General features: G+C 53.1%; 2 protein-coding genes across 7 annotated transcripts; one reads left to right on the forward strand and one right to left on the reverse strand.

The window, feature by feature from the left end:
- Nucleotides 1-1,404: 1,404 nt before the first annotated feature.
- PCYT1A (phosphate cytidylyltransferase 1A, choline) lies at nucleotides 1,405-28,468 on the forward strand. Of its 3 annotated transcripts, XR_012160704.1 has the most exons (10): nucleotides 1,405-1,540; nucleotides 9,721-9,873; nucleotides 14,290-14,389; nucleotides 16,847-16,963; nucleotides 18,577-18,728; nucleotides 19,698-19,776; nucleotides 22,428-22,570; nucleotides 23,165-23,353; nucleotides 24,050-24,325; nucleotides 27,704-28,468. XR_012160704.1 is itself a non-coding variant. In XM_073359070.1 (9 exons), the coding sequence occupies exons 2-9, from the start codon at nucleotides 9,757-9,759 to the stop codon at nucleotides 24,254-24,256; spliced, it is 1,104 nt and encodes a 367-aa protein (XP_073215171.1). In that variant the 5' UTR covers nucleotides 1,405-1,540; nucleotides 9,721-9,756; the 3' UTR covers nucleotides 24,257-28,468. The 3 variants fall into 3 exon arrangements, 2 of the variants coding, with proteins under 2 accessions (XP_073215171.1, XP_073215173.1); XM_073359070.1 differs by having other exon boundaries at nucleotides 24,050-28,468; XM_073359072.1 differs by lacking the exon at nucleotides 24,050-24,325 and having other exon boundaries at nucleotides 1,407-1,540.
- Nucleotides 28,469-29,557: 1,089 nt separating this feature from the next.
- SLC51A (solute carrier family 51 member A) lies at nucleotides 29,558-54,859 on the reverse strand. Of its 4 annotated transcripts, none has more exons than XM_073359076.1 (12): nucleotides 54,595-54,859; nucleotides 44,391-44,616; nucleotides 41,973-42,058; nucleotides 40,401-40,655; nucleotides 39,368-39,462; nucleotides 38,862-39,016; nucleotides 38,299-38,372; nucleotides 35,854-36,012; nucleotides 34,962-35,073; nucleotides 34,519-34,665; nucleotides 33,295-33,400; nucleotides 29,558-30,015 (listed from the first exon to the last, which is right to left on the reverse strand). In XM_073359076.1, exons 4-12 carry the CDS (start codon nucleotides 40,433-40,435, stop codon nucleotides 29,879-29,881), a joined length of 1,020 nt encoding a protein of 339 aa, XP_073215177.1. In that variant the 5' UTR covers nucleotides 40,436-40,655; nucleotides 41,973-42,058; nucleotides 44,391-44,616; nucleotides 54,595-54,859; the 3' UTR covers nucleotides 29,558-29,878. The 4 variants fall into 4 exon arrangements, with proteins under 4 accessions (XP_073215177.1, XP_073215174.1, XP_073215176.1 ...); XM_073359073.1 differs by having other exon boundaries at nucleotides 40,401-40,676; XM_073359075.1 differs by lacking the exons at nucleotides 44,391-44,616; nucleotides 54,595-54,859 and adding an exon at nucleotides 44,330-44,345 and having other exon boundaries at nucleotides 40,401-40,676.
- Nucleotides 54,860-69,510: the final 14,651 nt, after the last annotated feature.

Here is a 69,510-nt window from a genome sequence, read left to right on the forward strand (position 1 = left end):
GCCCCCCTCTTATGAAGGGAAGGAGTTTCACAGGCTCCTATCCCAGTTCCTCAGGCAGGTGCTTTCCTTCCTGATCTCAAAGCCCTCACACCAGTTCACCAAGATTTTCCATCAAAAGATGATGCCCCTGCCAACTGCCTACATGATCAAGGCCTCAACAGACACTCTGCAGTTTGTTGTGAGTAACTGATACGTGCCACACCTTGCCTGTGTGTGATATGCTCAATTGCTAAGAATCAGACACTGATTAAAATGCTGGAGCTGTGTTTATTTGCAGTGGGTGCAGAGCTTGAAACACACTCTTGTCCATGCAGCCCCGTGCTGATATTAAATATGCAAATAGCACACCTCATGAGGGACCCAGGTTGGCAAACAAACCTAGTAGGTAGCTCAGCACTCACAGGAAACCCTACAATAACAAACATGGTCAACCTGTGGAACTCATTGCCAGGGGATATTGTGAAGGCCAAAAGTATAATTGGGTTCAAAAAAGAATTAGGTAAATTCATGGAGGATAGGTCTGCCAAGGGCTATTAGCCAAGATGGTCAGGAACGCAAACCCTAAGCCCTTAGATGTTCCTAAGCCCCTGACTGCCAGAAGTTGGGACAGGATGACAGGGGATGGGTCTCTAGATAATTTCCCTGTTCTGTCCATTTTCTCTGAAGCATCTGGCCCCGGGCACTGTCAGAGGCAGGATACTGGGCTAGGTGGACCACTGATCTGACCCACTACGGCCGTTCCTATGATGCTCACGATCCAGTGCTGAGGACTAACTCTGCCATAACAGACTCGGCCTGGGCATCTCGCGGTCCTGAGCCTGACCCTCCGCTCCGATCCGTGGCCTGCACAGGCTGAGAATTAACGAGTGAATCTAAAATGCGCAAGGGGACGTGGGGCTGGACTACTAACAACCCTAAGAGAACAAACCTTCTCTGCTGAGCCTGGAGGCCACCGGGAAACCCTTTTGTAAAACTGGGCCCCTCGGCCTCCCCGCAATGATAAAGGTGGAACCCATCGGCAACCCTACAACAACAAACCCCCCCTGCGCAGGGCCTGCGGCCCATCCGTGGTCCTCCTACAGCGAGCCCGGCCCCCCTGGCCCTGGGTGTGCAGCGACCCCACGACACCCAATGCGGGGCGCACGGGCAACGCTACCCCAGCAACGCGGCACGCCAGGGGTCCACGGGCGACCCTACAATAACAAGCGCAGGGCGCTGAGGCGGGGCCGCCAGGGACCCTACCACAACAAGAGACCCAGCCGCCCTGCAGCCCTACGCCAGCCGGCCCGGCGCCACCGGGCGACCCTACCACAACAAGCCCGGCCGGCCCGGGGGTTGCCCGGAACGCCGGTGCCGGCTGCGGTTTCCCGGGGGCCCCGCTGGAGCCGCGCGCGCGGCTGGTCCCTTCCCGTGCGGTCCGGCCCGACACGCAGCGCCCTGGGCGGCCGCCCCGCTGGCCAGCGAGGGAGCCGGGAGCGGCCGCGCCCAGCCCCGCCCCGCCTCGCCTCGGCCGGCGAGGGAGCGCGGAGCGGCCCGGCAGGTCGGAGCGGGGGGGCGCTGGTTCCGGGGGGGCATTGACTGGGGGGGCATTGACTGGGGGGGCTGGTTCCGGGGCCGGGGGGGGCGCTGCCTGGGGAGTACCCGGCTGTGGGGGCGGGGGGGGCACTGGCTTGAGTGGGTGTGGGGGGGCATTGACTGGGGGGCTGGTTCCGGGGGGGCGCTGCCTGGGGGCGCTGGTTCCGGGGGGGCGCTGCCTGGGGGCGCTGGTTCCGGGGGGGCGCTGCCTGGGGGCGCTGGTTCCGGGGCCGGGGGGGGTGCTGCCTGGGGGGTACCCGGCTGTGGGGGCGGGGGGGGCACTGGCTTGAGTGGGTGTGGGGGGGCATTCGGCGCTGGGGGCCTATTGGCTGGGGACCATGGGGGGCACTGGGTGGGGGGTACCCCGCTCTGGGGGTTAAGGGAGCATTGGGTGGGGGTGGGGGGGTACTAGGCTCTGGAAGGGCTGTGGCTGGGGGCACTGACTAGGGAGTACCTGGTTCGGGGGGGTTGAGGGGACACTGACTTGGGTAAATACAGGAGGCATGTAGCTCTGGGGGGAGGTATTGGCTGGGGAGCATGGGAGCACTGGCTTGGGGACACTCAGTTCTGGGGAACATGGGGTCACAGGCTGGGGGGTACCTGGCTCTGGGGTGGGTTGAGGGGGCACTGACTTGGGTAAGTACAGGAGGCATTTATTTCGGTGGGGGGTAACTGGCTGGGGAGCAAGGGGGTACTTGGTTCTGGGAGCATTGAAGGGACCCTGGTTTGGATGGGTATGGGGGCAACTTAGCTCTGGGTGGGCCACTGGCAGGGGATACCTGGCTCGGGGGAGCACTGGTTGGGAATGTATGGGGCGTAAGGGGTGGTATAATGAGATTTGGCTTCCTCCCTTAGATTTTCCAGGAGAGGAGCATAAACTCCCCACCCTGCTCATCTCAGTGCCCATTATTGTGTCCAGACAGGACTGCTAAGGGTGCCCCATTACAGTATTTGCTTTTGAATGTCCTTCCTTTTGTTCCGTTTCCTTATCTCTGGTAGTAATGGCAGAATCAGAGTCCACACCCTCCCCCATACCTCCCACCCATATGTGCTCCATTTCCCTGTGGCTTGTGACAGAGTCAGAGATTAGGGTTGGTTGAATTGAAGCAGAGTACACAGATGAGTTATTTTATCTAGCTGTGTGGTAGGAGGGTTATTTTTCCTGACTTCTTCTGGGCTAATGTGGGCACCATGTTTGGCTCAAATCCAGACCAAAAAAAGTCTACCCTATACACCTGAAGATGTGTGCAGTATATCACAGAGTTGTTGAGTTTGTGGATTTAAAACTACATTGGTCTGGTGTCTGGAATTTTATATACCAGAGTTCTCAAATTGGGGGTTGGGACCCCTCAGGGGTCACAAGGTTATTACCTGGGGTGGGGAGGTGTCTTGAGCTGTCAGCCTCCACCCTTAACCCTGCTTTGCTTCCAGCGTTTATAATGGTGTTAAATATCTTAAAAAGTGTTTTTAATATATAAGGGGGGGTCGCACTCAGAGGCTTGGTATGTGAAAGGGGTCATCAGTACAAAAGTTTGAGAACCACTGTTATATACTCAGTGGTGGACTAATGCCAAGAAATTACTATAGAATGACCAGTCAGTGACAGTTTGAAGGTATAATATTTTGCAAACCATTAGAGCTAACCTTACCTGATCACTCTGGTTACAGTGTGTACGGTAACACCCATTGTTTCATGTTCTCTGTGTATATAAATCTCCCCCCTGTCTTTTCCACTGAATGCATCTGATGAAGTGAGCTGTAGCTCACCAAAGCTCATGCTCAAATAAATGTGTTAGTCTCTAAGGTGCCACAAGTCCTCCTGTTCTTTTTGCGGATACAGACTAACACGGCTGCCGCTCTGAAACCTGTATATGGCAGCGGTTCTCAAACTGTGAGTCGGGATCCCAAAGTAGGTCGTGACCCCATTTTAACGGGGTCACCAGGGCCAGCATTAGACTTTCTGGGGCCCAGGGCTGAAACTGAAGCCCAAGCTCCACCTGCACCCAGGGTAGTGGGGCTTGGGTGCGGCCCTCTTTCCTCCCCAGCTCTGACTCTGACACCCCTGGAGTGATGTAGTAACTTCATTGTCAGAAGGGGGGGTCGCAGTGCAGTGAAGTTTGGGAACCCCGGTATAGGGAGTAGGAGGGGAGATTTTGATTTCTTACCTGTGTTTGCTGACTGGCACTTCGTATGAGGGACAGGGAGGTGTGCTTTGGTTTTGGTTTGGTAATGGCTTTTGTATTGTTTTTCTAAATTGATAACACAGCTCCTAGAGACCAGGGTAAAAGGTTTTTTATTACTATTATTTTAGTACATTTAAATCTAAATAAGTAGCTGGTTAGCTCTAGTGGTTTGCAAAATGTTACACCTTCAAACTGTCACTGACTGGTCATTCTATAACAATTTCTTGGCATTAGTCCACCACTGAGTATATAACAGTGGTTCTCAAACTTTTGTACTGGTGACCCCTTTCACATACCAAGCCTCTGAGTGCGACCCCCCCTTATATATTAAAAACACTTTTTAGTATATTTAACACCATTATAAATGCTGGAGGCAAAGCAGGGTTAAGGGTGGAGGCTGACAGCTCACGACCCCTTCCCACCCCCACCCCCCGTAATAACCTCGTGACCCCTGAGGGGTCCCAACCCCCAATTTGAGAAGTACTCCTCTCAAGTCATAAAGTACTCCTTTTCTTTTTGCTGTATACAACTTACCCTTATCACCTCTGTCCTTTCCTTTTTCCTGCTTCAACAGATGGGCCGTGTGGCATGTATGGCCCATCAACACCACATTTGGGTTATTTTGGACGAAGGAGGGGTGTGAATTTAAAAGATGAGTGGCCTTTAGGGAGAATGCCCTACCCACAGCTCTCTTAAATACCAAAAAAGCTCCCTCTGAGGTGCCTTTGCTGATTTCAAATGTGGTGCTCTTATTTGGGGGTGAGAGGGGGACTCTGATAGGACGGTCTCAGGCCATTTAAGGCTTCATACGTTAAAACCAACACACTGAACTCCACAGATCACAGAGTGCTGGTGTCATTTGTAACAAACAAGGTCTGCTTGACCCTTAAAAAGTTTAACTGGCATAACTATGGTAGTTAAGGGATGCAAATTTTTTTTTCCGAACATTGTTATTGCTGGTAAAAGCCTCAGTGTAGAAACTGTTACACTGTTATATGGCTGGTATAGCTTGTTCGGCTCTGCCGAGCTGGAACTGGTATAAGCTTTCATACCAGCATAAATGAATTTGCAGTATTGTAGCTTGCTGCTTTAACTACACCAGAATAGCTAAAGCAGCGAAACTTTTTAAGATAGACACGGCCAAAATCATCACATCCTATACTAGCTTTTGTCTTCCAAATGGAGTGAAGGTGTAGCCCCACCTAGAGCACATTGCAGTCCAATCTAGACATGACAAAGGCCTGATCTATGCTTAATTTTTGCCAGCATAGCTATGTCAGACAAGGGGTTGTGACTATGCCAACATAGCTGTGCTGGCCAAAGCCCTAATGGAGAGGCAAAAAGTATTCCGGTAACAATACTTTGAGAAACAGTCAAAAGAAAAAAAGTCCCATTCAATTACATCATGTAATGGCAGACAGCTAAAAAGTGACAAGTTTTTAAAGAGTTTATATACCAATGCTAGAAGTCTAAATAATAAGATGGGCAAACTAGAGTGCCTTGTATTAGATTAGGATATTGATATAATAGGCATCACAGAAACTTGGTGGAATGGGGATAATCGGTGGGATACAGTAATACCAGGGTACAAAATATATCGGAAGGACAGAACAGATCATACTGGATGGGGAGTGACACTATATGTGAAAAAAAGTGTGGAACAAATGAAGTAAAAATCTTAAATGAACCAAACTGTACCGTAGAATCTCTATGGCTAGTGATTCCATGCTTGAATAATAAGAATATAGCAGTAGGGATACATTACAGACTACCTGACCAGGATGGTAACAGTGACTGTGAAATGCTCAGGCAGATTAGAGAGGCCTCATGATGAAGCAGTGGAATTTATTCTCTGCCCCTCCCTGTTCATATGCAAACAACATTTTTCTCTTAATGAAACTCTTTTCTTCCAGTGGAATGCAGTTGGGCCAGCTCCTCATTCCATTGCTGTGTTTCGATGGTATATATTCAAAATTGTAGGGTCTGTTTCTCAGCAGTACTACAACACCTGGCTAACAAAACATTAACACCCTCATCAAGGAATATACATCTCTCCATTGAGATCAGCCCCCAAATTAGCAACAAGAATTGCCACTGGTGGTTACTAAAGATTCCACATGGAGGTTAATCCTCATGTCCTGGCCAAACTCGGCTAATTGTGTCCCGTAATCTCATTTGTCTACCTTATTTTTCACTCCCATCCTCAAATGTTTGTGTAGTGTTTCTGTGTTCTGTGAAACGCCTACCACTTTCCACCCCAGAGGTGGCTGTGTTTCTGTGGTGGGTGACTTGAGCTCTGTAGCATTTGTATCCGTAAGGGACTTGGGCATCCTTGAAGGGTATTTTCAGCATTTTAAAGAGGATCATTCCCTGCCCCCCCTTGTCTTGCACCATTCAAGATGCAGAATGCAGTGCCACTGTAACGAGACCAATCAATTAAGGTGGGCTATTACCAGCAGGAGGGAAAAAAACTTTTGTAGTGATAATCAGGATGGCCCATTTCCAAGTAACCGTAGGGGGGGAAAATTAGCATGGGGAAATGTTTTTTCCCCTCCTGACAGGTTTCAGAGTAGCAGCCGTGTTACAAGTGCCACAAGTACTCCTTTTCTTTTTCCCCTACTGTTACTCACACCTTCTTGTCAACTGTTTGAAATGGGCCATCCTGATTATCACTACAGAAGTTGTTGGTTTTTTTCTCCTGCTGATAATAGCCCACCTGAATTGATTGGTCTCCTTACAGTTGGTATGGCAACACCCATTTTTTTCATGTTCTCTGTGTATATAAATCTTCCTACTGTATTTTCCACGGCATGCATCTGATGAAGTGGGTTTTAGCCCACGAAAGCTTATGCCCAAATAAATGTGTTAGTCTCTAAGGTGCCATAAGTCCTCCTTGTTTTTTTGCTGATACGGACTAACACGGCTGCCCCTCTGAAACTGTGCCGAAGGCTCACTGTGAAGTGAAGTTAACAGAATGCTGCTCTCAGCCCTGCAGATTTGTGTCCTAAGGGTCAGAGAGATTACACAGCGTCCACTGGTTCTGATCCGTGAGAAGGGCTCCTAAGCGCTACGATGATAAAAAGAATAATTTGTTCACGTTTGGAAGGCTTTCTTTGCAGCCAGAAGAGCAAGAACTCTTTTTTCAATGGAAGCTTAAATTCTGCAGAAATTAGCTGCTGAAAGCTCTCACTCACTGGGGGGCAGCTTCTCACTCACCACAGGCAAGAGGAGTTCTGACGCCTGCAATGTTGCAAAATTTGCTTTGTCAAATAGCTGCATTCATGTTCGTGTCTACAGGAATTGTACTTCCTCTTTGAGTGTCCAATCCAGTTCTTCTGGAAGTGGCTCCCTCTGATTTCCAGTCAGAGTTGGATCTGGTGCTTGACATTGATGTAGCTAGTGCATACTTGAGTCATTGTCTGAGGCCAGGCCTACGCTTCCACGTATGTTGGTAAAACTTACATGTACGTGGCTTTAGGGTATGTCTACACTGCAGTTAAAAACCTGCGACTCTCCCAAGCCAGCTGACTCGGGTTAAGGAGCTGTTTAATTGCAGTGTAGACATTTGGGCTCAGGCAGCCTGAGCTCTAGGACCCTCCCACCTTGCAGGGTCCTAGAGCTGAGGCTCCAGCCCAGTCCAGAATATTTACACCACAATTAAACATGACCTGGCCTGAGCCCCACGAGCCCGAGTCAGCTGGCACGAGCTAGCTGCAGGTTTTTAATTGCAGTGTAGGCACACTCTAAAGCAGGTTTTTCCCTAAGCTGTGTGCATGTGTGGCCATTTCCCCTGCTGACCCACCCCATCACCCAGGGGTGCTGCTCTCCACCGAACTACCTTAGCCAAAGTGGGAGGAGGTGAAGGGCATGCACCAAAAGAGATGAGTCAGGTGGGCACAGGAAGAGTGTAAGTGGGGAGGAAACACAAAAGGGAGAGTGAGTGGTGAAGAGGCGCTGACAGATGTCGGGGATGGGATAGGGTTAGCCCTGAACGCAGGCAGTCACTCATTCCACAGACAAAAAGAAAAGGAGTACTTATGGCATTGGTTAGTCTCTATGGTGCCACAAGTACTCCTTTTCTTTTTGCGAATACAGACTAACACGGCTGTTACTCTGAAACATTCCATAGACAGAAATCAATAAAACAGCATTGCCCATTGGAGGAACTTACAGTTCTTTGACTTGCGGTAGCCTTTACATCTGGCAGCAACACACTTGCAGTATCTCAGCAAGGAGCGCGTTTGTGCTCATTCATTCACTGGTTGAAATACAGTGAATGGAAATCTGAGTCACTCTGAGATCGCTCCTAGGCAGGCTGCTACATTAAGAAGAGCACATTCTGTTCAGAAATTGGGTGGGTTAAGAATTCCTATGGTTAGATACAGCCTGATGTTTCAGAGTAGCAGCCGTGTTAGTCTGTATTCGTAAAAAGAAAAGGAGTACTTGTGGCACCTTAGAGACTAACCAATTTATTTGAGCATAAGCTTTCGTGGGCTACAGCTCACTTCATCACTTATGCTCAAACAAATTGGTTAGTCTCTAAGGTGCCACAAGTATTCCTTTTCTTTTTGTGAATTCCATCAGACTAACACGGCTGCTACTCTGAAACCTTTCTGATATTGAGCTGCCTAGAGCTGAACATAGTAGTCCAGGCCACTTTGGAGACCACTGTGTAAGGCCATGTTGAATCTAAATTGGGAATGTTATAAAGCACATTTCTAGTCTCCATTCCTAAGTAGTCTTTTATCTTTGCTTGACTCATTACTCCGGAACTTTCCCAAACACAGAATCCTCTGTGCTCCTAAAGTGCCCACCAATAGTTGTCCCTTTAAAGGCCCGTCTTTCAAAAAGCTCTGTAGGATCTGGCTGATGGAGCTTCATCCAACACCACTTTATGTTAAATCATCCAGTAGGTGTAACTGAGCAGTGATAGTCTGCAGAGATTGATAATATACAATCATATGCTTCAAGGAGGGTCAGGGTAGCGTTCAAGTGATGGTATAAGCCTGCTCTCTTCGTGCAGTAGGTTCACTGTCAATCCAGAGAATCCAGACGCTCCCTACAAAGTGTTCCAGGAGACCCACTGCATGTGTGGGGGGGCAGAGTCCTAAATCCACAGAGCATTTATTATTAGAGTTTCTAGACTTGGGTGTGAACCATATTTCCCAGGCATGCCAGTCTTCTCTGACGAGAGGCGATGCATATAGCTGATTTAGTAAAGGAAAAACTTCAACCCAGTCTTAAGTCACAAATTTGCAAATCCAGCATCTGCTTTTAAATCTTGTGGCAGTTGGAGTTGAGATTTTCCAGTGTTACCCATTCATGTAAATGCCTAGTTCCACTTCACCAGCAAGCAGTGTGGGGCTTCCTTGAATTCCTGGCATATTGGAAGTTAACAGCTGAGAGATCACTGCAAATAGCCTAGTCATGAATTAGTTCATTGGCAAGGTTTCTTCTCTCTCCCCGCCCCCGCAAAGGAAATCCAGCTTTACCCATCAGCTGTCTTGTTGTGTGGGGGTTCTTTTTGTGCATCCAGTTTATCATTGAAATGAGTGCTGGGAAATTGTACACAGTTACCCTTCAGACATGTGGACTGGGCATATTTTAATCTTTGGCCTGCCACTCAGATACTAAAATAGCATAACTAGCTTCATGCTAATGATATCATCACTCATATTGCAACTCCTGCCTGAGGGAGTTTCTCTCCAGCCAGCTGAGTATTACCCGCTCGTCATTCTTGTGACTAGGAGCTGCTCTGCAGAGAGAAATTATTCAGTGTTCCCACCGGGCACTGTTTGTCAAGAAGTTTTGTTACCTGATGCCACATACAACTGGCTAGGCCTCCTGATTCAGGTGCTTTTGGGCTGATCTTTTGTACATAGTGCCCATTGTTGGCTGGTTTCTTAGCCCTTCCTGAGTGAAATACCTCTTATATTTCTTGTTTTTTATTTCATTCTTATAGTCTGCTGGAAAGACCTTGCCAAGCACCTCTTCTGTGATGGAGCCACCAAGTTCGTCCAGGCTGAATCCCCGGAAGAGAAGAAAAGATGGGTCAGGACCCAATGGGGCAACAGAGCTGGATGGAATCCCTCCGAAAATGTCCCGTCACTCGTTTGTAAGTAAGCAAGGCTTCTGATCAGAAATGTTTCACTTTTGGAAAGCAGCTGAATGATACTCATGTTGCTACATTGATTAGGGCAAAGTAAAACATCCTCTGTGCCCAGGGAAAGAGGCGGAGCAGTGCAGCCCGGCTAGTGCTGTTTGCTTCTTGCAAAGCTGGTTCGAAATCCTCCTTTGCTCACACTAATGTACATACTTACAACACAGACATAAAAAAAATAGAGTCCAAAGCCAGCTGAGGTAAGCTTCTTTGTGGTAATTGTGGTGGTTCACTCTGGGCGTGGATGTGAACAGACTTGAAATAAATCAGCTTTTCACAGTTCTAATTTCTTTAGTGACGTAAGTGCGATTTTAAACAAAATTGATACTGGTTCCTTAGACCCACTTGTGGCCATGTTCCTACAGCTACTCGTGGTTAAGCACATTAATAATGCCACTGAAATCAATGGAACTACTTGTGGCTTTAAAGTCACATGCATGCATGAGTGTTTGGGGGCTAAATTATTAAAACCAAAATAATGTTAATTAACATCTTGCCTTGAGGCGGATTGATTTCAATCAGCAGGCAGGAAACCTTGATATAAATAATCAATTTTTATCTTGTTTTGCATTTGAACTTTAGTTATTTTCCTAAAGTGAGGTTGATCCTTATTGGTTAGGTACTAAATTTATTACTATTTTTTGCTAACCCGAGGATACGCTATATCTGTACACATTTATTTAAGCAATTATATAGCTTAACATGCTTATTTGGTTTCTTAATTTTTACATTTTCATGATGTTAGAAAATGGTGACTGCATTCTTATTTGCCAGGTTGATGATTTGTGTGTGTGGTGATTTGTGTCAGGCTGCGTTTGGATGGAAATTGGAATTGCGTTAAAAATGCATAAAACCAGTATTTTCAATTTTTTAATTAGTTAAATAAAACTATCTGAAATGTGCTGAGTCCACACATGGTTTACATTTAAAACGGATTTACTAAACCAGGGAAGTGTTGGCTGAGCTGATTGTTTCTGGTCACCATGTCCTTCAAGATTTTAGAACTAGTAGTTCTCATCTGCCCAAACCTCCATTTTTATTCACAGATTGGAAAAGGAAAACAAGCTTTCCTGCTCTTTCAGCTCCCAATTTCTCAGCTTTCCATGAACCTAGTTATTGAACTGAACTAGTTGAATAAAGTGAAATGAAGAAAATCTCTCTGAACCTGCAAAAGAGGCTTCTGTCAGTCAAAAGCTTGTTTAGCATTTCAGCAAACTCTGGTTCCAGGTGCTTAGCTAGTGACTGCCACAAGTTCACTGGTTTGTCTTTCTTTAAAACTTCCACAGCGAATACGTACTGCTTGAATATTATATTTTTATCTAAATTAAATGATGTTAATAGAATATGGCAAGTTTAGGCTTTCATATAGGTTATCATTTCAAATTTAATTTTTAAATAGGTTTATTTTTTTTAAATATTTATGCTGAATAAAATCTGATTTTTATAAAATCTATTTTTATGCACCCTGGTTTGCCTTCTGCAGTGATGGTAGACTGGTTAGTCTCATTGTGTGTTTAATGGATTTCACTTTCTGATTCTGAGGTATTTAGCAGGAAGCTGTATTTGTGTTTCCAGCACTGCAGGAGAGTTTTCAAATAATCCATGAGAACATTTCTTGTCTGTACTGGGCTCAGTACAGCCTTGTTTTACAAAAGTGAAATGCTGAGCCCTCCGTTAATCTGATGGTGCCTCTCGAAGAGTCTCTCTCGGGCTGATTTCTTGTATTTTTAAATCATTAACACTGCTAAAACTATAACTCAGTTGCTTTTTCTCTCCCCCCACCCCCCCTCCAAAAAAGGCCCACTGTTTTCACTCACTGTTAGTACCAGACCCTGATCTGTGTTCTCCTTCCACCTCCCAAGTAGACATGAAGGGTGGGTTTATTGGGATCACCATTGCCAAAATCTATGCTTTCTTTCCAGAGCTTGCCTTGACTTCATACTGCCCTTGCTGTAACTCTGTAGGTTTGTCCTTATGTGGCAGCTCTCTCCCTCCTACTCCATGGGGCTCATGTGTATCACACATTCTAGAGTTCTTCCTTCCTGATCTTTCTGTCAGAGCTGGCTGCCATCCATTCCCCCATCACTGTGGGGTCAAAGTTGCTCGTAAAAATACCTGCAATGTGTTTCAGCTTCACCTTTTACCTTCCCAAATTTACGAACGAAGCTTTGCCTTTCAATAGCACCTTCCATTAAAAGACCTCAAAGTGCTTTACAAAGCTGAATGGGTAAAAATTAGTGTCTTCACTTTACAGATGGGGAAACTGAGGCACAGAATGGTGACATGACTTGCTAAAGCAGCTGTGCCAGAGCTGAGTGAAGAACCCAGATCTTCTTGACTTCAGTTGCTGTGCTTTAACCAACAGACCTTGTAACATATCATCTAAAGACGGGGAGGGGACGTGTGCGCACCCACCCTCTTTGGTGCTACATTCATAGCCCTGTAAGGGCTTCTGATCACAAAAAGCACAAAGCGAACTGTACTTATACTGCTTCCTCATGCTACCTCTAGCCAGCCTTCTTCAGAATACCTCAGCCTCTTTGAGGTGCAGACTCCGTGTGGGTCTCTGGAGTTTACTTCTTTTCTTTCATGAAAGGTTTTATTCCTAGGAGTTTAGAGCAGGGCTCCCTGATCCTGCAAGGGCAAAAGTGTCACCCAGATACTTTACGCTCTCTTGGCAGATACTTGTAACTGAAGATCTGATTGCTCATTTAGAGGATTGCAGGGCTAAAGTTCCCCAGCAGACAGTAATAAAAAGCCCAGTTGACTTTATAGCCCTGTTCTGATCATCTATTATATTCAGTATTTCAGGGTGTGTACCCCAACCCTGTTACTTGGTGGAAAGACTGTTTTTTTTAATCTAGAGAGGAGGGTTTCGTGTGATCCGTTAGGTAACATAACAATAAGAACAGAGGCAAGCATGGAAGTATTGGGGGAAAAAAATAAAAAATCAAAGGGGAATTGAGTGTTAAATAGGAAATCTGAAGGCTGTATTGAGGAATGGATTTTGGCCTCATTAAATGTAAGAGTTTAATTTAGAATCCCTGAAGTGAGGAGATACATGCTACAAATTTAGCATGCTACAAATTTAGAGGTAGGAACGATGCCACTTCTGCCTCTGTATCCCGCAAGGTCCAGAAGACCCAAGGCCTCTGACTGTAATGGACAAGATGGCATGTAAGAGGCCAGAAACTTAGTACAATACTCTCATTAAAGAAGGTTTTGAAGGGCATTAGCTCACCACAGCATAGCAGCCAGGTTGCTGCCTTCCCATGCACTGCACTTAAAGAGATCCATTTCAGCTTAGAACTCCAATAGGGAGTGACATCTGCAATACTTGCAGAAGGTCTGCCAGTGCTCACCACAGTGTGCAGGGTGAAATTGCTGAGAAATCTCTTGCAGCTGTAGTTTGGCTTAAGTCACAACATTAGTGTAATGGTTAGCAAGATTGATTCCTCATCATCTGATTTAGGGAAGGGCAATCTTCTGCTGTGACACACCTTCCTGCTAAAAGAGAAAGTTAGTCTCTAACAGTCACAGACCCCACATGGTCATTTAGCTGAAACTGAGCTGGCTGCTTATTGGAGGGTAAGATGCTTTGTTCTGGTCCAGAAGAAATCAGCCCTACAGTAGCTATAATTGGACTTTATGCCTCCTAATTCTCACTCTGAACTCCACCAACATGTTGGTTTTGCAGGTAGTTTCAAAGGGGTGTGGGGGAAGTCCTGTAATGTTCCATCAGATTTCTGTGCTTTCCCACAGAATGTGACTGGTTTCCCGCCTTCTAGGGCTTACAAATCGGTGCTTTTAAACACTTTCCCTGGAGAGTCAGACCGGCTATAGGCAGCTTCTCTTTCTGTGCTAATAGTTTGTGTTCTGATACCTGTAACTGCTGGCATGTTACCACACTGGAGCCTACGCGTGGGGAGATGTGTTTCAAAGTATGGTCCAGCTGAGGCAGTTTGGTCCAGTGGTTAGATCTGAGGACTTGGGAGTAAAGGAGTCGTGGGGCAGATCCTCAGCTGGTGTGAACTGTCATAGCTTCACTGAAGTCCATTCACACCAGCTGGGAATCTGTGCCCTGGGCTCTGCTGAGCTTTGCCTTTGATTCAGCATGTAACTTAACCTCAGCTCACCTCAGTTCTCTCCATCCATAAGCTAGGGATAATTACCCCCCAGGACCGTGTTGGGGCTTAACATCAGTAAATCTCATTAGCACCTTTTGCACAAAGCTCTCCTAGTGCAGCGTGTCTGCTATTGAATTGCTGGGCTGTCATAATTCCCCTGCCATCCCGGTTTGCTTGTGCTGTGGCTGTGTAAAATGCTGAACCTTGGGGGGGTTGCAAGCTATTTTTCTCTCTGATTATTTAGGGCTTGAGGGAGCCAGCTCCATTTTCAGATCAAATTGAAGTGGACTACAGTAAGCCGTATGTCAGACTGACGTTGGAAGAGGCGACCCAAGGCACCCCCTGTAAGTACTGTAAAACCAAATGAGAAGGCAGTTACCTAAACACATGTGCTGTTCCAGGATTTCTCCTGGCTGAATTAAAGCGTTTCATCCTCCCTTGTGTCAGGTTGGAAGGAGCCCTGCTTAGCTATTTAGGAGCGTTATATCCACCCTGGGGACTAAGACTATTATTATTTGTATTACGTGACTGCCTGGAGATTGGGGCCTCTGTTCTGGGAGCTGTACGTACACATTGTAAGAGAAGGTTCCTGCACCAAAGAGCTTACATTCTCCTCAGTGCTAATATTGCTTGTAGCCACCTTCCTGAGTTACTGAAGAGCAGTATCAACACTAACCCTCTTCTTTGCGACAACTGAGACAACTTAAAAAGTTAGACTAGTAAAGAAGCCAAAAGGGATTTAAAAAAAAAATCACTTGTCTCGTGACAAGTATAAGACGTGTGAGCAAAACAAATACCCTTAACGGTGGCAACGTTGAGAGGAGCCCTGCCTGCACGCTGAAGGATAGAGCAGCATACGTTAGATAGCCAATTTTAGGATGCTCAGCAGATCTGCCCCTGGGAATAGGAGGGTGCCGATTTCTAGTCACCTGTATGAGTAGAATGGTGTATTACTCACTGGTCAAGGTTTTGTTCAGAAGCATGAAAATGGCAGTGCTAGTAACACCTGCTAGGGGCCGCACTCCTCTGCTGACTGTTCAAAGTACGTGATCGTACCCAGCCCTGCATGGTGCCAGCTTCGTAGCTGTAAGGAAAGCACTGCACTTCTTTCTGTAAATAGCAATAAAGTCATTAAAGGAGGTTTACTCATCTCATGACCTGTCAAGGCCTACTGAGCAGTCTCCCAAGGGAATTTCTGGAAGCCCCATGGCTTTGCACGGTCAAATCTAAACTGATCTAAATGCTAGCACACAGATTTCCAACCTGTTGTCTGCGATACATGCTTTGAGAAAGTTCAAGACGCCCATTCTCACATACATACACCAGGGACCAAGCCTGTATTGGCCCGCAGATCAGGGTTAGAGGTCTCGAATCTCTGATTCCTCGGTTTCTCTATGGAATCATTTAACACCTTCAGGATCAATCAGATTGGCTCTGCAAGTAATAAATTATTACTGTCTTTTAGCATTCATTATACAGCTCATCTGCATCATCTAACATCTGTCCCTTTCCAGCAAAACTCACTTTATTACCTTAATTGACTGCCTCTGTCTCACCTTCAATGGCCTATAGTGTCCCTAACTACTGTACATCTGTATTCTTCCCCCACACTGCCCCCCAGTCCCATCCTCCTGCTGCTCCCTTTATCTGATTCTCCTTCCCTCAGCTTCAGGCCTCCTTAAATGCTGCCCTCTATATATGAAGCAGTCTCACTTCCTGTCTACCAAGTGCCCTCCCACTGGCTCAGACTTGTCTGGCTGGCTTAGATTGGCCAGAGAGCCGTGTGTCAGATAACTTCCGGGATGGGTGAAGTGTCCCACAGCTGTGAGAGAGTCCTGTGTTGGCCCAGAAAAGTGGAAGTTAAGAAGTCCATTGTGGTTTTAGTAGTATATGGGCTCTCGAATATCCTTTAGGCTGAATGTGGAACAGTGGGTGAAAGTTAAGCATGTGTGAGCTCAAGTATCGAAATAAACGAGCTGCTCTTTACTAAGAGATGGAATAGCCATTAATCCGAATGGGGCTGAACCTTCTGGCCCCATCCAGGGAAAGCTTTACAGCAGTAGCTTCTCCATGAAATTATCTGACAGCCCCAAGGCCTAGCAGGACTGTTTTGTGCAGTCTCGAGATGATTTTCAGTGCAGCTTGTCATTCCTTGGAAGCAGGAACTAAAGGTTGGCTCAGTAATAGCCCTGCCTGGTTGATTTAGGAGTCATACTGAGCAGGAATTCTCGTTGGCCATTCTTCCAGAATTGGAGGACTACAGCTATAGTAGTGAGGTTCAGCATGGAGTGTGGGGGGAATTGGGAAGATCTCCAGGATTTCCTCCAGGAGCCTGCTTGGCAAACGTAAGACAAACCCATGAAATGTCTTCGGCTAGTCACTTGTTGGTAGTCAGTTGCTGAGCAGAGCGTTGGCATGTTGCATTTTGATTCCTGTAGAATGGCGATGTTGGATGTTTGCATTTTCCCCAGGTTTCCCTTTGTGCTGTGTGCACCTTGTCTCAGAGCAGCTGCACTTAGCCCCATGAGAACACCAGGCATGGCACTTTCGGTTTTAAGTCTGTCTCTGAATGTCATTCCATGCTTAGTCTGGCACCCCCATATACTAACTCCTAACGGAAACAAACCAGCAATTTCCCTCTCAAACCTTTTCTGGCTACAGCTCCACATTCTGACAATTGTTTCTGTAACAACACATACAACCACAAGGAACCCAAGGCTCACTAGGTCTTTGCGCAGCCAGCAAATGCTTTCCCCAGGAATGGCTCTCCATGAATAACGTCTGTTTGTTTTTATGCTCAGTGGATCGACCAGTCAGGGTTTATGCTGATGGGATATTTGACTTATTTCACTCTGGACATGCCCGGGCCTTGATGCAGGCAAAGAACCTCTTCCCGAACACATATCTCATTGTGGGAGGTAAGGAGAGGTCTCTTGACTTTGGCAGCCTTTCAGGAATAGTTTACCATGTCAAAGGTAGGATTGCAACCTGTAGTTTCCTTTGCACTGTCCCACCCTTAACGTCTTACACGGTGCCTTGCACTTGTTGCACCTCAAAGGGCAGCCACGTTGTAATCTCGTCCTCTTCAGTATTGAATTGGATAGAGTGCAGTGCTGGGAGACAAATGTTCCTGTCTATAAAAATGGAACTCCAGAAATTTTTTTTTTTAAAGATGGGGACTACTTTCTATTCTGACTGAGTTAGTCTAAGCGTTGATCTAAATTTTGTGTGACAAGAAATGCTGTTCAAAGCATTGAGTGCCAAAAAATAAAAGGGGACTTTCTGAGCCTTCATCTGGAGAACCAGAGCAGGTGAAGAATAAGAAACTGTCCCTCTGTGTGCGTAGTCTCAATGTTAGCTTCAAGCTGGGAGTGATTTCACCCTCCCTATATCAGCTGTTCGGCTGGAGCAGCAATATATCAATTGAGATCGGCCTGTTTACGTTTGGGCCTTCCCAAATTATTACATAGAGTTAATAAAGAATTGTTGATTTTTATTTCACATGGTTTAATCAGCCTGGTGATTGGATGATTTGCCATGAACCCATTCTATTCTAGTTTGATTTGTTCAGATGGGTTTTGGCATTTCTAAATTTAGAAACCTGTTTGGTTCTGATGTTTCTTTGCTAGGTGTCAGGGGTCTGGACCCAAGTTATCCCTTATGTAAATGAGGCAGTTCTGTGTCCCACCTCGTGGCGGTCCATAGAGCTGCCCTGTGCTCCCAGTACTGACAATCAAAGAGGAAGAACACTGTTAGCTTTTAAAGGAAAGTTGACTTTTCTGTATTCATCATTTCTTTCAACAAGCAGCATGGGTTTCAGAGCCTTTGAGGGCCTGGGGTGAAGGGTTACCAGCCAGTCAACTGACCAATTTTGCATAATAATGCTGTATTCTTCACAGTGTGTGGAAATCAGTGGAATTGAGAGGCTTCCTCGCCTCCGTAACGCGCTCTCTTTCCCCTTCCACCTCCAAACCTTTCACACCTATGCTTTACTGCAGTAGTTCTCAACCTGGGTCGGGGCACCATTTTAATGGGATCAGCAAGGCTGGTGTTAGACTTGCTGGGGCCCACGGCCAAAGCCTGAGCCCACTACCTGGGGCCAAAGCCCGAGGGCTTCAGCCCCGGGTGGGGGGGCTCAGGTTACAGGCCTCCCACCTGTGGCTGAAGCCCTTGGGCTTCAGCTTTGGCCCCTCCCGCCTGGCGCAACAGGACTTGGGCAGGCTCAGGCTTTGGTCCACCCTCCAGGGGTCGTGTTGTCAGAAGAGAGTCTTGGAGCAATGAAGTTTGTGAACCCCTGCCTTACTGGTTAGGGCTGTAGACTGGGAGTTGAAAGCTGGGTTCTCTTCCTGAATCACCAAGACCTCTTGTGGCACTTGAACTGTAACTCCTGAGCCCGCTTAGCTTGGAATATCTGCCACGGTCTTGGCACAGAGTCCTCTCATGCTGCACGGGGCAGACGGTGGAGTCGGGCAGTGGAGGGGGTCAGGGTGGGTATTCAGAAGACTAACAGAACTCACCTTTTGCTCTGCAGTGTGCAGCGATGAGCTGACCCATAACCTCAAAGGCTTCACGGTGATGAACGAAAGCGAGCGTTACGATGCAGTGCAGCACTGTCGCTACGTGGATGAAGTGGTGAGAAACGCACCATGGACCCTCACCCCGGAGTTCCTGGCAGAGCACCAGGTAAGACGCAGCAGTAGAGCTGCCAGGTGCTTTCAGACAATCAGGCAACTGTGCTGTGTGCGCACACTTGTAACTACCATGCTCCTTCCACGCACCGGCGGTACAGGATTCCGAGTACTTGCTGTATTTCCCTCTGATCATTCGTGCCAGCAACCCTCTTCTGTTACACGTCCTAGACTGTGCCATGAGTTGGTATAACGGGTCATGTTCATTTCTGAGGAGGTTAGGGGCCTGAGCAGAGCTAGCCTGTAATGGCAGGTACTGTCAAAATCTGAGAGGAAGCCAGATCCAGGGGGGATCCATCATAGTGAGCCCTCCTTTTTGCTGTTCCCTTATATGAGAACAAGGGGTCACTCAAAGTTAGTGACAGGTAAATGCAAAACAAGTAACAGGCCCGTGGGTGAAGTTCCACTAGCAGGAGTTTAGAGAGGCAAATACCATGGCTGGCTTTTAAAAGGGGCTGGTAGTTTTACTGCCAGTAGTAACACTTGTGGCTGTGCAGATTGAGAGAAGGTGAATCAAATCTCCTGCTTCAGGACACGTGCTTATTTGCTGCAGGGGTCAGGAAGGAATTTGCGTCCAGATGCACTAAAGGAGCTTTCTCACCTTCCTCTGGACATCAGATATTGCCCTCTGCTGGCACCAGGCTACTGCTTACGGGCCAACAATACACTTGGTTTATAACGCTGTTTGAAGCTTGAAACTGCCGTTTGCTTCTTACTCCAGTTGTCTTCCTCCTTGGCGTGCACTCGTAGGCTTGTCTAGGGTTGTGTAGGAGGGCTGGGCTGTGGAGGGTTAATCTTGTTTCGAAAGCAAAGCACATTGACATTCCTCATTGCTTTGCTAGCTCCGTACCTGTACACAGGTGCTCAGCAGTAAGTAATTAACCGTTACTTGGTCATTACATAAAAAGGTACCTTCTGTGGATTCAAGGAAAGATTTATTCTAACTCTTTTCTTCAACTCCCAGATTGATTTTGTTGCCCATGATGACATCCCATATTCTTCTGCTGGGAGTGACGATGTTTATAAACACATAAAAGAAGCAGGTGAGGCATAAGTCGTGGTGGTGACCTGTAGCCTTTACCATCTAGCACTAGCTGGTGGGTCTTGAGGCAGGTGTTCTAGCAAAACCAGTGTTCTAGTCGGTGCCAGTTACTGTCCAGCTTGGCAAGGATTGAATGTCTTGGGAGACTGAGCTCACCTCTGACCAGGTTCTTTTACTGCTCCCTTCGCCATGGGATCGGAGTGCTTAAAAGTTTGATTCTTCCACACTAGGCTTGCACCACATTGGCATGGCTGCTCCTGTGATACGTGGAGTAAACAGAAGCCCTGGGTCTCAAAGGCTGATACCATGGTCACGGTTAAAAAAATAAATAATTTTTTTCTTTTTTATTTATTTTTTTTTTTTTTTAGTTCATTAGTCCTGGTATGGTGGATCTGCTCTTTCATGATACATCCTTTAGGTAACAACGACCGCATGCTTGTTATCTAATACCTAGCAAAATAAGTGATCCACAGTTGTATCCCTCAGTCTCCATTCTAGAAATAGCAAGTATGTCTCGTCTCTTAGTTAAAAATGGCACTGAAAAAGCAAAATGCAGGATGCAGTTTTCACATCTGTTGGGCTTAAATGACTGTAACCTTCTCATACTGCAACATTTTCATACTTGATGTCATGGGTAGGACGGCAAATTTCTCTTGGCATGTTTGTCACAAAGCACAGAGCAGTCACGGTGAATTTAGTAAGAGGCCTGGGTGACCGCTCCCTGATTTTTGATTTTAAAAAAATGCCCCTCTCCTTTCCCTGCCCAACGCCAGGAGCATCAAGCACCCAGAGAAACACTGGTACCTTAATCCTGGCTGGGTGAGGAGAGGAGGACCAGGGAGGGAGAGTGGGTTGGAGAGAGAGCTCACCCTGCAGTTCCCGTCTCGCAGGGCTGGGGCCAACACCCTCTTGGGTCGTACGGGCCAAACTGGAGCGGCACTGCAACCCGGTGTGCCAGGCTGCACCCACTTCAGGGCACTAGGCCCAGCCCCACAGGAAAAAGAGCCACCACAGTAGAGTGAAAAGAGAAAGACATGGGCAAATGGGAAAATCACGCTATCCTTGACTCTTGTCCTGCTGTGACAAACCTCCAGCGTAAACATGGCTACCAGTGCTGTTTGTATTCAGACAAAGGCAGCATCCTCTCAGTCTTTTTTCCTTTGTCCTGTCACGGCCCATTCCATGACGATGGGCTGGTATCCTCAGCACAGTATCACAAATTCAGTGCTGGAGATTCCCTGATTAAAACGCGTCTCTAACAATAGCGAAGAGAAACGAGTACAAACCAACCAGCCAAGTACATTTCTTAGAAACATGCTCTCTTCCGGGTGATTGTTATCCTTTAGTCTATTGGCTAACTCTTCCTCAGAGCCCAGTAATGGTGCTCCTCTTCATTTAGAGTCCAGCTTTTGATCAGCTTACCCCCCCCAACCCCCCCGCTGAGTTTTATATTAAATAACTGCAGAGATCCAACAAAGGAGGGGTGGGTGGAGAATCTGAGCCCACCTTCCAGCATGCTACTTAGCACTCAGGGGGTGCTCGGTCAGTGACAAACACAGATTCCCGTCCAGTCAGCTGGCTGCACGATACGCTTCAGTGGGTCCTTCTCATGGGAAGGAAAATAAAGTTTTTGCTGCCAGCAACCTGACCCTTTATTGGGTGCGTTAGGTTCTCTAAGGCTGACGGTCAAATTTTTTGGGGTGCTTTAAGTGATGTGTGTTGGAGACATGGGTTAGTCTCCCTACATCCTTTATGAAATCGGTACATTTAGGCGAGCGAGGAGTCACCTGCACAAGGTAAAAGAGACCCATGGAAGTGTACCCTTGACTTGCACTCTGCAGCCTTGGTCCAGCCACTGTGCCACCCCATAGACTTCACTGGCTCACCGCCCAAGTGCCTCCGAGTGCAGGTTTCAGGCCCAGGAGTATTGCTGAGCTGTTTGCGTAGATAAGCCCAGACGGGACCACTGTGATCAGCTAGCCTGGATTCCTCCAGAACACAGGCCAGAGGACTCCCCTCAATTAATTCCTGCTTCAAGTCCAGTCACTGTGATTGAACAAGAGCAGATCTTTTAGAAAAACATCCCATCTTGATTTAAAAAATGCCAGGGATGGAAAATCCCGCATACCCCTTGGTGAACTGTTCAGTGGTTAATTCCTCTCACTGTTTAAAAAAAAAAACAAAAAAACAAAAACTTTATTTCTAGTCTGTGTGTCTCTAGCTTCAACTGCCAGCCATTGGATCTTGTCTGCTAGACTGAAAAGCCATCTACAGTCAAATTCCTGTTCCCCATGTAGGTACTTAAACTGATCAAATTGCCCGTGAACTCGCTCTTTGATAAGCTAAATAGCTTGAGCTCCTTCAGTCCCTCACTAGAAGGTATACTCTCCAATCTTTTAATCCTTCTTGTGGCTCTTCTCTGAACCGCATCCAGTTTTTGACCATTCTTCATGAATTGTGGACACCAGAACTGGACAGTTTCTAAGGGTCAAAATATAGACCAAGGCCAATTGGGAAATAAATATATATAGTAAGTAGGGTATGATCTTTAAGAGCCTGTGAAATACCCCAGCCTGCATATTGAGAGTCAGTAGCAGCTCCTCACTTCCATCTGACCTACACCTGTCCTGGATTCTGTTCCCCTGGTTTCAGGCATGTTTGCACCAACTCAGAGGACCGAAGGGATCTCCACATCCGATATCATCACCCGGATTGTACGGGACTATGATGTCTATGCCCGTCGAAACCTGCAGAGGGGATACACTGCCAAGGAGCTGAACGTCAGCTTCATAAATGTGAGTCTCAATGTGTTAGACTGCAAACACACCTGGGCAGGGACTGTTTCTGAACAGTGTGAGCCTGATCCTGACCCAGGCCTCGGGGAGTGGCTGCAATACAAACAAGTAGTAATAAATCTGCAGGACTAACCAGTCACACACACACACTGAGCCAATATTTGCTTTTTTTGCTGTCCTAGGATCTTGTCCGATCATTTTCCCCCTTGAAATGCTGCACAGAAGATTCAACGCCAACAAAGTGGCAATCAGAATTTTTCTGTGAAATTGTCTGTTTCTGCCAGTCAGCCATGTGATTGCATCAGAACAGTTCCTGGTTGCGTACTGTGCTGTGAACGCTGCAGATGCAGGTTGCAGAGCGTCGTCGTTTTGTGTTTTTGATTGAAACCTCATCCATTCCCAGTCGTAGCTTGTGTGTGTCCAGGAGCCTCTGGCTACTCAGAACTAGGGCCAGTGCTGTTTGCTTTTATTATTGCCAGCAAATTATCTTCGCCTCTTTAAATCCTAAAAAGTAAGAGTAATTGCCCATGGGACAGGTGAAAATTTAAGTGTTCCATGTCCTAATCCTTCCCCCTGCATTGTTTGCTTCTGCAGGAGAAGAAATATCACCTGCAGGAACGTGTGGACAAGGTGAAAAAGAGGGTGAAGGACGTGGAGGAGAAATCGAAGGAGTTTGTCCAGAAAGTGGAGGAAAAGAGCATTGACCTCATTCAAAAATGGGAGGAGAAATCCCGGGAATTCATCGGCAACTTCCTGGAGATGTTTGGACCAGAAGGAGCACTGGTAACAAGTTCACCCTGGAGATGGGGAACAAAGGGTGGGTGGGTGGGGGATTTCAGAAAGCGTCCTGGTAAACTTTAATGCTTCTGGGAGTTGCTGTTGTGATAGCCCTGCAGAGGGAAGTCCTCTAGCTAACCACAGCACTGGGTGCAGTGGCAGCTTCCCTCCCAGACCATCTCCATCAGCCATGTGCTAAGGGAGGCCCTGCTAGAGGCAAAAGTAGCTCAGTCTTTAAGGATCACTTATCCTTGGCCTGTCTGAGATGACCAACATGGATGCCACTTAGTGCCAGCTGCCACGGCTGGTTTTTATTCAGAACACTGATTCCCCGAGAGTTGGACTGACCCCTCCAACTTGTTTTACACGTCACCAAGTAGCCATGGGAGGGTGGTAACTTACAGCCATTAATTTGAACGGAGCGCCTAGTGGTGAAATGCTCCCTGTTCTGTTACCCAGCCCTCTAAGGCTGTGTGCTGTAGATGCTTGAACTGATTGACACTGAGCCTGTCCAACTGCAGCTAAGTTTGTGCTCATGCAAGTGGAGTTTTTTCCATAGGGTTCCTATCGCAGCATGGGATGGCGATGGGCCAGAGCAGCCATAAATGCTGCGAGTGCTGGCTCCAACACCCATTCCCATCACCTTCGAACGTGCCACCAGCCACAATGTTAATCTCCCTCCTGTTTCCCTCCCCTCGCTAGAAACACATGCTAAAGGAGGGCAAAGGCCGGATGTTGCAGGCTATCAGCCCAAAGCAGAGCCCCAGCAGCAGCCCGACGCATGAGCGCTCCCCCTCTCCCTCCTTCCGCTGGCCCTTCTCCACCAAGACCCCTCCTTCCTCGCCGGCCAACCTCTCCAGGAACCAATCCGCCGTCGCCTATGACATCAGCGAGGATGAGGAGGACTAGGCGGCTGGCCGCGGACACTGAATCGCTGATTGCCGAATTCCAGTTCCTCACCCCAGGGGAACTTTAAACGTGAGAGCAATGGTAACGTGGCTTCTGACGACCCTCCAAGAGGCACCATCTGCTCTGTGCAAGGGCTACTGTCTGGGAAGCACAGTCTAACGTTCTCCCTATCCCCAGCCCCTTTTTATTGTTTACGTTCCAATGGTTTCCAAGAGAAAAGTGGGTTTTATTTTTTTTTTTTTAAGTATTTTAAAGAGAGTGGCACTGAAGTCTTTGCCCTGTGAAACCTCAGCCAGGGGGGTATTGGGAGAACAGTTAATCGGACCCTTTTGTCTGTCTGCTGTTTAGACCCACTGCAGCCTTTTATTGCCCCAAGGCAGGATTCTCCATCGCTGCCGAATCTCTCGAATGACGGATATGCCAGGTCCTCATATGGTGTGAACTTGAGACAGCGCAGGAAGCGGTAGAGTAGATGAGCTATTTTTTAATTATAAAGAGACGTCCGTACTCTTCTGGAACCAGTAGGAACCTACCCAGCTCTCCGTGTCTTGACCTTGCTTCTTTTAGCTGAGGTTCCCAATGTTTCATAGTGGAAACATGCCTCCTGTCTCCTGTGTGGGAAATCCGCCATCTGAGCAGCCACACCAGCATCAAATGGGTCACGCGCCGTTCTGTAAAGTCTAGTAAACCTGCACAATAGGTACACCTCTGCAAGGGAAAGGCTGTCTTAGAATGTTCTATCGGCCATGCAGGCATCTAGGAGCATCACTAAATCTCAGGCCAAGAACCTCATTTCGCCCATCAGCTGCTGTTTGAGGGAAGAGCATCACCTCTTCTTTCCAGACATGCGTTGTGTGGTTGTGTGCACGTACGCTCAGCTAGGCAATAACAAATATGCCTGCTCCTTCAGAAAGGTCCTCTTCCTGCCTTCGCATCTCCCTCCAGTCTCTGGTGTGCTGACCATATTACGGTCTGTCCAAACGTCCACTCTGAGCGCTCTGCTTTGCGCGGGTCCGTATTTGTTTACATTATTGTGCACAAAGGGATGGAGAGCGGTGATCTCTCTCCTATCGGGGAGGTGAAGACCCTGCTAAGAGAGCTGTTCAGAATGTCCGTGGCCAATTCTGTGTCCATTTTGATGTACAGTCGGATAGATGCTGGGGTATGTTATCCCAGCGAAGGGCGATGTTCTCACATAGGTGTCAAATCATTTGTGCATTAAATGCAGGTACCTCTGTCCGTTAGGTGTTTCTTGGGGGCGCAGAAATAGCATGAAAGGAAACTGCCACTATTTTTAATTTTAACCGATAGCCCCTGTTCTTTTGAAATTGTCGTCCAATGATGCTTTGCTATTAACTATATAATAAATGTTTATATTGTGCTTTAAGTGCCCCTGGGTAAGCTGTGTAGCACAGTGTCAAACACTGAGTCCCTGCACAGCGCATGCCCAAGGGAAGTCCTTTGGGCAGGCAGGTTGTGGGTCTTGTTGGAACACACTCTATCCTGGAAGCCAGCATCCAGGGGGTGGAGCTGCCATATCTACAGCCATGAAACTCCCAACGTTGTTTTTTTGCCTGAGCTTGCCTTGCCATCTCCTGCTTGGAAAGAGCTTCCTTGAATGTTGCATATAGACCACGGGGTCAGATTAAGACTCTCGTGGGCAAAGTCTGCGGGTGTTAAAATCCATGACGTCCGATCCAGGGAAACAGTGATTCTGTGGAGACTAAAAGGCAGATGCTAGAACCATCCTACACAGTAATGTGCAGCTATTGAACGTGACCACCCTGTACTTAAAAGGGGCGGCCGCTTCCTCAAAGCTCTGTCAAGCTATTCTTTGAAATGCCACCTTTGGGGCTTGGTGTAGACTCTTGTCCTCCACCAGGCTTGGTCAAACCGATTCTTCCCCCACGCCTATATTTCCCATGAGACCAGAGCTGGCAAAGGGGAAGGAAAGCTTTGGTTTCCCAGTACCCCAGTGTGAGTGATTCCTCCCAGCAGGGATGGCCATGGCTCTGGGAAGTCTTTTAGCAGCGGTAGGGAGCACTTGCATTCTGAGGTGGCACCAAAATGGTGAGATGCAAACAATTCTTAATTTCTCGGCATCTGAGTGGTGGCATATGTCTGTATCACTCTCCTTCGGCATATACTTAGTCTGTTTTCTCACCTGATCGCAAACTTTAGGCAGGGCAGCACAGGACACTGACAGTCACGTTAAACACAGGGTGTGAACAGTATTCTGTAGCTTTGGATGATAACAGTATTTATGGTGTCCAGTCACTCCTAAATCCTGCACAGGGAAGCTACTGCATGGTCTCTCTGCCCGGGGTGGGGTCACTTGTGCAGCCGGGGCGTGTTGTTTGCCTGTAACTAGGAATATCAAAACTGTTGCTTGTACCTAACAATCCCTGCTTCCTCCTTTCACTTTGCAAATTGAAATGGACACTCCAATCCCAAATCAGTGTTTATATCATGGCTTTTAGAAAGACGGCGTCATCGCATGGAGTCCACTGTCTGGCACACTTCATGTCTGTTGCCGCACGTAGCTGAGTGCCAGGAATCCTTCATCTGCACTGTACCCTCAGCATAGCAAAGTTCTCCATGACAATTGATGAGGGACAGGCTGGGTTTCCCAGGGTGTTACCTCATCATAATCACTTGACTGTTTCATTCTGCGCGTCTCTGCTGAGCCTCACCTGCACATTGGAACAGCTGCTCATGAGTGTCGGACGGGGCTGGTTAGAATCAGACCCTACTGAGGAAGTGACAGAGTAGAGGAAGGAGAGAAGTCTTTGTTTCTCCCCCACTACAAGATCGATCTCCATGGAGAATTTGCCGCAATAAGATGGAACCTGGTACCACTAAATCCATATGGGTCAATTTCTGCAAAACCATATGAGATGCGGCTTCGAACGATCTCTGATCTCATGCATATGGTGGCTGGCTTTGAAGCCAAGCCGTTGCAAATGTCCTTCCGGTCCCATGTGGAAAGGCGGCAGTGGAGTGACGCTAAAAGGTGAAGCAGGAGATAGTAGCAGGCAAAGGCTGAGCGTGAGCAGCTTCTGCTGCGATTGATTGGACTCTAAGAAGCTGTGATAGTGATGTTCAACAGCACGTGAGTTGGGGCTTCAGAAGAAAGTTATTCAAGCTTCTGGAGGGAAAGTGGAACCTGTCTGTTAAAAAGTGTGATGGGGTTAAACTCTTTAACAAAATCATTTAAAACCTGGCCCAGTGTAGAAGGTGTGATTAAGGCCCATCTGTAACTCGAAGCATGTGTTAGTGCAGTTAATAATTCTAACGTATTCTTTCCCTCCTCTTTGTAACGATATATATGGAACGCGCTGGGGTGGGGGCCTTGTGCAGGAAGCCTGTATGCAGATCCACCCTGTAGGGGTTGTTTGTTGTGACTTTTAATGGTGTTCCGATTCCCTGCCTTCCTTTCATATACAGAATGGGATGTAGCTTGTCCAGCGAGGAGACAGAACCTGTCTTTTCAACTCTTCGTTTGAACATTGCACATGGCCAGGTACATGGAGCACGTGTTCGCCTTGGCTGCTGTTTGACTCCTAGAAAGCCATAGAGAGAGAGGAGGAGAGGAATATTCTCAGCAGTACATTGTCTGTCACGAGCATAACCAGCTGTGTAAAACTCCACAGTTTTGTAACTCATCTGCAATGCTGCCACTTGGGTCAAGCTTGACGAGAACAGTTGTTTTGTTTTTTCTTGGGACGAGATCAATGCTTAGATTTTCCAAAACAAATACGTGGAACGATGTGGATTTTGGAATTCATTTTAATTCCAGCTTTTTTCATTCACTGAAACGTCACTTACCTTGTTCCGAAAGTGCTGCAGGATAAGGTTTTATGCTGGGATACGAACTGAGCTAAAGGGTGTGGTGGTTCAGAGTGCTAGGGGGAAAGTGGGACTTTCCATCAATGCAATCCCAAGTTGCGTGACACTCTAGGCCAGGGCACCGAGTTAGGAGTCACGTGAGTTTTGTTGTCTTAGCAGGACAGTATGCAGTCGTACTTGAAACACACCGGTGTGGTGCATTGCTCCTCTCACTAGGGTGCCTCAGGATGTCTCCTCTCAATCATTGTTAACTGTATTGGTTTCTCTGTGTGTGCGCACATGTTCCTGGCTTGTTCTGAGTTGGCTTTTGGCTTTTATGTTTAGCCAAATAAATGCAAAGTCATTTTACCCAACCCTTGTCAATCTGTGCCCGACATATTTTTTTTGCTTAATTTGAGTGCTTTTAATCTCCCTTGATCTGCCGTCCCTTATTGAAAAGGTGATCCAAGGTAAAACCATGACCAGAGAATTCCTGAAGTCGTAGCCTTTCTTAACAGATTTCCCACCAGTTCCCCTTCTATGTGTGAAACTAGCCCTGAGCTACTGACCAAACATGCCCTGTGTCATGCTGGTTAATGCCGCTTTTCTTTACCAGTTTATTCCAGACTGTATTCTACAGCTCTGCAAGTGCAAGGCCGCTTTTTCTTTCTTTAATTCCAGCCTGGCAGCTGAGTCTGTTCTGCTAAAGCAGAGGGGACATGCAATCTGTGCCATGTTTGATTTGCAGTTAGAAAAGTGGCAGCATTTTCCAGTGGAAAATAGACCTCTCTAGGAGTCAGGATGCCTGGGTTCTCTGTTCTACCACTGTGACCTTAAACAACTCACTTAGCCCGTCTGTGGGTTTGCTTTCCCCATGTGTGTAACTGGAATACTAATACCCATCTTTGTGAAGGCTGTTGGGGCCTCTGGATGAGTGGTGCTGTAGCTGTGATAGGTACTGACGTTTCCATAATTAAAGCTAGCAGCTGGGGCCACTAGTTTGTATAAAGCGGCTGGGTTTTTCACACTTCCCCTGACTGCATAAGTCCATAGAGACTCATTTGTACACCTCAGTGTTGGAATATCCCCATTTGTCTAAACCAGGGGTTCTCAAACTGGGGGTTGGGACCCCTCAGGGGGTCGTGAGGTTATTACATTAGGGGTCGCAAGCTGTCAGCCTTCACCTCAAAAGCCTTCACCTCAAACCCCACTTTGCCTCCAGCATTTATAATGGTGTTAAATATATTTAAAAGTGTTTTTAATTTATAAGGGGGGGTCACACTCAGAGGCTTGCTATGTGAAAAAGGTCACCAGTACAAAAGTTTGAGAACCACTGGTCTAAACCGATGGAAGTGGTAGCCAAACCCTCAGCTCTTTGAGACCAGAAGTAAGCAGAGTTTTAGCCCCCACTTTTTTCCCTTTTGTTAAATTGAAATGGAGGAGTAGTGTTCGTTCCAACAGCAAAGAGCCCAGTTTAAGTGCCTGGATCGATTTTTATTCTGTATTTATACAGCACTCGAGGTGGGCTAGGCACTTTACAGATAAGGCCCCTGCACTAAGAAGCTGGTTTACAGAAACTTTGGTTCATATCCTTTGGATTTCAGAGCCATCTACCATCTGGATGCAAATTGTGTTTCCCTCCTATATGTCACTTGCCAAATGAAACTTCAGACAGCTACCTAGGGAAATATTCTATCACTGTGAAATTGCAGAGGGAACATGTTTTGGCAAAAACTCCTTGTGCCATGGCTCTGTGCTCTCAGAAGCTCCTTTCTGGTCACCACTTCTTCCTGTCTAGGCTTTGCTTTCCATGTCCCCATCCAGAAGGCTGAAAGGTTGGTATCCTGCCTTGTCGTCCTGTTTTCTGTAATACATCCTAGTCACCACCGTTATGATGAAGGTCTCCAGGATAAGCAACTGCGCACTCATGTCTGAAAACAAACCAAGAAACAGAGGGGTTAGTTGACATGTCTTTCATTAGCGTTCTTCCCTATTCACTCACCAGCCAGAACAGTAGAGTTGTTTAAAGAAGTATGTTACAAAGGTAAGGGGAAATCAGGATTCACTAGCTCCCAGCAGTTACCATATGGGGGCTAAAAATATTTCCTTTTGGACAAAGGATTAATTTGCTCTTTAGAGCAGCAGAATTTCACTTCCATGCAGGTGAACAGTACCTATGTCTAGCTAATGAGTAAGGCCTAGTTCTGCCTTGTCCCTCACCCAAGGCAGGGGCCTAGTCTCGCAGACAATGCAGTCTACTTTGCTTTTACAAGAGTGTTGAAGAGAAGCTGGCCTGGAAAATTCCCAGGAGAAAGGGCTGGAAACAAATACAGCAGCAGCTGGATTGACTAAACTAACAGTTGCCACTTCAACAGGCTGTTTTTCATTGGTGAGCAAATGTGTAGATATGCCTAGTCTCCTGCTGCGTCACGACGTTGAAAATTACAGCTGTCTTTGCTACAGTGGAGATCGCAGGTTTGTATAATTTTTGGTGGTGCCCAGAAGGGGTCCAAGTCCTGCCCCCCTCCTCCCCCTCAGCCTTCCCCACACACACCCCTTCCTTGTAAGCTGATACATATTTTTTTAAATAATGTAAAAATAGACTGGAAACAGTAAACATTTAACAGTTTTCCAATATTGCACAATATCACTATCGTAAGAAAAAATTATTTAACTAAGAGTATCAACTTTATTAATACTCGTTTGAATACGAAAACAACCCAGCACTCTTGGATCAATAACCCTCAAAAGGAAACAGCTCTGTCTAATTCGCTATTGGACTCCAACCATGTAAATCTTGACAGCTAAGACTGATGAAAACTCCTTTTCTGATCTTTTAGATTTGCCACATCTTTCTTTTGTAAAAAGAAAAGGAGTACTTGTGGCACCTTAGGCAATTTATTTGAGCATAAGCTTTTGTGAGCTACAGCTCACTTCATCGGATGCATACTGTGGAAAATACAGAAGATGTTTTTATACACACAGACCATGAAAAAATGGGTGTTTATCACTATAAAAGGTTTTCTCTCCCCCCACCCCACTCTCCTGCTGGTAATAGCTTATCTAAAGTGATCACTCTCCTTACAATGTGTATGATAATCAAGGTGGGCCATTTCCAGCACAAATCCAAGGTTTAACAAGAACGTCTGAGGAACAGTGGGGGGGGAGGAATAAACAAGGGGAAATAGGTTACTTTTTATAATGAATCAACCATTCCCAGTCTCTTAACTTCAGTTTGCAGGCCATCACTTGATGAATTACCCTTTTGTTCTTTTTCTCTGGGTAACTTTATTAAGAATGTATCCATTGTTGTTTATTATTACACAAAATTAATGGGATTATTATTACACAAAATTGTGGGAGGAGACTCAGGGTAGGGCAGAGGGTTGGGGTGTGGGGGGGATGAGGGCTCTGACTGGGGTGTGGGCTAGGGATGGGGTTTGGGGTGTGGGAGGGGCTCAGGCAGAGGGTTAGGGGGGGTGAGGGATTTACGGTGCAGGAGGGGGCTCAGGGTTGGGGTGTGGGGGGTGAGGAGTAAGAGATTCCTTTCCTCTCCCAGGCTGGAGAGCCGGCAGAACTCGGTTACATGACTGGCATTACTACGCGGGGTGTACACTATTTTAACTGGCTTTGTTGTTTTAACTATTATACAAATATTTCAGCCTAGTAACCAAGATGAAAGGAATCTAAAAGGGTAAATCTTCATTAATGTGCACAGGGAGGTAAATGCGAAACTCTGTTATTGGAGACATGGCCAGCCTGAAAGCCATGTATTGTAAACAAGTATTTCTTTACCTCTTTATGGCTCTCTCTAAGTCTGCACATCTCTTATCTTGGACAATGAAAATCAATTAAGGTGCTTCCAAGTTCTCAGTGTTGTAATCTTCGGGTTGCGAACACTTGATGGAAATTTGTCCTTGCTGTAAAACCAGTGTTTTTAATGGAATTTAAAAGAATAACAGGGGGGGTATTTTTCTGTGGGTCTTCAGGGTTTGTTTTTATAAAACTAATTTTTGAGATAAAGTGTCACCTTACTCGGCTTGTCTACACTGGGGTTTCACACTAACAAAAACTGCCAGCACAAGTCATGATTAACTGGGCATGGATTGTCTACACTAGGGGCTTGCACAAATGCAGCTATGTTGATGTAAAATAACCCAGTGCGGACAAGGCCTACAAGTCAGACAGTCTACCCCCCACAGCAATGCACCCCTAAGAACTACATGGAAAGAAATGCCAACTCCAAAGCAAAGAATGGGGCCGGGGATGACAGGTTCACTGTGCAGGAGGGGGCTTGGGGCTGGAACAGAGGGTTGGGCTGTGAGAGCTCTGAGTGGGGGGTGAGGGCTCTGACGGGGGTGTGTGCTCAGGTGGGGCTGGGGATGAGGGGTTAACGATGCAGGAGGGTGCTCAGGGCTGGGGAAGAGGGCTGCAGGGTTCACGGTGCAGGACAGGGCTCAGGGCTGGGTTACAGGGTTGGGGTTGGGGGAGTGAGGGCTAGGGCTGTGGGCTCTGGGGCGGGTCTGGGCCGGGGATGAGGAGTTCAAACTTTGGGGTGCAGCAGGCAGGCTGCCCTGGGGCTGGGGCCAGAGAGGAGGACTCCCCCCAGCCCTCTCCCCACCAGCAGCAACAAGCTCCAGGGTGGGGCCTCCCTCTCCCCGGCACAACACTCACCCAAGCCCCAGGCTGCTGCTCAGGAGGTCCAGACAGGATAAGCCCCCTCGGAGTTGCCGGGCAGGGGGTCTGCCATGCCGCTGCACCGCCTCCCCTCCGCGGGTGCAGCAGTCAGCCTGCCACCCGTGCCACTCCATTAGCCGGCAGCGGCCAGTGAGGGAGGGCAGTGCAGAGCTGCAGGGGGCAGCTGCCTGGGGCAGGCAGGGACACTCAGGGCAGAGGTGCGGGGGCAGCAGGCAGGGCCAGGGGAAGAGACCTGGCCCTGAACATTGGAGGAGCCGGGCCCCTGGGGCCCTGAATTTGTTGGAGCCCGAGCACCAGGGGCCCATACAACTCGCCGCCCTTCATGGAGATGCAAAGAAGGCAATTACACTTTCCTTCAAGGAGTGCAATAAGAGGAGCTTCTCCTTTTCTTTCAAAAGGGAAGAAAAAAACATTGTGAAAATATTCCTGTGCCATGGAGAGAGAGGCCGACTTCAATCCTGGGCCAGTTTTCATCCTTAAACTAACCCAGGCCAGGGCCTCTTGCTACTCACACTGTGACCTCGTCTTGGAGGACAAGGGCGGGTCGCAGGCGATCTGGCCGCTGCTTTGCAGGATGCTCAAGATGGAGGGCTGTAGCGCAGTCAGGATGAGGAGCACCTGCCACCAGAAGAAGTGGGGATGAGAGAGCTCTTGCAAACTGAAGGACCCCCACCAGGGGGTGTGTTGGTGTATCCAAGGCCTAGCCCCTTCCTTCACGCTGACTTTCTCATTCTAGCAGCTAGTAGCTTTCTTGCATACCCTTGGCCTCCCGAGGCCCCCGCAGCAAGCTCCAGCTCTGCTTTGAATACGTGTCCACGGGTCAGCCTTGCTGCCGCTTTGTGCTAGAGACTCAGCTGCTGAGTCTGTCACCACCACCTACCCTATTCCTCAGCCGTTCGTGCCACTACACTGGTACCTCACTCTATAGCCTTAAAAACCGGAGTAGAGGGGGTTTAATGTTAGCCCACTTTCCTGATACTTAAAGCATCTAAATTATTTCCTGGGACCACTCCCTGCGTTCCCATATCAGGTGAGGAACTGGTTCTTGAGCCCTACAGGGGTTACACCACCCAGCTTTGTGTCTAGGCAATAACTATACATTATTCAAACTACAGTGACCAGTTAAGTCTAAATATGAGTCCTTTGCTGATCCTGCTGTAGCTTGGGAGAAGCACAGTATCCTCTCTTTTGGGGCAGACTTCATAAGATCTTCCTCTTTTCTCCTTGGTCCACAATTCCTGCCCTCCCCCTCACCCCCATTTTTTTTTTAAACTAAACTTTCAAATCCCTGCTTACTCAAAGGAATCTTTATGTCAGTTTCTCCATTTTTACATAATTTCCCCCTTCTGTGTCTGCCATTTCAATGCCAGGTATCCTAGCGTGTGCTGGAATCCTTCTCTGTCTTGATCCACCCTCCTGTGTACTCCTGCTGCTCACTCACCGCATATGGCAGGGGTACTTGTGGGAAAGCGGGGTTGGTCTTAAGCATTGAGCTGGTCCTATTGCTCATTCCACACCTGAAGCCCCTCATGCTCCTTGAGAGGACGAGGTAGTTTCAAGACAGGGGAATAGAAAGGCAGCCAGCTCTGGGGTATCAGCCAGCCGGAATATGGTATGCTGCACATGTGGGGCGAGTGGAGTTTTGAAGGACCCAGTTTATAGGTGCAAAGGCCAATGAAAGCCCCTTTGAGGCCAGGAAAATGCTAACAATCGGTAATCACCCCGAGCAATGTTACCTGGAAACAAGCGAACTTGGCCCCCATGTTCTGCTCTGCCAAATGCACCCTCGCCTGGCGGAACATGATCCCAAGGGCCCACAGAGCAAAGATGGTGGAGAACCCAAGGCAGGTGTTTATCCAGAGTGCCACGCTCTTAGCGGAGATCTGGGAGGGACAGAAGAAAAGGAAGCATGGCTGTGATTTCCAGCCCCGAGTAGGAGATGGAGCATTGTCCAGGATGGGGCACAGACATGCTGCCCTGATACCCCTGGGCACTGGGGAGAGATGGAGAATCCGAGCAAGACAGGCAGCCCCACAAGTTGCTGTCATGTTCCCCTCCCGCTGCACAACCAGGGAAGCAGTCTCCCTTCTAATGCTGGAACTATGGCCCAGAGTCAGAGGTAGGGCTACAGTGGTACCCTAACCCCTCTGCCTTCGATGGGTGAAGGATTATGACTTACATCAGCTGGATTGTAGTTTCCATCTTCAGCCAGGGCCAGCCCCACAAAGACACAGGCTGTCTTGAAGAAGGCGAATTGGAAAGTGCCCAGAAGAAAGAGTTTAAGTTTTCTCCTATGATGGCAACAGAGCAAGACGTCAGTGACCGCTCCGGAGCCAGGAGCTTGCTCCTTGCAAATCTGCTTTTTACCCAACCTTCCACCACTTGCCACCTTGCCTTGCCCTCAGGCCACCCCTTCTAGGCCTGCAGAACGGACTATAACATGAGACTGGAATGCCCTGTGAGCCAGAGACCAAAACTGCCTTGTGAAATTCACGGGGATTTCTAGTACAGCCCTTCCCTGCCACTGGCCAAGCACATCGGACAGCAAACTCTTGGGAGCAGAGACCTTGCCTTGTGGGGCTGATCTATAAATCATCCCACATCTTTCACTTGGCTTTTGGTAGCACCTGGGAGCCCTAGTCATAGACCCTGCCCCCACGGTGTGAGGTGCTGGACAAATGACAAACGAAAAGACAGCCCCTGCCCCAGAGCACTGACAGTTTCCGTATAAGATAAGATGACAGCTGGATCCAGACAGACTGGAGAGTAGATGGAAACAATGAGCCAACACTTGGGGCTGCTCTAGATTGCACAGAGGTGGACTGAAGCCAACCGTTGCCCCTTCCCTCCACGGGGTGTGGTGCAAGCAGAGCTCAGCTGCTCCCATGCTTCTGGCCAGGCACCTTCAGAGGGAGTTATGAGGTTCAATGTACCTCTTGGGAGAAGCTGCACCGCCCAATGGCCGGCTTCTCGTAAAGGGAGGGGCTAAGGAACCCGCATTCCTCCCAGCCACTGCTGTCCCTGTATAGTGCCCCAGGGCCCCCATCAGCGCCCAGGCCCGGCAGCCTTACTTGGTCATAGTGATGCGCGGGCAGCAAGGGCAGCAGCAGCAGCAGGGGCCTGTGCTGATCACCATGGGCGTGTCCCTCAGGGCTTTGAGCAGGGCCTCCTTCCCCCCGAAGCCTTCCACCATGATCAGCATGAGGAGGTAGAAGCATATGCTGAAGTACCTGGGGGCAGCACGGGGGGCAGAGAGCGAAGTCAGCCCAGGGAGGTGACAACGCCACAGCACAGAGTTTGCTCCGCACGGGGCCAGGCCCCGCTCCTGCAAGGTGCAGAGACAGATTAACACACGGGGGGGGGGGGGGGGCTGGCCAATTTGGCAGCCCCCGGAAAAATCTCATGATGCTTGGGCAGCAGGATTTAGCTGCTGCATCGTCTGCTCTGCTAGTTGGGCTGGCTGGGCTTGGAGCAAGGCTTCTTGGATGAGCCGGTGAGGGGATCAGCCGGCGGGAGGCTCTTGCATCTGGCTGGGCAGCCAAAGGGAGATGGGGAACACCACCTCCTGCTGTGTCTCCTCCAGTCCCGGCTGGAGTCCTACTGCCCCGAGCCCAAGGACACAGGCTACAGGCTGCAGCCTGCAGCACATCAGCGACCGGGAGAATGTAGACAGGAAGAGGGGTGGGCTGGCTGCTGGGATGGGGAGCTCCCCGCAGCCAGGGGCGCTGGGGAAATCCCCACTACCTCAACCCACCAGTGAGCTCCCAGGGAAATGCAGCCCCACAAGCACATGGGGAACCAAGGGGGGGCTCTCTGCTGTCCTCAATGGGGGAAACATGGAAACCCCCAACCCTACACACACACACACACCCCGTGGTCTCTGCCTTAGCTCTCAATATTCAATCACTTCTCTCCCCAGGTGTGACCTGTTCTCTCTCTCCTCCTCTTCCAGTTTTTTCCTGTGTCTTTTGGTGATTGCAAAAGACATGGTGAGATGGAGGCTTTGTCTGGGTTTTTCATACCTCCAGCCACGGTTTCGAGGCCTTTGGATGCCCCTATCTCTGCACCTCACAATGCAGCATTATTTACCTCATCCTAGTATGTCATGAGGTAGCCCTGTTTACCCCCACGTGAGATCGTTGTGGATCCCACCTCTCCACGCATGTGGTTCTTGCCGTGGGATCTTAGGGTGGGTTCTTGCCATATCCAATTTGACAGGGCATTATTCACCCCCTGCTCAGCTGATATGAGGCCTTCCGTAGTACAGTTCTCCCACTTCGGCAGTGGATGAAAGACATAGTGCTATTTACCGACGGTACGTTTAAGCTCTGTGTGTGTTTCCCCCTCACCCAGCATGAACTGATGTGGCTCTGTTTACACAGGGCCCCAGATTCCAGCCCCAACTCACTCAACTATGAACTTCACAGATGAATTGTGGCCCACCCAAATTTACTTCACAAAGATGGCCGGTGGAAACAACTGCTGCCCTAGGCATCCATTCCTATGGGAATGCCAAAGCCAAGCCGGGCTAGGGATAAAACATAAAGGACAAACCCAGATAGTTATAGAAATGGGAGAAATGTATCTTGGGAGGCCCTTCAGCTCCAGTGACTTATTTCCCTTCCCTCCATTACACCAATGATGAGGCATTGGGAGAAGGGAGTGCTGAATATTCTCTCTCTGCAGGATTATTGGACAAACTATATTCTCATTGGCTTAGTAATGACAGAACTTGCTGTGGTGTGCTCTGGCTAATCAGAACCTGGCCTCTTCTTCACAGTGTGATTGAATGGATACGTACATGCTCGTTTCTGTTTACGTTTTAGCACTAACTGTTACAGCTAACTGGTAAAATGTCACCTTGCTCACGGTTTGACATGAACTTTGGCACCCATCAGAGTCTTTCAATGTTTCTTCATAGCTGAAGTGATCAATTGTAAACTTTGCTTTAAATCAGTTCTCACCATTGGCTGAACCTTACAGTTCTGAATAATGAGTCATTGTGCCTCAGGTTTGGCTTATTTCTTTTAATTAAGTTACTTTCTGGAACGGTGCCGCCTGTTCTTTCAGACAATAGAAAAACTGAAAGATAACGCGATCAACAGGTGGGAAAACCGCACACTGGCCATGTTCAAGATAATTGGGGGAGATGAAAGACCCGCTTCTTGGCCTGCGAACAACTGATTCCTGTAATACCAGGGTTGCCCAGGTTAGCAGTGTGATGGTATGGATAAGATCTAGCTAGATTCACTTTCTGTGTGGAAAAATTGAGCAGTTAATTTAGGCATAAGGAACCGGGATAGGATTTGCTTCGTTAGTAAGGCCGTGTGTAAACACTGAATTGAGTCATCTTATTAATACAGTTTGATACATCCATGTTTTTTATGCGGCGGGAGGAACGTTCTTTGTGCCCAGGGCCCTAATAAATCTTAATCCGCCTCTGGCTAGGCCAGGAGCAGCCGGATCAGTCCGAGCTCCCCCAGGCTGCAGCGGGGCCGGGTGGTAGCAATACTCACATGCCAATAGCCATCTCCACCACCATCATGGAGCGTGGTAACCAGAGCCCAAAGCAGCAGAACACGGAGACCATCTGGAGAAGAAGGGAGGGCAGGCCCAGCGTAAACGGGAGGTAGCCAGGCATGCTCCAGTCCAGTTCCCCCACAGGCCCTGGGGTAGGTGGGTGAGCGGATGGCAGAGATGGGCCCACAGCAGAACTCTGGAGCTCCACGGGTCGGCCCGTTTACAATCCAAGCTCTATGGGGCTGGATTTTGCAATTGGTCCCTTGCCCTAAAGTGGTCTCAGCATCTCATCACCCCCGCTACTTGGGGGAGCTCAGAGACCCGGCATGATCCCAGATCCCCCTGGGATATTTGCAGTGCCCCCAACTCTGGATCCACTCTCTAATGCGGATGTAATAAACCAGCCCAGCACGGTCCCCTGCCCTCCGCAAGCTAAAGCTCCAGGGCTCGCTCCCAGCCTGCACTGTCCATCAGCATAACAGGAACCCACAGCTTGGCTGTGAATGCCCGCCAGGATCCTGTTGCCATCCCCTCCCTCACAGCGAAGGCTGGGGCTCACCGTGGGGGCCGAGCTGCTCCAGATGAGGGTTTTCATCTTGATCACGCATCGGATCTTCTTTGACAGGTAGATGGCTTCTTCAAGGAAGATGGCGACCGACACCAGTGTCAGGAAGGTCATGAGGCCATGGATGGAGAGCTCGATGGGGTCCAGCTCTGCAGGGAAGGGAGGGGATGAGAGAGATGTCACGGCCGTCCCTCCCATGCAGTGCAAAAGCCCCCTGGAAATCTGCATGAGATGTGAACACGCTCTAGGGAGGGTGAGTGGTTGGCCAGCCGTCCCTCTGCCTTTTCTCCCCTGTCCTCAGGGCTGGGTCCCTGCCCCTCCCCACTGCCCCACTTCCCTGCTCTCTCCCTCAGCCCTACAACCAGGAGCCCTTTCCCCCTGCCCAGCACCAGGGCTGAGAGGGCGGGACTGCTCTGTGACCCAGCCAATATTGAGTCCTGGCCCAGTCTAACTCTCCCCCTCCCCCCGCCGACACCCATGGGGCAGCGCCCCCCACGTACTGTACAGCAGCTGCAGCGAGATGGGCGGCTTGGAGACACAGGCCAGGGGGACGCTGAAATTCGTAATCAGCAGCTTAATCAGCTGAGGTGAGAACCTGCAGGAAAACCAGGCCCCAGGTTAGCTCCGCTCTCGGGCTGGAGTCCAGTCCCACCTGTGGGGAGGGATTCGAGGGGTGCAAAGCGGCCCCAGCTCTTCTCGGCCAGCAGTTTGCACAGGGCGCTGTAAGATCTGCCCATCTGCAATGGGTCATCGGCCAAGCTCGCCCAGCCCAGCTACGCAAGGGCTAATCATACAACTTGGCCCCCTGCAAAGCCCCATGGCCACTGGGAGCGCTGCTGGCCTCCCTGGGTGGAAAGCACTCGATGGGCAGCCCTGATTCATAACCCCCCCAGCCGGGGCAACAGCAACCAATCACAGGCTGCAAAGGGGCCAGGGGACGAGGAGTGACCCCTGTGAAATGAGTGTGGCAGGTCTCAGCCCAGTTCCCTTGGAGCAGGTGCCCCAATGACTAATCACTCGTGGGGCCTGGGTTTAAGGTGAGGTGAGTTTATGGCTAGGCATTTCTGGGCAGGGCTGGCGTAGTTAGAGTAACCAGATAGCAAGTGTGAAAAATCCGGACTGGGGGGGTGGGGATAATGGGTGCCTACAATAAGGAAAAGCCACGAAAATCAGGACTGTCCCTATAAAATCAGGACATCTGGTCACCCTAGTCGTGGTCGGAGGTGACCAGCACTAACTGCCCCAGAGCTGGCAGAACAGGGTGACACATCCTGCTTCCCTGGGTACTCAGCCCTCTGTAGCAGATGGGATCTGCCCTGGCTTATAAATAATGGCACTCAGCAGGGAGCAGATTGCACCAAGTGTCTGGACATTTCCCGAGGGCATTGGGGCCGGAGGGGGGGTGGGGAGGGAATTCACCCTCCTCCTTCACACAGTCCTCAGCCCCCAGCACGCCCCACACCAGTGCAGAACCAAGCAGCTGCCAGCTGAGCAGCGAGGAGCTGCTCTGCCTGCAGCCTCGAGGTCCCTTACCTGGGGTCGGATAGGAGCTCTGCAGAATACTCCATTCTGCCCCTTCCCCCGGCGATCACGCTGGCTCCTGCTCACCTTCCACAAGCCCAGCTGCTGGCTGGCAAAAGGCTCCAGCAGCGTTTGCCAGGCGGGGGCAGAGTCCCAAAGGTCGGCGCTCGCAGCCCGGCCTTGTGCCGTTGTAACTCCCCTTCCGGGGTGGGGGGAACGGATCAGTGGTCACGATGCATCCCCCGTAGGTAACCGGCTGTGGTCTGTCTGGGGACACAGACACTCCACCTAGCAGAGCAAATTCAAGGGTTACCACGAATCTCAGTCAACCGGTTTGCACAAATAACTCCCCCACCCCGCCTTCTCTGTGTGTGTCAGGAGGTTCATTGGAGGAGAAAGTGGTTCATCCCCGCTCTGCAGAGAGGAGCTGCCTTGGCTATCAGCTGCCAGGTTATTGACCTGGGGCCCAACAGCACTAACCAGCCAGGATTGGGGGACTTTGCATCCACAGCAGGGAGAGGACGGCTTTCTAACGTGGAGAAAGTGGAGTTAATGCAGTGTGTGCACGCATGTGTTTTGTGGGGCGAACTCTGGCCCCCCTGCTCGGTGGGAGGGTGACTCCATCATTCAGAGAGCCCTGGGGGTGACAGTGGAGGGCAAAGCAGACAGGAGTTTGCCTTGGGACCCGGCTGTGCACGAAGCCAGTTCAGCTCTGGGCTTTGCAGTAGTGAGCCCACGTGGGGCCTGCTCTGTGGGGCTGGGCCCTGGCACAGCTGGGCAAAGTGGAGAGAGTTCAGCGAAGAGCAGGGGTGGTGGGGGGAAGCAAGTCAAGGGGGAACAACTGAGAAGGGAAAATGAAAGAAGCAGAACAAGCTGAAACTGGTTGAGCAGCAGCTCAGGGGGAGGGGATTCATTGGAGGCCTGAGGGGGGTGCACTCGCTGCAGTGGGGTGGAATTTAAAAAGAGAAAACATGGGAAAGGGTCCAGAGAGTGAATCGTTCCCCTGGAGCAGCTCTGTTGCTTGGGGCACTTAATGCTAGCCTGGACGAACTGCCAGCAAACAGGTCAGGGAACAGCCCAGCCCCGGCCCCAGGAGACGGACCAGAGCAGCAAGTGGGTCATTTCCATCTCTAACGTCCAGTCCTACAGATGGAATCGCAATTAACCTTCCTGCCACCACTACCGGCCTGGGCTCCCGGCTGGCCTCTGGCTTCACCTCCCTGGGTGCTGAGCAAAGTCACGGTGAAACCTTCTACCAGGGACACGTCATGGTCTCTCGGCAGCGAGGTTTTGCCACCGCTCCAGTGCAGTTCTGCAGTGTGGGGTGTGGAAACCCACCAGCCCCCCAGGCTGGGCTTCACTCTGATTTGCACCAGAGCTGAGCTGCAAGTAGGGGCCCAGCCTGTGGGCACGTGGGGATGGGCTTGGAGCTGCCAGGGACGCCGTATGAATATTGTGTGTTAACCAGGCTATTATGATGGTTTCCTGCGTAGCAGGGCTGTCAGGAAATGCCCCCAGGATGGGGCAGGCAGCGTATCCTACCCACATCTCTCTGACACTGGAGAACAATGCACAAGCCTTCACCTTGATTCACCGGCTCAGCCCCCTTCTGGGCCTGTCAGGCTGGTTCCCCCAGAAGCGAACTGGTCCCTGTGGAGTGGGGTCAGGGCCTGGGAATCAAAAGACGTGGGGGAGTTTGAGACACTGAGGCAACGCCGGGGTGGGGGGAGTGTCACGTGCCCAGCGGATTTCTACCTTCCCTATAGCAACAGCTAAATGTCCCAAAGCGACGAATGCAGAGGGGCCATGCAGACTCTGCCCCAGCCCACTACATGGGACTGCTTCTCCTTCCTTGCGGAGGGGCGGGGGGTGAACCCCCGCTTCGGGGAGGCTAGCCTGCTGGCCCCGCCCCAGCTGAGGCCCCGCCCCTGAGTCCCCCTCGTTCCCCCCGTGGCTGGAGCCTCTCCCCCTCTTGCGACTGGAGGAGCCCAGGCTGGCTGGCCCCAGCCATGCTGGCCAGCCCAACCCCCTCACCCCGGTCTGCCCGCCTCAGTTGTGCCAGCCGGCCTGACCCGCCCTGGCTGGCCCAACCCCCACCGGCCAGCCCGGGCTATGCCGGCTGGCCCTACTCCCACCAGCCCAAGCCACCACAGCGGCTGGCCCGAGCTGCCCATGGCTGCCCCAGCCCCTGGCTGCCGGCCGAGCCCCAAGCTCCAGGCCTGGGCGGGCGCTCAGCCTCTGCGGGCTTCAGGGGACGGGGCGCTGAGCGTGGACAGGGCCACAACCTAGCTTAGGGGAGGCTTAGCCCCCCCGGCCAATGATACCCGCTGCCCCTGCCTGCTGGGGCAAACGCCCGGGCCTATTCCTAGGCTAGAGGCTGCTCTCCCTCCCACTCCTGGGGCAGGGGCTCTGCCCCGGGGAAACCGCTCCCCTGGCACTGCTGCGGGGCTTGTCCTGCCTTCCAGTTAGCAACAGCTGGCATGCCCTCCCCGAGCCTCGCTGTGCGTGCGGGGCTGGCCCGAGCCACCTGGCATCGCCGCTCCCCCCGAAACGTCTAGAGGTGACGGGTGGGGGGGGGCGGTCATGTGCCCCCCCAACCTTGAAATCCCCTCCCCTCCCCGCATCAACAGTTACGTGTCCCCTCTGTGACCCACAATCCGGCAAGGAGAGAGCAGGTTTGGCGAGGGAGGTATCTGGCCCTCAACCTCCAACTCCCATCAAGTTAGGAGACTAGCTACCCGTGAGGATCTCAACCCCTGCCAAGCGGGCCCGGAAACCTTCGGCCTCCCTGGTCCCCAGCAGGAGGACGCGGGACGCCAGGTGTGACAGCCGCGCATGGGGGCTGGGTTAAAGCCCTTTTCTCCGAAGCGCTCTGCTCCTGGGGTTAAAGAAACGGCACTGCTTGGAGAACGGCCGTTTCAGCTCAGTGGCAGCCACAGGTCACAGCGAGGGTTGCCAAGTTTCGAATCGCACAAAACCGAACACCCTTGCCCCGCCCCCTGCCCCGCCCCTTCCCCTAGGCCCTGCCCCCCGGTCACTCCATCCCCCCTCCCTCTGTCACTCGCTCTCCCCCACCCTCACTCCCCTGCTCACTTTCACCCGACTGGGGCAGGAGGTTGGGGTGCAGAAGGGGGTGAGGGCTCTGGCTGGGGATGCGGGCTCCGGGGTGGGGCCAGAACTGAGGGGTTCGGGGTGTCAGAGGGGGCGCCAGGCTGGGGCAGGGGGTTGGGGTGCTGGCTCTGGGGTGGGCCAGGGATGAGGGGGTTGGGGTGCAGGAGGGGGCTCTGGGCTGGAGGGTGGAGCTGAGGGGTTGGGAGTGTGGGCGGTGGCATCAGGCTGAGGCAGGGGGTTGGGGTGCGGGAGGGGGTGAGGGCTCTGGGCTGGGGTGTGGGCTCTGGGGTCGGGCTATAAATGAGGGGTTTAGGGTGTGGGGGGGGCTCAGGGCTGGGGCAGGGGGTTGGGGTGTGGGCTCTGGGGTCGAGCTATAAATGAGGGGTTCAGGGTGTGGGAGGGGGCTCAGGGCTGGGGCAGGGGGTTGGGGTGTGGGCTCTGGGGTCGAGCTATAAATGAGGGGTTTAGGGTGTGGGAGGGGGCTCAGGGCTGGGGCAGGGGGTTGGGGTGTGGGCTCTGGGGTCAGGCTATAAATGAGGGGTTCAGGGTGTGGGGGGGGCTCAGGGCTGGGGCAGGGGGCTGGGGCTCTGCATGCTGCCTCCGCCAACAGGTGCCACCCCTGCAGCTCCCATTGGCTGCAGTTCCCGGCCAATGGGAGCTGCAGAGCTGGAGCTCGGGGTGGGGGCAGCACGTGGAGCCCCCCCTTGCAGTACCTCCCCCTAGGAGCCGGAGGGACATGTCGCCACTTGCAGGAGCCGCGTGGAGCCGGGTGGGGAGCCTGCCAGCCCTGCGCCAACCGCACTTTTAACAGCCCAGTCGGCGGTGCTGACCGGAGCCGCCAGGGTCCCTTTTCGACTGGGCGTTCCGGTCAAAAACCGGACACCTGGCAACCTTAGTCACAGCTCCTGAAGGGAAGAACCGCAGCTGCTGATCCAGTTGGCCCTGCTGCTGGGCCAGAGCGGACGGCACACGGGGGACCCCGTCTGAGCGTGAGCAAATCGAATCCGCGATGACAGCCGTGGAGTGGAGGTCCAAGGTCCGAGCCCGGCGGGGTGCACTCAGAGAGGATTCAGTGGTGCAGCCAGCTCCTGCACCATGCAATAGTGACTGTTTCGATCTAGGGATGCAGAAGAGAAGTGACACACCATCTGCCAGCTTTAGTTACACTCTCTAGGTTGTCCGAGCCAAACTGCCCTGCCCAGGGGCTGCCTGATGCCCATGTTTGCGCTACCGGCCATTCAGATTGCATATCTTTAGTGAGAACAAACGTACCCGTTCATTAGGCCATGCGGCTTTGTGTGTGTGTGCGTGTTTCTCAGAGCTGGACGTCCCCATCCAGCTCTTCGAACCGACAGGTTTGTCACAGGGAGAGGTTTGGTGTTGTCAGAAGATTGTCAAAATTCAAGTTTTCTGTATCCGGCTTGGATCCAAAGAGAGCCTAGCTCAGGGTCAGGCTGACCAGATAGCTGGGCCCTGAACGGCGTCTGTCTGCACTCAGATCTCTACAGCACGAAGCGATCAGTGTGTGTTCAGAAAAATATATGGGGTCTCTCAGCAAGGAGATGGTCATATTTTCCTTCACCACTAGAGGGCGGTCCTAACAAGCTACAGAGGAGTTTGAATACTTGGTTCATGACGACTTCTATCTCAAAGTATGTCTACACTAAAACCACGAGGAGTCCTTGTGGCACCTTAGAAACTAACAAATTTATTTGGGCATAAGCTTTCGTGGGCTAGAACCCACTTCATCAGATGCATGGAGTGGAAAATACAGTAGCAGGTATACATAGTACATAAAAAGATGGGAGTTACCTTACCAAGTGTGCGGTGGGGGGGTCAGTCTAACAAGACAATTCAATTAACAGTAGACTACCAAGGGAGGAAAAATAACTTTTGTAGGTGTAATGAGGGTGGCCCATTTCAAACAGTTGACAAGAAGGTGTGAGTAACAGTATGGGGAAATTAGTCTTTGTAATGATCCATCCACTCCCAGTCTTTATTCAGGCCTGATTTGATGGTGTCCAGTTTGCAAATTAATTCCAGTTCTGAAGTTTCTCATTGGAGTCTGTTTTTGAAGTTTTTTGTTGAAGAATTGCCACTTTTAAGTCTGTTATTGAGTGCCACTCGTTATGGGGATGAATGGTTATGCAAACCAATACCCCAGTAAAAGAAAAATGGTTCTCCCGATCCCAAAGGACCAAGCCCTAGACCCCGGTCAATATACAAATCAGATCTTACCACAAATCACGCTGTTGCCAATCCTTTAGAATCTAAAATCTAAAGGTTTATTCATAAAAGGAAAGAAATATAGATGAGAGCTAGACTCGGTTACATGGAATCAATGACATACAGTAATGGCCAAGTTCTTGGTTCAGGCTTGCAGCAGTGATAGAATAAACTGCAGGTTCAAATCAAGTCTCTGGAGAACATCCACCGCTGGGAGGGGTCATTCAGTCCTTTGTTCGATGCTTCAGTGTAGCCAAATCCCTCCAGAGGTAAGAAGCAGGATTGAAGACAAGATGCAGCACGTTTTTATAGTCTCTTGCCATGTGGGCTCTGCTTTCTTTCTTTGTCCCACGGACAAGCTGCCTCTCCCATGGCCTGGAAAAACCTCAGAGTTCTGTCCGTAGGCAGGTCCCTGCCTGCCTTGTTCAGTCCCCAGGCGTGTCTGCCTTCTCTCAGTGGGTCAGTTGTGGAGCTGATGGTCCTTAATGGGCCCTCAAGCAGGCTAGGCAGAGCTGACACCAACTTGTCTGGGGTGTCCCCCAGAAACAGAGCACAAGTGTGAACTACAGACAGTCTAGAGCCAATACTTATAACTTTAAATACAAAAATGATACCTGCACACAGACAGCATCATCCTAACCAGCAAACCATAACCTCGTCTTAGACACCTTATTTGACCCCCTATATGCAAGATTTGGTTCCACTACAGGACCTTGGTTGCAACCATGTTCTATATGGTCCCAGTTCAAGTCAATAAAGTGAGAGCAGGGAAAGTGAAAAAAACTGTGAAAGCTGAAGCAGAAAAGGCAGAAGACAAAATGTCCAGAGGCGGTGCACGTGGGGGGTGGACGGAGCAGGGCGAATGCTGAGAAGAGCCATGGGGTGAGCAGGGGCATTAGACAAGAGACCAGCACTAGCTGCTGAGATGTGATTGCTCTATTAACTATTCTTACGGGTGTTAGCAGAGTGCCCCGTCAGCCCCTGGTGCTTGGTGCTGTACAAACCGCAGAGAGACAGTCCCTGCCCCAGAGCACTTGCAATCTAAGTGCAAGGTGTGACGATGTGACTCAGCAGGGAGAGGGGAGTGTTGACCTGGGAATGTGCCCTGGGGATGGGAGACCTGAGAGCCTGTCACCTGAGCCAGGAGGGGGAGGGGGAGGTGACACCTCCGCCCAGGAATGTGAACAGGGGCTGCAGCAGGGAACCTGCTGGGTGAGTTTAGTTTCAGTTTGGGGCTGGGGAGAGGAACACAGGGAACCCCAGGGCTGGGGTCTAAGCTCCCTGCTCCCCCAGAAGGACGTGATTGAGGGGTCCTGGTTGTACCCACAAGCTCTGTTTTTGGACTGTGTTCCTGTTGTCCAATAAACCTTCTGTTTTACTGGCTGGCTGAGAGTCTCAGTGAATCCCAGGAAGAGGGGTGCAGGGCCTGGACTCCCCCACACTCCGTGACAACTGGTGGCAGCGGTGGGATCTACTGCACCCCGTGAACGGCGCTTCCTGCAGTAAGTGACTGGGGAGCAGTAAAACGAAGGGGAAGTGACGGGGACCAGGCGTGCTGAAGATTCAGAGAGAGACGGTTTCGGGGGGCGGTTAACCCCTGGGAATGTGTGACCAGAGAGAAAGACTTTTGCAGTAACAGGGTCCCCCGGGGGATTGCAGCGAGCGGTCCCAGGGGCGGAGGAATCTGCAGCTCGACCCTGGCAAAGAGGTGGTGACCTCGAGAAGGACTGGCACACGAGGGGCTTTTCCTGGAAACCGTGGGAAGCTGCCCGGCCTGCGAGTGGCCAGCAGGGAGATGTACGCTAAACGCCTGAAGAGCGACCTGGTGGAGCTGTGCAGGCAGAGGGGGCTGCGCATCGGGAGGTCCACCAAGGAACAGCTGATTGCCCAGCTGGAGGAGAGGGATCGCTTGGATGACCCGATCCCTGTCCCTGAGGGAAGCCGCCCGGCAGACGCAGCATGGGCCCTGGGGCCTGACCGGGCTGGGAGGGGTCAGACTGCTGCTGAGGACATCCCGAGACCCTTCCTACCTATGTCCGGGGGAGGGGTTGGGGGAAGCCCGGCGAATACCGAGGGCACCCTGACCCCGGCACCCAGCAGGGGATCCTCCCGGCGGAGCTCCCCATCCCTGGAGCGGAGGCGGCTGGAATGGGAGAGGGAGATGAAAATGAGGGAGCTGGAGGATCATGAAAAACAAAGTCAACATGAGCAGGAGGAGAAGGAGAAACAACGTCAACATGAGCGGCAGGAGAAGGAGAAACAAAGGCAGCATGAACTGGAGCTGGCCAGGCTGAGGAGCAGTGGGGCCCCGGCTGCGGTGAGTGCGGGGGGACCCAAGACTGCAAGGAGCTTTGATAAGTGCTTCCTGGCCCAGCGGAAGGAGGGGGAGGACATAGATAGCTTCCTGACGGCCTTTGAGAATGCCTGCGAGCTGCACAGGGTTGACCCTGCAGACAGGCTCCAGTTTCTCACCCCCTTACTGGACCCCAAAGCCGTGGAGGTGTACAGCCGGATGACAGGGCAGGAGGCAGGGGACTATGAACTGTTCAAACAGGCCCTGCTCCGTGAGTTTGGGCTGACCCCCGAGATGTACCGGAGAAGGTTCCGGAGTCAGCGTAAAACGCCTGAGGTCACCTACCTACAACTGGCCAACCGGATGCAGGGGTATGCCCGCAAGTGGACAGCTGGGGCCCGAGCTAAAGAGGACCTGCTGGACCTAATCATACTGGAGCAACTGTATGAACAGTGCCCGTCCGACCTGAGGCTGTGGCTGGTGGACAAAAAGCTCGAGAACCCCCAGCACGCAGGGCAGCTGGCCGACGAGTTTGTGAACAGTCGGTCAGGGGGTAGCCGGGAGGAGCCCCAAAAGAACAGGCCCCCCCCGATGCAGAGAGAGAGTCACCAGGGGGCCTCCCAGCGGGGAAATAGGGAGAACCCCCTCCCACGGGGAACGCCTGGCGTCGGGCCCCTCCGACCCGCTCGAGGGGACCAACGTGACCTGAGCTGCTATCACTGTGGCCAGAGAGGCCACGTACGGTCCCAGTGCCCCGGGCTCAGGGACAAACTGAGCAGACCCAACCTACCCAGGGTTAACTGGGTAGGGACCCAGCTGGACGAGGGGCAGACGACCCAGGAAAGGGGGGCTACCAGTTTACCACCTGCTCCGGAGGGAAGAGTATCCCCGGCCAGCTCCACCAGAGGGCTGGAGGCTCTGGACTCAGGGTGCTCAGTTTACAGGGTGGGCGCGGGGCTGTCCCTCCGGAGAGAGTGCCTTGTTCCCCTGGAGGTGGATGGGAGGAAGGTCAATGGATACTGGGATACGGGCGCGGAGGTGACGCTGGCCCGGCCCGAGGTGGTGGCCCCAGATCGGGTGGTGCCCAACACCTATCTGACCCTGACAGGGGTGGGCGGGACCCCATTTAAGGTGCCCGTGGCAAGGGTACACCTGAAATGGGGGGCCAAGGAGGGCCCCAAGGATGTGGGGGTACACCACCATTTGCCCACTGAAGTTTTGATGGGGGGAGACCTAGAGGACTGGCCAAGCAAGCCCCAGGCCGCCCTGGTTGTGACGCGTAGCCAGAGCCGGCGAGGGGCACTGCGCCCTGACCTCGGGGAGGGTATCACACCGGAGGCGCAGGACCCTACCCTGGTGGGGAGGGAGGGCCGAGGGGCACGGCTCAGAGAGGCGGAGGCCTCGGACCTGGCCAGCGAGAGGGAACCGGGCCCCATCCCTTCCCCAGCCGCTGAGTTCCAGGCCGAGTTGAGGAAAGATCCCTCCTTGCGGAAGCTTAGGGACCTGGCCGACCTCAGTGTGGTACGGACCATGAGGAGAGGCTGCCAGGAGAGGTTCCTGTGGGAGAAGGGGTTCCTGTACCGAGAATGGGCTCCCACAAGGGAAGTAGAGTCCTGTGGGTTCAGGAGGCAGCTGGTGGTCCCCCAGAAGTATCGCCGCAGGCTCCTGTACCTGGCCCATGACATCCCCCTCGCAGGGCACCAGGGAATCCGGCGCACCCGGCAGAGGTTGCTACAGAACTTTTACTGGCCCGGGGTCTTTACCACGGTCCGGCAGTATTGCCGATCCTGTGACCCTTGTCAGAGGGTGGGGAAGGCCCGGGACAAGGGGAAAGCGGCTTTGAGACCTTTGCCCATCATAGAGGAGCCTTTCCAGAAGGTGGCCATGGACATCGTGGGGCCTCTCAGCAAGACGACCCGGTCGGGGAAGAAATACATTCTGGTGGTGGTAGATTTTGCCACCCGCTACCCCGAGGCAGTGCCCTTAGCTTCCATTGAAGCAGACACCGTGGCCGATGCGCTCCTGACCATTTTCAGCCGAGTGGGGTTCCCCAAGGAAGTCTTGACAGACCAAGGCTCCAACTTCATGTCGGCCCTGCTCCGGTGCTTGTGGGAGAAATGTGGGGTCCAGCACGACTGGGCCTCAGCTTATCACCCCCAGTCCAATGGGCTGGTGGAGAGGTTTAACGGGACGCTAAAGATGATGCTGAAAACCTTTATGAACCAGCACCCGCAGGACTGGGACAAGTACTTACCTCACCTGCTGTTCGCATACAGGGAGGTGCCCCAGGAGTCTACCGGATTTTCGCCTTTCGAACTGTTATATGGCAGGAGGGTGAGGGGCCCCCTGGACCTGATGAGAGACGAGTGGGAGGGGAAGGCCACTCCCGATGGAGAGACAGTGGTGGAGTATGTCCTGATCTTCCGAGAGAGACTGGCTGAACTCATGGACCTGGCCAGGGAGAATCTGGCCAGAGCCCAGAGGAAGCAGAAGGTCTGGTATGACCGCACAGCACGGGCCCGTGCCTACGCCACCGGGGATCAGGTGATGGTTCTCATCCCAGTGAGAAAGAACAAACTACAGGCCGCCTGGGAGGGCCCTTTCAAGGTCGTCAAGCAGCTCAATGAGGTAAACTATGTGGTGGAGCTGTCAAACCGGGCGCACCACCGCCGGGTGTACCATGTGAATATGATGAAGCCATATTATGCCAGGGGGAATGTGGTGTTGGCCGTGTGTGGACAGTGGGAAGAGCAGGGAGATGACCCTTTAGTAGATCTATTCCCTGGGACCAGAGCTGGTTTCCCCCTGGAAACAATTCCCCTCTCGGATCAGCTAACCCCTGCCCAGCAAGCTGAGGTCAGGGAGGTGCTGCATCCGTACCGACAGCTGTTTTCCAACCAGCCTGGACGCACTAATCTGACTGTCCACCGGGTGCAGACAGGGTCGCACCCGCCGATAAGATGCTCCCCCTTCCGAGTCACAGGGAAAACTGCTCAGGACCTGGAAAGAGAGGTCCGGGACATGCTGGCTTTGGGGGTGATCCAGCCATCTGCCAGCCCTTGGGCCTCGCCGGTGGTGCTGGTCCCCAAAAAGGACGGGTCGGTCCGGTTCTGTGTGGACTATCGGAAGCTCAATGCCATCACTGTATCTGATGCCTACCCCATGCCCAGGCCGGACGAGCTCCTAGACAAGCTGGGAGGAGCTCGGTACCTTACCACCATGGACCTTACAAAGGGCTACTGGCAAGTGCCGCTGGATGCAGATGCCCGACTGAAATCGGCCTTTATCACCCCTCTGGGGCTCTATGAGTTCCTGACCCTGCCTTTCCGGTGCGAGAGAACACGTGGATACAGCCAGACCAAGGGGGAAGCACAAGGAACCAATGAGCCAGCAGCAGCTAGCACGGTAGTCAGCGGCCGCAGCTCACCAGCAGCCTTGCCTTTGGCAAGATTTTTGGCAACATCTGGGCACAGGAGAGCATTCATTTGTATTTCAGGGGTGGAAAGAGACCAAGGGCACTGGAACCTTGGTAGAAGTGGGGGGGTGGGGCCCACCGGTGACAGAACCGGGGAGGAGGGGAGGGCCATGCCCCCCATCTTGTAACATGGGTATAGTTTGGGGGCAAGGGGTAGCATTGCCCCCCAAAACTGCAAGCCTCAGGCAGGTTTGGAGTGATACTGGCAGGGGTTGCCTCCCCAAACTGCCCATACTAAAAGGGGGGAGGTGCATGGTCCCTCTAACCTCCCCCCAGCTCCAGCACCATTGAAGAGACCCTGTAGTGAGATGGGCCCGGGCACAGCTTGGGGACAAAACAGAGGCGGAAGCTATGCCCAGTGCTGGGATCTCACATGTGCGTAGGCTGTCTGATTAATTTCTTCTGCCCCACAAACGCCGGAAACAGGGAAACGTAACAAACGGGCAAGGCCTGAGCTGGGCCGGACACTGGGCCCTCCACCCGCCAGCAGCTGAGGGGTCCCAGCCCTCCCATAGCAGCAGGGAGGGAGGGAGCCACCAGCTCTACCTGCCCAGGGAACTTGCGCAGAAGAGTCCTAACAAAGCTGTCTCAGGAGAGCTCTGGCCCACTGATGTTAATTTTGAATAAATTGTGGCATGCTAGGGAAATTCCAGAAGACTGAAAGAGCGCTCATGCTTTGCCAGTATTCAGAAAGGGCAAGTGGGACGCGCAGGGTAACTAGGCTGGTTAGTGTTACGTTTCAAGGCACACAGAGAGAAGCTAGATAAAACCATAACTCCTCTTGCTGGAAGGCTGCAACATAACATGACTTTAGTTCTTGAAATCCAGAACAATGACACAAGAGCCAAAACCAGAGAGAGACAAAGCAGGCTGCTCCCTAAAACAGAAAGGCACAGCTGCCCCCACTTTTCTCTAGGCAGTCATTCTGCAGACAGGCACTGATCACCTACTTCTCTACAGAGCCCTCTAACCTGGAAGGACCAGGAAAACCTCTGAGAATTTAAAGTGGCAATTGCTATTTTAACACAGTTTTCAAGACACGACACTTAGCTTGACATCAATCAGTCCCAGGGGAAATAATGGAAAAGCTGATACAGGGTTTAATCAATATAAAGAATCAAAGCTAGGAGTGCAGTTCATGCCAGTCTATATGGGTTCATTGAAAATAGGTCTTGTCAGACAAACCTGATTGTATTCTTCGGGGAGGTCACTAGTTTGGTAGTTAAAGGTCACTGCATGTAAGAGACTTAGACTTTTGTGAGGTGTTTGAGTCAGCACCACAGGACATTAACACTCTGCAATATCAGCGGAGGACACGGGCAATGGATTAAGAGCTAGCTAACGGAGCTATCTCAAAGGAGCTGCCGACGGGGAACCCTCATTGCGCATAGGGCTTTCTAGCGGGTGTCTGTAGCAGGGATCGGTGTGAGGCCAGCTACTGTTCAACACTTTCATCGATAAACACAGACCCAGTGCTGGCAAAGTGCGCGGGGGACACACAGATGGCGGAGTGGGGGATAATGATGCGGACAAAGCTGTTGGGCAGGGTGAGGGATCGCTTGGGAAGCTGGGCCCATTCCAACACAATGCATTTTAAGCCCGCCACGCACAGGGACGTACGTCTAGGTCCAAGAACGCGGCCAGACTTCCAGACTGGGGGCCAGCCTCCGGGCCAGCTGTGACTCCAAGGGGTCAGAGTGGACACACACGACCTCCCAGAGCCATGCTGTCACACCGGGGCGAAAGAGCGCCCCGGAGTATAAGCAGGGGAGGAGTGAGTAGGCGCAGGGGGGATCCACCCCCGCTCAGCGCTCGTACGGGAATACTGCAGCCAGTACTGTTTAAAAAGGCTGTTGAAAAACTGCTGCAGAGAAGAGCCAAACAAATGATTTGAGAACTGGAGAAAATGCCTTGAATGAGAGAGACTGCGAGAGCTTGAGGTGTTTGACTTTGAGCTTTGAGCAGGGGGTGGGAGTAGATGACCTCCCGAGGTCTCTTCCAACCCTGATCTTCTATGATTCTACAATTCTCCAAAGGGGGCTCGAGTGGCGATTGGATCACCGGGTGCCAGTTCCCTCCCAGCGAGGACGTCCCTGGCCCTAGCGGGCTCTTTAATGGGGCAGAGAACAGTAGAACAGGAGCCGCTGGCTGGGAGCGGAAGCCAGACGCACTGAAATCAGAGCTAGGGCCCACGGTTTGAAGAGGTTTGAATTACCAGCAGGACAGTGGGGTGGGAGGAGGTATTGTTTCATATTCTCTGTGTGCATATAAAGTCTGCTGCAGTTTCCACGGCATGCATCCGATGAAGTGAGCTGTAGCTCACGAAAGCTCATGCTCAAATAAATGGGTTCGTCTCTAAGGTGCCACGCGTCCTCCTGTCCTTTCTGCGAATACAGACTAACACAGCTGTCACTCTGAAACCGGTTTGAAGAGTGAGGGTGACAAACTATTGGTACACCCTGCCCAGGGAAGCGGCGGGTTCGCCTGGATGGCTTCCAGTGCAGACCTGCTGCATTAGCCAGACACAAGTTACGGGGTTCAGTCCAGGGGTCCCTGGGGGAAAGTTAAGGGCCTGTGCTGGACTGGAGGTCGGAGTAGAGGATCGAACGGTCCCAGCTTGCCGTCAGGTCTGAGCCACACTTTGTCAGGGCTCTGGCTGGAGGAATGGCTATTTCTGTCTGACCCACAAGAGACAGATGGTTCTGGGGGGTTGCCAGACTCTAGAGCCCAGCAGAGAGTGTCCGAACTCCCCCGGGGCAGACACGTTCCTGCCGCAACGACCAGTACAAACCCCATGGCCGCCTCGTCCCTAGGGGGGCCGGGACCCTGGCTCTCAGGCCTTGTCGAGAGCACAGAGTGAACTCGATGGCTCCTAATGCACACGCTGCGTGGGGGCTGACGCTCACCCCAGGGCTCGCGGCTCTGCTCTGGCCCCCTGCTTGTGTCTAGGCTGGTTGGGAGGCCCCGTGTGACCCTGGCACCGCATTGCCCACGCCGCGCTGGCAGCGGGCACTGCAGGAGAGGCAGCTGAGGGTCTGTTCTGCCAGCCTGTCGTGGCCCCGAGGCAGCCTCCCTCACCAGGTGGGCATTGCAGCTCTTACCCTGCCAGATCCTGCAGAGAGGGGGTAGAGTCAGGAACCGCGGTCAGGCCGGAATCCTGGTGCCCTCTGCTCCCCAGCCTAGCCGTGGCCCCTGGGAGCCAGGCCTGGTGCTGTCAGTGGGGCCGTGATTGCTGTTGGCTCAGCGGGGTGCTAAAGCGGTGGGTTACAGCGGGGATCGGTGCCACCCCGCTGGTCCCTGGGCAGGCAAGGAGAGAGCAGCTGGGTTTACCCCTCCCTCCCCCCAAGCTGGCCAGGGGGGAAACTCTCGGGGCTGCATGCTGCACCCGTGAACTTTGGACTAGGCAGAGTTTGTGTGCCAGCCGGGCGGGGGCAGGGAACCCAGTGCTGTCATGCAGCAGCGTTCTGCCCGGGGAGGCACTCCACTGTGTCACACTTGGAGCCAGGACTCCTGGGTCCTCTCCCCAGCTCTGCTGCTGATTTCCTGGGAGGCTTGGGGCAAGTTACTCCCTTGCTCTGTGACTCAGTTTCCCCGTGGGAAGGGTGGCTAATAACACCCCTTCTGCCTCCTTCGAGGGCACCCACTCAAGCCCCTCTCCTGGAGAAATGGGCTCAGTGGGGGTCTCTGGGGCCTTCTCTCTGCCGCCCTCCTGTGGAAGCTGTGGTACTGCCCTGCTTAGGGCTGTCAGCAATGCTGGGAGGCTGTTCAAACAGAGCCGCCGGCAGCGCTGGGCCTTTGTGTGTCTCTCCTAAAGGCCCCACACTAGTCAGTAAGTCCCACAGTGCTCCTGGGGAGGGACCTGTCACCCCATCCCACCTTACAGAGGGGGAAACTGAGACACAGAGTGGGGACAAGCCCTGCCCAAGCGCACACAATGAATGGGTGGCTGTTGAACCCTGACTCTCAGCTCCTCCTGCTGTAAACACTAGACCCCACTCCCCTCCCACAGCCAGGGATAGAACCCAGGAGTCCTGGCTCCCAGCTCCCCCTGCTCTGACCACTAGACCCCCCTCCCCTCTCATGAGGCCCCAGTGTGCCATTGTGATGTCCCGCAGCACCGCGGAGCTCCCTGAGAGGTCAGCGTGTAACCGAGGGAACGGGGTGCCTACATTCTGGGGGGGGGGAGATTCCGGGGGTGCTCGGAGAGCCCTGGCAGTGCTGGGTGCTCACACAGCCACCACCATGATCCCTGCCAGGGGGGTGCCACACTGGGTCCTGCCCAGCCTCTTTGCTTCCTTTCACTTCAGCTCCCTCATGGGCCTGAGCAGCCTGTTCTTCTCCTTCCCGTAAGCAGGGCTGCCGGTTCGAACCCCCACTGGCTCAGCAGCACCAGGGGCTGTAATGGCCGCCCGGTCCCTTCCTCCAGGCAGGAATTACGGCTCCTGAAGGGCAGCGAGGACAGAGGGCGTCCGGCTGCAGAGTGGGGATGAGGCCCTGGAGTGCCAGGCACTGCTGGGCATGGAGAGAGGGCTGGGATGGGCCTGATGAATTTAGCAGATGCTCCCCAGCACCTGAGCCCGTCCCCCTGACAGGCAGAGCAGCTTGTGCTATGGGGCAGAGCCCCCTGGGGTGTCAAGAGGCCCAAGGCCTGTGGGGAGCCAGCCAGGTAGGGGAGGGTTCTTCATTCGCACAGTGTCTGCGTCAGGTTCAGAGCCATGCTGGGGTGGCCCTGCCAGCTGTAGATGGATCTCAGTAGCCAGCGAGCAAATGCCCCAGGAGTCAACATTGAAAGGCAGAGCGCTCAGCCTCTGGACCTAGGCCCTTGTACACCAGCCAGCGCCAATGAGCCCCCTGCACAGCTGGGCGGGTTGGCCCCATTTTACAGATGGGGAAACTGAGGTATGGAACCAGCGCGAGGTCAGGGACCAGCTCAGACGGCGTCAGCACCGGAGTCGGGATTAGAGCTCAGGGCTGCGCTAAGCCCATCTCTCCCACACACGCACTGAGCCCCTAACTCCGCCACGGCATCTATCCCGACAGCTGGGGCAGGGCCGTCCACTCCTGCGAGGGATGGGCCGCAGCAGAGAGGACACGAACCCTGGCACCCGAAACCAGATCAGTCCTTCCCTGAGGGTCAGAAAACTCTGGGACCCGTCCCCCGTGTTATTTTCACTGGGTCCGACTCCACGGCACCTGGGGGCGCTCCTCCCACCCCGCTCCACAGACGTGCACTCGTGCTTTGTCGGTGCAACGTGGGCTCAAAGCCCAGCCCCACCCCCAGGCAGGAGGGGCCAAGCGGGAATGTCTGCATGGCTGGCGTGAGCACACGTCCGTGGACCCTGGGGCAGTGGAGACTCGCCCACGGCAGCCTCTGGCCAGCAGAAGTGCCCCAAGAGCTGCCAGCCTCAGTGCTCGTGGGCTGGCCGGGAATTTCCCCCCCAGCAGGAGCGGACAGGTCAGCGAAGGAGCCTGCCCCGGGCTCAGGCCAGCGCAAACCCAGGCCCAGGAGGGAATCTGCCCAGGACACCAGCATTAGCAACCCCTTTGGCCTCAGAAAGAGGGTCAGGGATGTGCAATGACCCCACGTGGCCTCTATCTCCCCTTCCTCTGGGTGCCGGCAGATCCTGAGGGTGCAGCCCCCAACCCCACCCCTGCTGGCACCTTTCTCTGCCCTCCAAGCACTGAGCAGGTCTCCCCCTGCTTAGCGTCCGAGCTGCACCCGGAGCTCGCTGGCTGTGGGCTACCACCCTCCCCTCTCCTTCCGTTTCAGATGCAGCTGGCTGGCCGTCCACGTGTCCCTGGCTTTCCCCCTGGTCGCAGGCATCCTTTTCATCCCAGCCGTGGCCAACCTCCTGCTGGCCAGCTTCACGGACCCTGGGATCCTTCACCGAGGTAACAGGAGGATGGCCCAGGCTCCCGAGGGGAGGGCCAGGCAGCTGGGCCCTGTAGGCAGAGAAGGGACAGATGGTCTTTGCTGTGAAGGCTGGCCTTCTCCTGAGGGCTCTGCCGTTCTCCCTGGCACTCCAGCTCCCAGGCTGGGATGCCTCAAGTCACCGCCTGGGGTTTCCCTGGGTCCTGCAGAAGCCTAGCCTATGGGCAGGACAGGGACGGGCACCTGACTGGCCCCCAGTGCCCCCTGTTGAGCCACTTACCCAGCCACGGCTGCACAGACGGAGGTCAGAAGCCAGCAATGAGCAAATCTGCTTGACAAAAATAACGTATTAAATCCCTGTCCCCTGGGAACTAGGTGTCAGTGACGAGGCGCGAGCTCAGATCCTCAAAACACAGCCTCAGCCACTGGCGCTGGGGAGACTCTTCTGCAGCTGTTAGCACTACAGGGTCTATGACACACTGTTGAGCAGTGACTTCTACATCCAGCAGAGGGCAGGATGCACAGGCACATTCTGTCGTTCCCTTCAATGACGAGAGCCACGTTCCCCGAGCAATGCTCCGTTACGTGTGGGGTGGTCTGCTCCTGGCTTGAGCAGCACCTCCCCACTACAGACTAAGGGCCGTCCTGGGCCTCGCTGCAGCATGGCAGGGCTGGCACCCTAGCTGCCGGCAATGAGTCAGAAAGAGCGGGAGGGAAAAACTGAAGCAAGAAAGAACCAAAGTAAAGTCCCCGCAGAGGCGCACAGCACGTGTGACTGCAGCGGTCTGCGCTGAGCGGAACAGAGCATCCCTAGGCGTACAGGTGCGGGCCGCAGGCATGCAGCCAGACCAGTCACACCCAGCGCAGCTGCCAGTTTCTGCTCCTGCTGCCCAGGGGTCTAGACACATCCTGGCCTGGAGGGGGCGGGTCTGGTTACCAGGCCTCCCTGCGAACACGGCCTTTCCCTGGCCCTGGGAGCCAGGAGGCCTGGAACAGCTCTGTCCCAAGCTGGCTTTGTTTTCCAGTGAGGCTGTGCTGGTGCAAGGGGCCAGCCGGGCGGCTCCAGAGGCAGATATGCCCACAGGAGCCCACGCAGCCTGGGCAGAGGCCGTGCCAGCACCCCACTAGGCCCAGCCCAGGGCTCAGCCTGTACCCAGCCAGTGCCGTCAGTGGTGGGTGTGTGACAGGCATGGGTGTCCCCTAGGAGCCAGGCTGAGCCCCTCCAAACTCCCCACACACCAGCGACAAGGCGGGAGGTCTCCGAGCCTCCCTGCCAGCGCTGCTGGGATTTCCGTGGCCTTCCACTACAAGCCACTGTCCCCTGCCCTCCACCATCCCCACTTTACCCGCCTCCTAGCACCACAGATCTCCTGGCAGCCCCCCAGCCTGGGCATGGGCCACAGCCGGCTTCTCCAAGGACTGCCTAGCACCTCCCACTGAGACAGCTGGGTCCAGCTGCGTCCTTAGGGCTGGGCGCTGGGTCCTGCAGCTGGGCAGAGGGTCCAGGGGATAATCTGCGACCTTCCTCACTCCCATCGGTGCTTTGCTGGATGCACATCGGGGCAGGCCCTGTCGCTGGGAGAACAGTCTCACTCCGCGCTGTGTCTCCCTGAGCCAGGGGCCGAGGGCCGGGCCGAGTTAGTGATCCGGGCGCTTCGGGTCAAGGAGAGCCGCTTCGACCTGCACTGGTGCCGGAAATGTCACTACTACTGCCCGCCACGGACCTTCCACTGCCCCTGCTGCAACGTCTGCGTGGAGGTGAGGCTGGCGGGGCTGCGCTCGGTACCCTGGCCTGGGAGTCTGCGAGCCCACCCAGACACCCCTCTACACACAGATCCGCACCCCGCCCAGACACCCCTCTACACACAGATCCGCACCCCGCCCAGACACCCCTCTGCACACAGATCCGCACCCCGCCCAGACACCCCTCTACACACAGATCCGCAACCCGCCCAGACACCCGAATACACACAGATCCGCACCCCGCCCAGACACCCCTCTGCACACAGATCCGCACCCCGCCCAGACACCCCTCTGCACACAGATCCGCAACCCGCCCAGACACCCGAATACACACAGATCCGCACCCCGCCCAGACACCCCTCTACACACAGATCCACACCCCGCCCAGACACCGCTATGCACACAGATCCGCACTCCGCCCAGACACCCCTCTACACACAGATCCGCACCCCGCCCAGACACCCAAATACACACAGATCCGCACTCCGCCCAGACACCCCTATGCACACAGATCCACACCCCACCCAGACACCCCTCTACACACAGATCCGCAACCCGCCCAGACACCCCTCTGCACACAGATCCGCACCCCGCCCAGACACCGCTATGCACACAGATCCGCACCCCGCCCAGACACCCAAATACACACAGATCCGCACTCCGCCCAGACACCCCTATGCACACAGATCCACACCCCACCCAGACACCCCTCTACACACAGATCCGCAACCCGCCCAGACACCCCTCTACACACAGATCCGCAACCCGCCCAGACACCGCTCTGCACACAGATCCACACCCCGCCCAGACACCGCTATGCACACAGATCCGCACTCCGCCCAGACACCCCTCTACACACAGATCCGCACCCCGCCCAGACACCCAAATACACACAGATCCGCACTCCGCCCAGACACCCCTATGCACACAGATCCACACCCCACCCAGACACCCCTCTACACACAGATCCACACCCCGCCCAGACACCCGAATACACACAGATCCACACCCCGCCCAGACACCCCTCTACACACAGATCCGCACCCCGCCCAGACACCCCTCTGCACACAGATCCACACCCCGCCCAGACACCTCTCTACACACAGATCCTCACCCTGCCCAGACACCCCTCTACACACAGATCTGCACCCCGCCCAGACACCCCTCTACACACAGATCCACACCCCGCCCAGACACCCCCATACACACAGATCCGCACCCCGCCCAGACACCCCTCTACACACAGATCCGCACTCCGCCCAGACACCCCTATGCACACAGATCCGCACTCCGCCCAGACAACCCTCTACACACAGATCCACACCCCGCCCAGACACCCGAATAAACACATATCCGCACCCCGCCCAGACACCCCTCTACACACAGATCTGCACCCCGCCCAGACACCCCTCTACACACGCCACACAAACACAGACACCCCTCTAAACACAGATCCGCACCCCGCCCAGACACCCCTATGCACACAGATCCGCACCCCGCCCAGACACCCGAATACACACAGATCCGCACCCCGCCCAGACACCCCTATGCACACAGATCCGCACTCCGCCCAGACACCCCTCTACACACAGATCCGCACCCCGCCCAGACACCCAAATACACACAGATCCGCACTCCGCCCAGACACCCCTATGCACACAGATCCACACCCCACCCAGACACCCCTCTACACACAGATCCGCACCCCGCCCAGACACCCCTCTGCACACAGATCCACACCCCGCCCAGACACCCGAATACACACAGATCCACACCCCGCCCAGACACCCCTCTACACACAGATCCGCACCCCGCCCAGACACCCCTCTGCACACAGATCCACACCCCGCCCAGACACCCCTCTACACACAGATCCGCACCCCGCCCAGACACCCCTCTACACACAGATCCGCACCCCGCCCAGACACCCCTCTACACACAGATCCTCACCCTGCCCAGACACCCCTCTACACACAGATCTGCACCCCGCCCAGACACCCCTCTACACACAGATCCGCACTCCGCCCAGACACCCCTATGCACACAGATCCGCACTCCGCCCAGACACCCCTCTACACACAGATCCACACCCCGCCCAGACACCCGAATACACACAGATCCGCACCCCGCCCAGACACCCCTCTACACACAGATCCGCACCCCGCCCAGACACCCCTATGCATACAGATCCACACCCCGCCCAGACACCCCTCTACACACAGATCCGCACCCCTCCCAGACACCCCTCTACACACAGATCCACACCCCGCCCAGACACCCGAATACACTCAGATCCGCACCCCGCCCAGACACCCCTCTGCACACAGATCCGCACCCTGCCCAGACACCCGAATACACAGAGATCCGCACCCCGCCCAGACACCCCTCTACACACAGATCCACACCCCGCCCAGACACCCGAATACACACAGATCCACACCCCGCCCAGACACCCCTATACTCACAGATCCACACCCCACCCAGACACCCCTCTACACACAGATCCACACCCCGCCCAGACACCCGAATACACAGAGATCCGCACCCCGCCCAGACACCCCTCTACACACAGATCCACACCCCGCCCAGACACCCGAATACACACAGATCCACACCCCGCCCAGACACCCCTATACTCACAGATCCACACCCCACCCAGACACCCCTCTACACACAGATCCACACCCCGCCCAGACACCCGAATACACAGAGATCCGCACCCCGCCCAGACACCCCTCTACACACAGATCCACACCCCGCCCAGACACCCGAATACACACAGATCCACACCCCGCCCAGACACCCCTCTACACACAGATCCGCACCCCGCCCAGACACCCCTATGCACACAGATCCGCACCCCGCCCAGACACCCCTCTACACACGCCACACAAACACAGACACCCCTATACACACGGATCCGCACCCCGCCCAGACACCCCTCTACACACAGATCCACACCCCGCCCAGACACCCCTATGCACACAGATCCGCACCCCGCCCAGACACCCCTCTACACACAGATCCGCACCCCGCCCAGACACCCCTCTGCACACAGATCCACACCCCGCCCAGACACCCCTCTGCACACAGATCCGCACCCCGCCCAGACACCCCTCTGCACACAGATCCGCACCCCGCCCAGACACCCGAATACACACAGATCCGCACCCCGCCCAGACACCCCTCTACACACAGATCCACACCCCGCCCAGACACCGCTATGCACACAGATCCGCACCCCGCCCAGACACCCCTCTACACACAGATCCGCACCCCGCCCAGACACCCCTATGCACACAGATCCGCACCCCACCCAGACACCCGAATACACACAGATCCGCACCCCGCCCAGACACCCCTATACACACAGATCCACACCCCGCCCAGACACCCCTATACACACGCCACACAAACACAACACCCTGCACACACAGATCCACAGCTCCATAGACTCACAGCCACGTACGCTGCCCTGGGGAGTCCTCCCATGCCTGTTCCTACTTCCCCACTAGCCATAGGACAGGCTGGCTCACCGCGGCACTGGGCCAACAGCTGCAGCTGCCCCTGGAGGGGGGCCGTGCAGTGGCCCAGCGGGGACATGGGCAGCGCTGATGTCGGGCACTTTCCCTGCACACCCAGGAGTTCGACCACCACTGTAAGTGGCTGAACAACTGCATTGGCTGCCGCAACTTCCGCTTCTTCTTCCTGTTCGTGGCCTTCCTGTGCAGCTACAACGTGGTGATTCTCGCTTCATGCATCACCTACCTGGTGCTCAACTTCCACCAGGCCTACGGTGCCGAAAAGATCTGTGCGTATCCTTGGAGAGATGAGCCAGGGCTTCCCCCTGCCACGGGTCCTTGGGCACGCAGCCGGCACAGAGCACCCAGCCCTGGGCACGCAGCCGGAACAGAGCACCCAGCCCTGGGCACGCAGCCGGCACAGAGCACCCAGCCCTGGGCACGCAGCCAGGACAGAGCACCCAGCCCTGGGCACGCAGCCGGCACAGAGCACCCAGCCCTGGGCACGCAGCCGGCACAGAGCACCCAGCCCTGGGCACGCAGCCTGGACAGAGCACCCAGCCCTGGGCACGCAGCCGGCACAGAGCACCCAGCCCTGGGCACGCAGCTGGCACAGAGCACCCAGCCCTGGGCACGCAGCCGGCACAGAGCACCCAGCCCTGGGCACGCAGCCGGCACAGAGCACCCAGCCCTGGGCACGCAGCCGGGACAGAGCACCCAGCCCTGGGCACGCAGCCGGGACAGAGCACCCAGCCCTGGGCATGCAGCCGGCACTATGCACACACACTGAGCTTTACCCCACACAGGCCAGAGTTGTGGAGCTCCAGGGGGCTGGGGCTGATCTTTGTGGTCCACCAGGATGCCACACACATGCACACACACACACACAGGCTGTGTCCCACACTCAGCGGGCAGGCCGAGGACTCGCCCCTCAGCAGGAGCACAATCCTGTCCAGACCGGGCTTTATATCCTTCCCTTAATCTCCTGCTGCCAGCATCATGGTGACCATCCCGGCCGCTCTCTACCTGCTGCCCCTCCTGGTCCTGGTGGGATCCCAGGCCAGTTTCATCACTCTGGCTAAACGCACCTATGAGCTCAAGGTACGGGGAGGAGGGAGCCCAGCCCGGGGCTCAGGGCATGTGAGCAGCAGCTGGCAGTGATAGGACCAGAGGGTAAAAGCTGCTCCAGGCTTTAGCCATGGGAAATCTGTCCAAGAAACCAGTATGTGTGCATACGTGTGCATGGATACATGTGCGTGCGTATGGGATGTGCATGCAAGGGGGCCTGATCCTGCAGCTCTGCTGCATGGACTCCCCCCACCCCAACCCCCTTTCCCACCACTGGGATTCTTGCCTGCTCAGGCCTGCATCAAAGGCGCATGTGTGTGAGGCTGGGTCCCTTCCAGGCCGCGCCTGGGGGGGGCATCAGGGCCGCTGGTGGGTGCAAGGGCTGGAGGCTTGCCCTCAGGAGGGGCTAGGCCAGCCATGCTCAGGGCACAGCCCTGCACCAGTCCGGCCAGGATGCAGCTGATGGCTGCAAGGCAGCGTTGCAATTTAGCGCCTCGGAGGCATGGCCCTGGGGTCGTCTTCCTCACGCTGACACATGTGCCGGCGGCGAAGCATCGTCCGCCCCAGCTGGTTACTCTCTAGCCAGTTCCTGCCTCTGAAACTAGAGCGGGTACAGGTGCCAACGCTGTGTCCCTGCTGTCCCAGAGCCCCATCCCCAGCTCCCGCCGTTGTGTCTCTTCTGTCCCCAGCTTCGCGAGGCGGGCAGAGCGAATCCCTTCGACCTGGGATGGGCCAGGAACTGGTACGCGGCCCTGTGTGCCCCACAGGGACCAAAGTGAGTGCAAGGCCCCTGATTAGCCCCCCCGCTCCTTTCACAATCCCATGGCTGGGGGACCAGCTGGGCTGCTCCCAGCTGGGGGTGTCGGGGCGTGCTGAGAACGCAGGCGATCGGCTGCGGTCCCGAACCCCAGCCCGGGCGGGGACGGGCATCGCAGCCCTGGATGGACCAGCCTTTGGAGGCCCCCACTCTAAGCACTGCAGCGGCTGGGCTGAGTAATCAACCACCGGTGCCTCCTCCCTGGAATCTTGTACATATTCTCTTGCATTAGCGCCCGGGGGCCCCAGGCAAGATCGGGGCCCCGTTGTGCTAGGTGCTGTATAAACGTATACGAGGAATTGATCCCGGTCCCGAAGAGCTTCCAATCTCAGCAGACAAGCACCAACCCGGGGTGGTGGGAGGGTGTGGGACGTACGAGTGATCGAGGTGGCCGTGTGCACACTTCCCAGGAAAAGTCCCTGGACAGAAGCCACGCTGTTTGCTGAGGGGCTGTCCCAGTGATCCATCCCCCCACCATGCGGTACTGAGCAGAGTGTTACCGGTGACTCTCCAAGGGGGGATTTCTGCAAGAAAAGGCGGCCTCCCCGCTGGCCTTTCTGGGAATCACACACTCGCCTGTACCCTGCTGCCTGGCAGAGACGAGGCAGAACTCAGCTGCACTGGCTGAAAAGGAGATCCTTTGTGGACACACTGCGGCTCTCTAGCTCCCAGGCTGGGCTGCCCCAGAGCCGCACTCTGGACTCAGCACTCATGCAAGGGCCAATTCACCACCATTCCCAGAAAAGCTGGGGTTCCACTATCGTGGGTCTTGGATCAGAGCCATCCCTGGTTCTGTCTGCATCGACTGGGGCTCTGCCTTCAGAGCTGGCTTGCTGTGACCCAGCGGGGCATGGTAGCAGCTGCCTTCTGCCCCTCCAGGTACATGGTTCGAGCCGCCAAACCAAAGGCAGCGACCTGCAGAAGCAGGAAAGCATCTGTGGCCCGGCTCGATCCCCAGATGTCACGTCTGAACACAGCATCTGCTGGACTCTCATCCCACCGCTGCCCCCAGGACGTGCCTGGCCAGGGGAGAGCAGCCAAGGTGTGGCTACTTGTTCTCGGCCGTGGGAAGCCTCTTGCAGGGCAGGGTCCCTGTGGGAGCCAGGTCTTAAGAGCAGCCTGCCCCGGAGGGGAGGGCTCAGCCAGGGTTACCAGTGGCCGCTGGAGGCAGTCACAAGACCAGCTGCATAGACCTCTCCTTACTGGAACCTGCACCCCTTTCCCTGGCCGGAGTGAGGGAGGCCTGGCTCCAGGCCCTGAGCCCAGCACCATGGAACACCCTCGCATTCCCGGCTCCCTGCCCTCAGGCTGGCACCATAGACCCAGGAATGCCTGGAAGCATCAGCAGCATGGGTGGTCTCCTGAGAGGTGCGGCTGCCCTTAGCACCTGTTGAAGCCGCGGGGGTGGGGGGGTATGGGGGAGATGCCAACACCAGTGCAGGGGGCGGGTGTCCCTTTCTGTTTGCACCTCGTGGTTGATGGCTCAGTGCATCTCTCCACAGGCTGACGCCAAGAGGACCTGGTGCCCGGCAAGCCCAGAGAGGAAAGCGAACACGGCGATGAGAGGTGAGCAGAACCTCCCGCTTCTCACCCTGCGTGGCACCCCCAGAGCCCTGCTTTCCTCCGGGCTTAGCTCTGGGGCTTCACACACATGCACAAAGTCCAGGGGTAAAATCTTGCCCCCGCCCCCTGAAATCAAAACTCCCATTGACTTCAGTGTGGGCCAGAATGGTCCCTGTCCCAAAGAACTTACAACCCATGCAATGCTCCAGGGGTAGCCGGTTCACAATGGGAATGAAACCTAGCTTTTCTCTAGTGCTTTCCACCAGCAGCTCTCCGCGCACTTTACAAAGGAGGGCAGTATCTTCATCCCCACGGTACAGCAGGGAAACTGAGGCACGGAGAGGGGAAGTGATGTATCAAAGGCCAATGGCAGAGCTGGAAATATAGCCTATGTCTCCCAGTCCGATGGTCTATCCCCTAGGGCACACTGACTCGCCTTTTGTAGCCCTGAGGCTTTTCCTTTGCCATTCGGCACTTCAGCAGGCAATAAGGCTGGTGGGAGGTTGAGACAAAGATGGGAAAAGTCCCAGCCAACGACACAGAGGCTGAGGCTTTCGTGTTTAAAGGAAAAGACTCACCAGGCATGTCGCAGGCATCGCTGTGTCTCTTTTCCACTGGGGACATGTGAGTAGCTGTCATGAGCCTTGGAGGAAGGTTCGTCAGCCCCGTTCAAGGCCGGCCTGGTTGGCATTTTCCTCGTTTTGATTTCTTGCTGCAATTGTTGGCATTTCAGCAACCCAATGCAAAATGTCAATACAAACAGTCAGAGCAATGCTTGGAGCATCTCCCCTGCCGCTAGCGCTGGCCGACGCAGTTCCATCCTGGGAAACACTTTGTCCCACACTTCGAAATGTACTGAAAACCCTTTCAAAGAATTGGATGATCTTCACAGAACTGTTTGCTGTTTTCTTCTACCGGCTCCAACTCACAGATTGAGACGCCAGAAGGGACAATTGTGCCCATCTAATGTGATGTCCTGCATAGCACAGGCCAGAAAAATTCACCCAATGAAAAACTGAAATCTATTTTAACAAGAACAGGTTTAGAATTTTTTTTTTTGCCAGCAAATGTTCAGTGTTTATTAAATTAAAACTATCTACTTTAACAAATATGTTATAAATCACCATCTGATTTGGACCGTAGTAATACAAAAAGTTAATCAAGACCGACCGGACTCTAATGACAGTAGAAAAGACATGAACACACATTGGAGATTTGCACTGGTTTGAAGTCCCCCTTAGTAAGGATGGATTTTTTATTCTAAATTAATTCAAATCCTCAGCCCACCCACCTACATTTCCTGCTATTTTTGAGAGGTTTACAATCACAGTTAACTATTTTTAAATGTTTCTGCTCCCCCTTTGCTGTGTGAAGGACTCACACAATCAGCAGGGAAAAGGAAATCTGACTAAATAAGCTATAAAGGGGAAGTGGTGAAACTGACGTATAAAGAAAATAGACAAATTCTGGTCACCTTCAGGGGCTTTTGGTAACCGTGACGGGAGGAAAATGTGCAGGCAGAAAGGTGATTGTTAAACTGACGTCACTCTGAAAGCTTTTAAAGACAGCAAAACACCAAGATGCGTTTAGCAGATTGATCTTGGTTTTATACATTACTGGGTGGAATGTCCTGTTTGCAGACCTTCTATGTGAAAGCCATTTGCTGCGGAAAAACACGGAATTTGTGTTTTTACAGAGAATCTTTAGCTTTTACATTTTGTTAAAAAATAATACCATGCAGTAGGACTCCGTTTATCCGAGCCTCCATTATCCGGCTCTTCATATTAACCTAGCCAGGACTGACCGCCCGTGCCCTCCCGCCTGGGGCTGTCAGACAGAGCCCTGCCACCCGGGGCTTGGGCTGTCAGCCCCGGTCAGGTAATACGGAGCGCCAGATAATGGAGGCTCAGACAAACAGGGTTCTGCAGCATATCAATAAGCCATGGCTACGGGGGGAGGGATAGCTCAGTGGTTTGAGCATTGGCCTGCTAAACCCAGGGTTGTGAGTTCAATCCTTGAGGGGGCCATTTAGGGATCTGGGGCAACAATGGGGGTTTGGTCCTGCTTTGAGCAGGGGGTGGGACTAGATGACCTCCTGAGGTCCCTTCCAACCCTGTGATTCATGGTGCTGTACTGACACCTGTATATCCTGTGACTAGGGAAACAAGCGTTCAGCATTTTTTGTTAATTGCTGGAAAATGTGGATTTTTATGGCTTTTTATTGCAGAATATTTAGCTCACTGCTAATGACCAGGAATTCATTAGAACTTTCGTAGAACTCCCCTCAGCGCTGAACGCATCTGTATACAAAGCAAAGGGGTGACAAAGACGGTGACTTAGCATGAAACCGTCCCGACAGTCCCAGTAATGATGGCTTTGATCAATGATTAGTAAATGATCCTGAGTGCAGCTGCTCCAGCCAGGTCTCCGTAGGGTCCCAGGCCCTGTGCTCCCGGCTCGGTGATTTCCCAGTTCTGCCTCCGATGAAGTGAGCTGTAGCTCACGAAAGCTTATGCTCAAATAAATTGGTTAGTCTCTAAGGTGCCATAAGTCCTCCTTTTCTTTTTGCCAGTTCTGCCTGTTGGTTAAAGGCTCTGTGATGAACGTTAACTGAGCTGCCCCCTCCCCTGAGGAGGGGGTGCAGGGAGTGCCACAGATGGGCACCGAGTGGCTGAACGGCCACTGCCCTGGTCAGGTGCTCAGCAGAGCTGGGAAGCAGGCTTTTCAAAAGTGTGCAGCTCCCATTTCAGCATCGAAATGGGGCCAGATTTTCAAATGAGCTCAGCCCGCTGGGCGCTGAGCCCTTGCAAACCTGGCCCTGAGCTCTCAGGAAAACCAGGCCCTAAAGGACTTGTCGAAGACCATGCAGGGGATGGGTGGCAGAGAGGGGACTAGAATCCAGCCCTGCTCTGACAGCAGGAGCCGCTTTCTTTTGCTGATGGCCGTGGCTTCTCCAGGGGACAAGCGGGAGCTGCTCCTCACTGGGACTCATTGTTCCGCTTTCTCCTCTCCAGTCCCAGGCATGGCTGAGTGGCCAGCGATGGCGGATGGCGGAGGAGGTGCGCACTGGAAATCCCAAATACACATCAGCAGCAGAGTGGTCTCGCCCACAGCCGCGCTCCTTTCAGTGTCTGAAATTTAAAGGGACCCCTGACGGCAGCTCCTTGTATTCCAGGTACAAAGGTTCCCCAAGAGAAAACCCTGGACAAACTGATGAATAAAGTTTCTATCCCCAAGCATTCAGTCCACGTCTCAGCGGCTAAGACCTCAGAATGATGGGCATTTTGGTGCTGGCCTGCAGGGGCAGCTCCCCTCTGCTGGTGCCCTGCCCGGCTTCTGCCTGCCTAGACCACCGCCCCACCACCCCGCCCTTGTGCATTGCAAGCCCTGGCTGGGGGGTGCCTTTGGGAGGACGATGCTAGAGGGCGAGGCA

The sequence above is a fragment of the Lepidochelys kempii genome, chromosome 9 (genome assembly GCF_965140265.1).
Source record: "Lepidochelys kempii isolate rLepKem1 chromosome 9, rLepKem1.hap2, whole genome shotgun sequence".
Taxonomy (NCBI): domain Eukaryota; kingdom Metazoa; phylum Chordata; order Testudines; family Cheloniidae; genus Lepidochelys; species Lepidochelys kempii.

Bases quoted from the DNA above. Each gene is read 5' to 3' on its own strand.
- PCYT1A (XM_073359070.1), top strand. From the start codon at position 9,757: ATGGAGCCACCAAGTTCGTCCAGGCTGAATCCCCGGAAGAGAAGAAAA. The intron at 9,874-14,289 runs GTAAGTAAGCAA...CTGATTATTTAG, and splicing joins AAATGTCCCGTCACTCGTTT to GGCTTGAGGGAGCCAGCTCC. The intron at 14,390-16,846 runs GTAAGTACTGTA...TTTTATGCTCAG, and splicing joins GGCGACCCAAGGCACCCCCT to TGGATCGACCAGTCAGGGTT.
- SLC51A (XM_073359076.1), bottom strand. From the start codon at position 40,435: ATGGAGTATTCTGCAGAGCTCCTATCCGACCCCAG. The intron at 33,401-34,518 runs GTAACATTGCTC...TTCTGGTGGCAG, and splicing joins CCAAGTTCGCTTGTTTCCAG to GTGCTCCTCATCCTGACTGC. The intron at 30,016-33,294 runs GTGAGTAGCAAG...GTTTGTTTTCAG, and splicing joins CTCCAAGACGAGGTCACAGT to ACATGAGTGCGCAGTTGCTT.